The 72089-nt window shown below is 42.6% G+C and overlaps 2 gene segments (V, D, J or C); both read left to right on the top strand.

Moving 5' to 3' along the window:
* Nucleotides 1–33745: 33745 nt before the first annotated feature.
* LOC118559121 lies at nt 33746–34289 on the top strand. The segment is given in 2 exon segments: nt 33746–33794; nt 33898–34289. Coding segments are annotated over 2 exon segments (438 nt in total).
* Nucleotides 34290–43279: 8990 nt separating this feature from the next.
* On the top strand, nt 43280–44074 carry LOC118559125. The segment is given in 2 exon segments: nt 43280–43417; nt 43631–44074. Coding segments are annotated over 2 exon segments (462 nt in total).
* Nucleotides 44075–72089: the final 28015 nt, after the last annotated feature.

Below are 72089 nucleotides of genomic sequence, written 5' to 3'. Positions count from 1 at the left end.
AAGTAAAAGATTAAAAGTAAAGCAAAGCAACAACTCAACACCTGTTAGCAGCAACTAATTGATGCATGCAACCTGACTTTGATCAATTTAAGATAAAATTTGAAATATCTGTTGTTGGTCCTCAATAGCAGAATAACTGCCCCTCCACATTAGAGAGACTCCTTCACTGCCCACTGTTAAAACTCCTCTTAAAACTCACTATTATGCTTTTGCTTTTGCTACTAGCGAAACTTAGTTTTCATTTTTAATTGGTTTTATTGTTTTCTTTAAGTGTTTTTATGCTTTTTAATTTTTTTTAATGGATGTGTTTTAGCTTGTAGCAATGTACAGCACTTTGTTTCAGCTGTTGGCTGTTTTTAAGCACTTTATAAATAAAGATGGTATGGTAAGGTAAACAGATAAATTAGCATAAACCAAGACACTAGAAATATAATTTTATACAAGCTCAGCTTTCTATCACCTGAAGAACATTTCTAGGATTAAAGGTCTAATGTCTCAGCAGGATCTGGAAAAACTAATCCATGCGTTTATTTTTAGTAGAATAGATTACTGCAACGGTGTTTTCACAGGTCTGCCTAAAAAGTGGGTCAGACAGCTGCAGCTGATCCAGAACGCTGCTGCCCGCGTCCTCACTAAGACTAAGAAAGTAGAGCACATCACCCCAGTTCTAAAGTCCTTACACTGGCTCCCTGTATCTCAGAGAATAGACTTTAAAATACTTCTGTTAGTCTATAAATCCTTAAATGGCTTAGCACCTAAATACATCACAGACTTGTTATCAGTGTATCAACCCTCCAGACCACTCAGGTCTTCTGGCTCCAGCCTGCTCTGCATACCTAGAACCAGAACCAAACATGGAGAAGCAGCATTTAGTTCCTATGCTCCGTTTATCTGGAACAAACTTCCAGAAAACTGTAAAAGTGCTGAAAGCCTGAGTTCTTTTAAATCAAGATTAAAAACACATCTGTTTAAAATTGCCTTTGACTGTTCTAGTTAAACAGTTTTACTGTTTTTAATGTTCTTTTTTGTTACTACATTCTATCCCTACTTGCTTTTATTCTATTTTCTATCTACATTTTATTATTTTGGTATATCTTTATCATGTGAAGCACTTTGTATTGTCTTGTACTGAATTGTGCTATATAAATAAATTTGCCTTGCCTTGCCTTGCCTTGCCTAGCTAAATGTAATATCATTTTTATATCTAAAGCTCACGGATAATGTTCATTTATTGAACAGAAAGGTTTCACATCAATCCTTTAAAGAGCCAGTAAGGACAACCATCACCAGATGGTCCCACACTATCCAGCAGAACGTAAACGTAGCGTCTGCATTCCCAGTATTTTGATTGGACGATCCCAGCGTGGGGCCGTAGTATTTGTGCCCCTCAGCTGTCTACTGAGAGCGTACTGGGCATGCTCACTGAGATTTCAGATGTTCATTATTTAAACAAAGGTGGGCCGGCCCCAATATCAAGGCTCTGCTGAGCTTGTCAGAATTTTATTGGTAAGGGAATCTGTCTTTTTTACAATATCACTCTATAAAGATCCTGTCCCATTGGTTATTGTGAACATAGTGCTCCACAGTGACATCTGGGGGGGGGGGGGGGGGGGGCTCACTGGCCTCAAATGCAGGGAGGCCACAGCATTTTCTTGTAAACACTTCTTAGAATCTACATCTGCTATTTTCCATAACTATATAATTTATTTGTAGTTAAGCTGCTGCAAGAGTCAGCAACACGGAGTCCTGCTTAAACCTCCAGAGAGATGGCTGATCAGAATCAAATTATAGAAACTATTAAACCTTTTATCAACTGAAGCAAACCTACTAATAACGTCGGGGACAGCCCACAAAAAGACTCACGGCTAGTTCTGCTCTACAACTACAGATCCAGTGTCTCACCGAGTGAATAAACATCCAGAACCCTGATTGAACTTTCATTTGCTTTCTAAACAATGGAGAATCATCTGGAGGAAACAACATGGCGGCTGAAGCAGGGGAGGAAAGACTGAAACACACCCAACCATCCAACCTGGACATTGTGTTCTGTTTGTGGTTTGGAGATTTTATTTCCTGTTTTCCCCAAAGCAGAGCTTAGTCAACGTGTATCTCTTCCTGTTCTGACTCATGGATGTTCCATTAAAATGCTGCGTAGCTCCAACCAAAATAGAGCAAGAGTCTTCCTTGGTTTTAACTGACAAGTTGATAAGAAATCCTGTGAAAACTGTGTGCTCCGCCTCTGGTATCTTTGTGCTATTTTCAAAACGACTACTTCAAGATGCCGGATGTGTTTTATACACCACAACGGTCAATCCAGGGTCTACTCTTTGTCCTACAGATGCTCCAACACTACAGCTGCTGCTCATCGTTTCTTCTGCTATGAACAACATCCAGGAAAACCAGTTCCTGCTGCACATCTGAGCCTCTGACAAGCTGCTGGAAGCCTTTATCCACTGTTGTAGTCAACCTTTCAGCTCCTCTAGAGGGCACCATTCTCCAGGAGGCGGGGCTCTCCTTGTGCTCTGGGTTGCAGCATTGTGTCAATAATAAGTGGTGCTGTGAAGAGAACAATTGTCAGACTGAATGTTGAACATCAGCTAGTTTCTCCTGCTGATTTCAACCTTGGTGGACAGATGGATCATTGGCTGTGGATTATTCTGGCTGCTCTTTTCTTTGGTAAGATACAAAGCTCAACATGTTTCCTCTTCAACCACTTGAACACATTACTGAGCTCTACATGAAGAGCTTTTAATGTTCATTCTACAGAAAATCAGAGCAGATCATTTCTGCTGCCATTTGTTACCTTGTAAAAACACCTGATATGGTTCAAAGTGACAATGATCAGTGAAAATGACATCTATTCTACATGTGATAGAAGTCTTTAAAGCTGCTGATTGTTCTCCTTTAATCAATCATCTTTACTGATTCATCTCTTCCTCTGCATGTTCTGTTCTTCCCCAGAGTGTAAAGGAGACTCAGTGAAGCAGACAGAAGGAGAAGTTGTTGCTGCTCAAGGAGAATCACTGACTCTGGCATGTATTTATTACACCAGCTCTACAGGACCGACATTGTTTTGGTACAAACAAGAAGAAAACAGCTTCCCAAAGTACATGCTGAAACAACAGTTATCAACCAAAGCTAAAGCTCCAGAGTTCAACAACAACAGATTTGATGCTGACCTAAATAAAGGCGAGAAAACCTTTAATCTGACGATCCAGGATCTCCAGCTGTCAGACTCTGCTGTGTACTACTGTGCTCTGCAGCCCACAGTGACAGGAAACACCAGAACTCTGTACAAGAACCTGCAGTACTCCACAACATCCACTAGAGGGCCTCATGAACTTGGACAGTTTTATGATTTGTTTGGATTCAGTGAGATTGTTTCTGTGACAAAACTAAAAAAGCAATCTGTGGTCAAGAGTTTTGCTCTGGGACCTAGAATAAGAGAGTTTCAAATCGCCAACCTTTGGGCCTCTCCAAGATGTAAATACCAGCTCCCACTGGGTCACCACTCCCACACTTTTCTAATGATGATGGCCCAACATCGCCCTTAGAGTAGTTGAGTGAGATGCTGTTCAGAGTCTTTGAAGCTACAATGGTCCATCAGTCACAGGAGCTGAAAGTTCATCAACCATGAGGAAACAACAACATATTGTCTCTATAATTTGGTTACCAGGAAGGAGAGGAAAATGTTTATACAGTTTATACAGTTCTTTTGAATTTCATTCGTGAAAGTTGACAAGCATTAGAAAAGAGAAGAGAGAAAAGACAGGACAGGCAGAATAGGAGAGAAAAGTGGTTTGCGGCTCGGTTTTCCAACTCCAACCGGGCGCTGGGATGGGCCTGTTTCATCAGTATAGCTGGCACTATGAACCGTGGTGTCACCAATGTGAGGTATCTAATCCTGGTGTGTACCTCAAAGATAAACCTGCAGGAACATGAGGTGCAGCTGCAGGAACCAAACTTTAATCTATTCTGTGAGTGTCATGTCTTGTCAAGTTTGGTCTACTATGTGATTCCCCACTTGAAAGGGATAGTTTCTACTATGGAACTTAACTGGATTTCACTCGAAGAGCCTGTAATTTAGCTGATCCATCTTTATTTTTGTATGATGGTCACCATAGTTATTTAGCCTTCCACTCACATAGGCGAAAAACCTCAGAAGAAACAGAAGCACATCTATTACATTTTGAAATTAACAAGATAAATACCGTCCGTCCGCCCGTCTGTCCGTCCGTCCGTCCGTCCTCTTACGCTTATCCGGGGTTGGGTTGCGGGGGTAGCAGCTTCAGTAGGGAGGCCCAGACGTCCCTCTCCCCAGCCACTTGGGCCAGCTCCTCAGGAGGAATCCCAAGGCGTTCCCAGCAGAGAGACATAGTCCCTCCAGCGTGTCCTGGGTCTTCCCCTGGGCCTCCTCCCGGTGGGACGTGCCCGGAACACCTCTCCAGGGAGGCGTCCAGGAGGCATCCTGACCAGATGCCCGAGCCACCTCAACTGGCTCCTCTGGACGTGGAGGAGCAGCGGCTCTACTCTGAGTCCTCCCCGGATGACCGAGCTCCTCACCCTATCTCTAAGGGAGAGCCCAGACACACTACGGAGAAAACTCATTTCAGCCGCTTGTATGCGGGATCTCCTTCTTTCGGTCACAACACGAAACAACGAGCTGTCTCTTCACCACAACGGATCGGTACAGCGCCCGCTTCATAGCAGACGCTGTGAATAGCAGAGACGCAATCCTAAGGCCACCAAAACGGATCCCCTCAACACCTTGGCTGCACCTAAAAATTCTGTCCATAAAAGTTATGAACAGAATTGGTGACAAAGGGCAACCTTGGCGGAGTCCAACTCTCACCGGAAACGAGTCCGACTTACTGCCGGCAATGCGGACTGGACTCTGACACCGTTCGTACAGAGACCTGATAGCCCTTATTAAAGGGTCCGGTACTCCATACTCCTGGAGTACCCCCCACAGGATCCCTCGAGGGACACGGTCGAATGCTTTCTCCAGATCCACAAAACACATGTAGACTGTTACGGGACACACTGTTCTTTTGAATTTCATTTGTGAAAGTTGACAAGCATTAGAAAAGAGAAGAGAGAAAAGACAGGACAGGCAGAATAGGAGAGAAAAGTGGTTTGCGGCTCGGTTTTCCAACTCCAACCAGGCACTGGGATGGGCCTGTTTCATCAGTATAGCTGGCACTATGAACCATGGTGTCACCAATGTGAGGTATCTAATCCTGGTGTGTAGCTCTTTAACATTTCTACATGCTAAATGTGTCATTGTGAGGATGACCCCCCAATAAAGAGAACAACAATGGTCATTCTGTGGTTTTCTCAAAATCTGCTCTCGTAGGGAAGTTGGAGAGATTAGTAACGATGAAAAACAAAATAATATATATTAAGAAAAGTAAATAAAAGAAACATATCACAATTAGACAACCTAGGCAATTAGCCAGGTGTGTTTGTGGGATTTTCAGGACATCTGATTCAGTGGCTTTTAGGATTTTCTCTACCAAATCTAAAGGAACTCAGGTAAATGAGTATCCTTTGTGAGGCTGTCTATCAATAAACCAACTTCTCTGAGAATGTCTTGCATTAAAATCCATTACAACATGTATATACAGTAAATACATAAAATCTAACTTTGGTTTGCCTGAACCATTTGCACATGGAGATCGATTTGAATTCTGGGATTGGTTTAACCCACTTGATCTCTTGGGTGTGACCAAGAGAAGGTAACCACCTTTGACTTAATGGGATAAGTGAAATGGGAGGAAGAAATGAATTGTATTAATATAATTTATTTATTTTGTGCCAAACACCATGAAAGGTGCCCAGCCCCACGGGCTTATAAGACTCATGGACATATTAAAAAATGCAGACAGAGGGCAACATAAACATCCTTCAATCATAAAGTGTCCTCTTGAAGATTCCAAGCTTCTGAAACATACTGACTGCAACACATAATACTTAAATAAATATTGTAGTTTATCTTCATCACTCATATAAATAAGAAAAGAGCAGAAAGCAGGATAGAAGTGTTAATACCGGCCAGTAGAAAGGTAAACCAACAAAAATTAGAAAGCCACCACCTTTCTCTGTTGGTAGATCTCAATATTACTTATAAGTTGGTTGAAACTTAGCATAATTTAGTCATATTTGCTTATCCCTGCGTGTACAATTTAGATCATGACTTCTTACCATACGCCTGCAAAAGCTCACTTCTCAGAGTCTTCAGTTTGAAAAAAGGTGACATTTCAGGATCTCCATCCTGCCTCTGGAAAGCAGAAGCTCAGAAAAAAAACAACATTTGTTAGTATTTAGATAAGGCATGCAGTTAAAACCCGGTCCTCTTAGTGTCAGTTTAATGTAATGTTTTGGCTGATCCTGGGAAGGCATAGCAAACATCTTTTCTTTCTTTTTAAAATCTTATTCAAAACATCTCCTTCTTTCAAATTATCTGCATAACTACCTTGAATGTAATACTTTGTCACTGGAGATGCCAAAAATAAAAGCAAATAAAAATATAACAAAAAAATAACCAAAATACAAGAAAGCAAACAAAGGAAAATGTCTCCCAAGGAGCAAAATTATGTCTGTTCCATTATAACATACACTCACCGGCCACTTTATTAGGTACCCCATGCTAGTAACGGGTTGGACCCCCTTTTGCCTTCAGAACTGCCTCAATTCTTCGTGGCATAGATTCAACAAGGTGCTGGAAGCATTCCTCAGGGAGTTTGGTCCATATTGACATGATGGCATCACACAGTTGCCGCAGATTTGTCGGCTGCACATCCATGATGCGAATCTCCCGTTCCACCACATCCCAAAGATGCTCTATTGGATTGAGATCTGGTGACTGTTGAGGCCATTTGAGTACAGCGAACTCATTGTCATGTTCAAGAAACCAGTCTTAGATGATTCCAGCTTTATGACATGGCGCATTATCCTGCTGAAAGTAGCCATCATGTGTTAGGTACATTGTGGTCATAAAGGGATGGACGTGGTCAGCAACAATACTCAGGTAGGCTGTGGCATTGCAACAATGCTCAATTGGTACCAAGGGGCCCAAAGAGTGCCAAGAAAATATTCCCCACACCATGACACCACCACCACCAGCCTGAACCGTTGATACAAGGCAGGATGGATCCATGCTTTCATGTTGCAGACGCCAAATTCTGACCCTACCATCCGACTGTCGCAGCAGAAATCGAGACTCATCAGACCAGGCAACGTTTTTCCAATCTTCTATTGTCCAATTTCGATGAGCTTGTGCAAATTGTAGCCTCAGTTTCCTGTTCTTAGCTGAAAGGAGTGGCACCCCATGTGGTCTTCTGCTGCTGTAGCCCATCTGCCTCAAAGTTCGACGTACTGTGCGTTCAGAGATGCTCTTCTGCCCACCTTGGTTGTAACGGGTGGTTATTTGAGTCACTGTTGCCCTTCTATCAGCTCGAACCAGTCTGGCCATTCTCCTCTGACCTCTGGCATCAACAAGGCATTTCCGTCCACAGAACTGCCGCTCACTGGATGTTTTTTCTTTTTCGGACCATTCTCTGTAAACCCTAGAGATGGTTGTGCGTGAAAATCCCAGTAGATTAGCAGTTTCTGAAATACTCAGACCAGCCCTTCTGGCAACAACAATCATGCCACGTTCAAAGTCACTCAAATCACCTTTCTTCCCCATACTGATGCTCGGTTTGAACTGCAGGAGATTCTCTTGACCATGTCTACATGCCTAAATGCACTGAGTTGCCGCCATGTGATTGGCTGCTTAGAAATTAAGTGTTAATGAGCAGTTGGACAGGTGTACCTAATAAAGTGGCCGGTGAGTGTATATTATTGACTTATTTCAGACTTTTGATTTCTTTCTGGTTCTTTTGACCATGGGAATTGACTGTTTGTAATACTTTGATGATGGCAGAATCCTTGGTGAAGAAAACAACTTTTCACAATATCCACTGAGTGAAGAACATTCTCCCGGTAGTACGTGTATCAGTATCTGAGTCTACCATAAAGAGACTTCATGACAGTAAATACAAAGGATTCACCACAAGGTGCAAACCATTAATCAGCCTCAGAAACAGAAATGCCAGAATTTTCTTTGCCAAAAAAACTCCTGAAGAAGCCGACCCAGTTCTGGAACAGCATTCTTTGGACAGATGAGACCAACCTGGACCAGAATGATGGGAAGAAGAAGGTTTGGAGCAGAACTGGAACAGCTCAGGAGCCAAAGCACATCTTCTATAAAACATGGTAGAGGCAGTGTGATGGTCTTGTGGCTCTGGGTCACTTGTGTTTATTGATGATGTAACAAAGGACAGAAGCAGCCGGATGAATTCTGAAGCGTATAGAGATAAACTTTCTGCTCAGATTCAGCCAAATGCAACAAAGTTGATTGGACAGCGCTTCTCAGTACAGATGGACAACGATCGAAAACATCCTGCAAAAGCAACCCAGGAGTTTATTAAAGCAAAGAAGTGGAATATTCTGCAATGGCCAAGTCAGTCACCAGATTTCAACCCAATCTAAATGCATTTCATTTCATTTCATTTGCTGAAGACAAACTTTGAGGCAGAAAGAGCCACAAACAAGCAGCCACTGAGGACCGCTGCAGTAAAGGCCTGGCAAAGCGTCACTAAGGAGGAAACCCAGCGTCTGGTGAGGCCCATGGCTTCCAGACTTCAGGCAGTCATCGCCTGCACAGGATTCTCAACTAAATACTGAAAAGTAACATCTGGGTTATGTTTATTTCTCCAATTACTTTTGAGCTCCTGAAATGAGGAGCGCTTGTATAAAAATAGTTACAATTCCTACACGTTTAATCATATATTCTTTTTCAACCCCTTGTATTAAACCTTAAAGTCTGCACTTCAGTTATATTGTAGTTGTTTCATTTCAAATCCAATATGGTGGCATGCAGAGCCCAAACAATGAAGATAATGTCACCGTCCAAATATTTCTGGGCCTGTATTGTTTGTGTCTGTATATGTACTTAATGTTAATTTCAGCAGATCCTGCAATGATGGGGTAAAAAAGCCATGGCTTATACACTTGTTGCCTGAGCACCAGAGGTTTGTAGGCTGTAGACAAAACCTGAAGTGTTAGAACGGAAACTAAGCTAAAATGAAAGGATCAGGTTTAAACCAGAAAACAGAGGAATATCTTTGTTGATTCATTAACAGAGTGAGTCACACTAAGGTAATTTTATTAGTTTATTTGGAAACGGTCTGTAAACTTGAAGGTACACCCAAAAGAGAAGATATAGTCCAGACCTACAACCATCAGAAGAAGCTGTGAGGCTGTTAAGCAGGAGGAAGAGGAGCTGAGAGCTTCAGGGAGGAGCTGAGCTGTTACTGAACTATAGAAGAGACACAAACTTCCACATTCAACCCAGTTCACCACACCAACATCATCTCTGCTCATCATGCTGTCTTTGCTCACATCTGGGTTTACTCTGCTGGTTCTGATCATCAGATCAGGTTTGTTGGAGTTTTCCAGACAGAAAATCTGGATTTCTTCTTTTCTGTTTGGTTAATTGATTTCTTTCTTCCTTAAGGTGTAAAGTGTCAACATCTGACTGCAGCGAAGACAGAGGAGTTCAGTTTAGAGGACAGCTCTGTTACTCTGACCTACAGTAATGCCAACAAGATAGCTACATATGATCATTTCTTCTGGTATCGGCAATATCCTGGAGAACCTCCAGAGTTCATCTTCTATATCTCAGGACTCAACAATTCAAGATCAGCAGAGTCTCTGAAATCATCAACAAGGTTCTCCACTAAGCTGAGAGGAGAGAAACACCTGGATCTGCTGATCTCCTCTGCTGCAGTGACAGACTCTGCTGTGTACTACTGTGCTGTGAGGCCCACAGTGACAGGAAACAGCAGAACTCTGTGCAAGAACCTGCAGTACTCCACAACATCCACTAGAGGGCCTCACACACTGTTCAACCACTGATTGTTGAGTCCTTGGACTGATGACAAAGACAACAGAGACATGAAGCAGTAAAGATCAGAGACAGAGCTGCTGTGGAAGCAGGAAACTCTCTGATTGGTTGAGTAGAAGTGGCCCCGCCCACTGAACTTCAGCTCCTCCACTGACATTATGTCTTCCTCCTGCAGTGGAGGAACATTGTTCATCTGCTGTGTGGCTTTCAGAGCTCCACAGACATGTTGCTTTACCTCTTTTTGCTTCTATCTCACATTAGAGGTGAGTTGAAGTTAAATTAGGAGACGGTCTGAAAATCTGTGATAAACTGTCTCACTGACTATTCTGCAGTGGCACTGACCTTGGTGCTGAAGGGTCTGTTTGACTCTTATTAAATCTAAAAATGAAATTAAATATTGAAAGTTATTGCAGTATTCTGGGACTTACTTTGTTTTATTCTTACTATTTGTAAGTTTTTTTATCTCCTCATTTTCCACGTTTCTCATGAGTGCTTTGGTTCTGCATTCAAGTTTTTAGCTCGTTGATGCCTATTTGAAGTTAATTAATTTCCCCTATAATTAAAGTACGTCAAAAAATATCTTATTTTGCTCCTTTTGACTGAACAAAATGTGATCAATTCCTGCATCAGAATTTACTTTGTCTTTATTTTTTGTTTACGTCTCTTGCCTCGCAATGTAGCATTAAAAATATCTGTCTTAATCCCAAAGACAACCAAACAGATTTTACTTTCACAAGTGGAGCATTACTGCTTCCACCATAGTACTCGGCTTGATATATATATGCAAAAAACTTTGTTAGATATTATTCTATGATTATTTCAAATTATTCAAATTCAATGTACACATGACCCACCCCCCCCCCCCACCCCCAAGTGCCCCCCACATGCAAACACTCTTAACCAAACATGGAAAAAAAAAGATGATGTACACACACTCACACTACACACATCCTCTACTCCTAGGTCCAGGTACAGGCACCCCAGAGAGATATGCAGCCTGCTGGAGGACATCAGGGTCTATTTTTCTCTCTCTACTGATTTCTACTGTTCTCCAGTTTTGCATTGCTTGTCGTCATTTCAGTCTTTAACTTTCTGTTCTCTCTCTTTTATCTTCATAGTAGGTACACCTGGTCTGGCGTTCTGTTAACTGTGACATCATCCAGGTAGATGGCTCACCCGCTACTACCATCTAATGTAGAACAGATTACTAGATCAATGTGTGCTTCTGTGCTTTTTTGTTTCTCTTGTTGTGTCTCTGTTCTGTCTTCTGTAACCCCAGTCGGTCGAAGCAGATGACCGTTCATACTGAGCCCGGTTCTGGTTCTGCTGGAGGTTTTTCCTTACCGTTAATGGGGAGTTTTTCTTTCCGCTGTCGCTTCATGCTTGCTCAGTATGAGGGATTGCTGCAAAGCCATGTACAATGCAGAAGACTCTCCCTGTGGCTCTACGGTTCCCCAGGAGTGACTGCTGCTTGTCGGGACTTTGATGCAATCAACTGGTTTCCGTATATAGGACATTTTTGACCAATCTGTATAATATGATTGATTTGACTTTGTAAAGTGCCTTGAGATGACATGTTTCATGATTTGGCGCTATATAAATAAAATCAAATTTAATTTAATTGAATTAATGGGCTAAGGATTAAAACTCCAATTGCAATTATAATTAAAGGTATCAACGTTTGCTGGACAAGTCCAACCAGTTAACAGCTGGTTAGATAACACGTTTCCAGTATAAATAAGTTCATAACTGCAAATTAATAAACCAACTGTTATTGCTAATCATTACAGGCTCATGGCCCTTGATCACAACAATTTGAATTTATTTTCGTTATAGCTATCATTTGATTTTCAATGATATATTATTTAATTATAATTAATGAAAATCATCATAATCAAACAGGTGCAATTTCATAACAGTGTCTTCCAAACATCATGAGACTGATAAACTCCCAATAATTGTCCCTCTGAAACAAACCAAACTAGTCATTATTCATGGTGACTGTGAACTCTAGTGCACTTAGTAACTGGATGAGCTGCTCCATCATCTGGACCGTTCATTGATGCAGTACGTCCTGCAGCTACTTATACTCGCACTATTCATTTATTCTAACACATAACTTTTCACGTCGTTATCGTTATTTTCAGAAGATCCTGCAACTCTCTGGTAAAAATTGACCACCAGAGACAAAACCTGAAAGTTTTAGAACGGAAGTTAAAATAAAACGAAAGTATCAAGTTCAAATCAGCAAACAGAGGAAAACCTTTGTTGATTCACTAACAGAGAGAGAGTCACACCAAGGTCAGTTTATCAGTTCATCTAGAAACTTTGGTCAGTTAACTTGAAGGTAAACCCATCAGAAAAGATATAGTCCAGACATTCAGCTACACCTAAAAACACATCCTGTCACTGTTCTCACAGACATGTTGGCAGAAAAAGTGACGTCACAGTGACACAGCAGCTGCTTTTCTAGGTAAAATTATTCACTTCTAGAAAAGCAGTAGAAGGTGATTCTAAGGAGGCTGAAAAACGTTTTAGTCTCTTAAATCCTTTAGATGATCTGTTTGTCCAACCAGAAGAAGCTGTGAGGCTGTTAAGCAGGAGGAAGAGGAGCTGAGAGCTTCAGGGAGGAGCTGAGCTGTTACTGAACTAGAAGAGACACAAACTTCCACATTCAACCCAGTTCACCACACCAACATCAGCTCTGCTCATCATGCTGTCTTTGCTCACATCTGGGTTTACTCTGCTGCTTCTGATCATCAGATCAGGTTTGTTGGAGTTTTCCAGACAGAAAAATCTGGATTTGTTGTTTGTTGTTTTTTTAATTGATTTCTTTCTTCCTTAAGGGGTAGAGTGTCAACATCTGACTGCAGCAAAGACAGAGGAGTTCAGTTTAGAGGACAGCTCTGTTACTCTGACCTACAGTAATGCCAACAAGATAGCTGGTGGTGATCACTACTTCTGGTATCGGCAATATCCTGGAGAACCTCCAGAGTTCATCTTCTACATCTCAGGACTCAACAATTCAAGATCAGCAGAGTCTCTGAAATCATCAACAAGGTTCTCCACTAAGCTGAGAGGAGAGAAACACCTGGACCTGCTGATCTCCTCTGCTGCAGTGACAGACTCTGCTGTGTACTACTGTGCTGTGAGGCCCACAGTGACAGGAAACAGCAGAACTCTGTACAAGAACCTGCAGTACTCCACAACATCCACTAGAGGGCCTCACACACTGTTCAACCACTGATTGTTGAGTCCTTGGACTGATGACAAAGACAACAGAGACATGAAGCAGTAAAGATCAGAGACAGAGCTGCTGTGGAAGCAGGATACTCTCTGATTGGTTGAGTAGAAGTGGCCCCGCCCACTGAACTTCAGCTCCTCCAATGACATTATGTCTTCCTCCTGCAGTGGAGGAACATTGTTCATCTGCTGTGTGGCTTTCAGAGCTCCAAAGACATGTTGCTTTACCTCTTTTTGCTTCTATCTCACATTAGAGGTGAGTTTAAGAACAGGGATTCAGGTTTTGTTCCAGCTGCTGCATTAACCACAGATACAGACTGCATTTCACTACTTTTCTGCTTCCTTTGCTCTGATAGAAGGAAAATCAGCTTTTAAACAATTTGGAAACTGAACTGACAGAGTTCTCCTGTTGATTTAGTTGTGAATGTCCACAGAGTAACACTGAACAGGGGACATGTGTCCACTGTCTTCTCCTCTCAGCCTCATGGACAATGTTAGTCTAACGGCTTCATTTTCTCCTCCTTTTCCAGGACTAACAGCTGGAGACACAATCTCTGCTGGTAGAGATGAAGTCAGAGGGACAGAAGGACAACCTGTCTCACTCAGCTGTAGCTATGAGACAACTGTATCCTCTGCAGACCTCCACTGGTTCAGACATCACTCTGACCTCCAGGCTCCTCAGTTTCTACTCTGGAAAAGAGGAAAAGGAGGCTCTGCTGAATATAATCCTGATAAGCCATATTTCTCAGCAACAACATCTTCATCCACTGAGCTGAGCATCAGAGAGCTAACCCTGGCAGACACAGCTCTCTACTACTGTGCTCTAGAAACACAGTGATACAAAGTGTAGAAGAGGCTGTACAAAAAGCTGAACACAGATATCTGACTACTCTTCAGAGAGGAGGGAAGTGGTGTTCAAAGCACAGCTTCATATCAGATGGATTCTGCTAATTGCTGTTTGATCACAGTCACTGTGGTTCCAGCTGCTGATCAAACACTGTGGGAGGATCCACAGGAGCAGAGTCACTAATCTACCACACTCACAGGAACAACCAGAGCAACTGAATCAACCTGTCAGAGAGACAAACAGAGACAGACCTTTCTTTCTTAGTTTTCTTTACTGACATCAAATACACACAGTTTCCCCATCAGGTTTTGCTGATTAAGGGGAAATTTAAACCCTAAAAATGTCCTAAATGTCATGATTTCAGCGAGCTGATGAGTTTTATTTAGATTCTCTTAAAGTTGCTCCTCTGAACGTTAATTGCTCTAGTTACTGAATGTTTTCATTGAGTAACTAGAGCAATTAAATTAAATTCCGTCCGTCCGTCCATCATCCATCCATCCATCCATCTATTGCCTTCCACTTTTATGGGATCTGCTAAGGAGGGCAACACGAGTTCAGGAAGAACTCCAAACATTCCTCTATCCAGTGTAATTAAAATATATTATATTTTTTTGAATTAATCATGAATTTTTGTTAAAGCAGTACGAGTTACATAAGTTCTAATTACTATTGTAAACTTGTAGTCTACATAGTATGGAGTCTGCAGGGTCGCTCAAAGCTATAAATTCACCCAACCATCTTGTGGGTGTTGTAGGCAAAGTGGGAGTCTAAGGATCTTTTATGGGGGGGTACCTGTCAAGACGGTTTTATGATAAAAGCTTCTTTATTCATCTTAATGTATTTCTTGGTAGAATCCTAGAAACACCTGGTCAATGAATTAAAAGTTAACGCCTGAGTCGACACTGGGATGCGGCTCTGTTTAGCTTGTGAGAAGATTATGTAATGACGGTCTCTAGTTCTTCCTGTTTTATTCACCACGGCTCACATGGTTCGGAGATTTGGTAGCAAACGAAGAAAAGTTATTAGAGACAAAACACTGATAATATGTATTTTTTTTATTAAGATTGGAATTCCAGAGGGAGACAAACACGTTACCATAAAGCTTCACTTAGTATATTATCTGAAGTCCCTCTCCACGGTGTTGTAAGCCTTTGTCTCATACCCCCAATCACATGTAATAGACTGAGCAACCCCTGCAGGGGTTTCTGGGGGAGGGTGAAGTCCCTGCAGACACTTGGTGTCCAGGGGCTCATCTGCTCACAGACAGAAAGTTTGTTCTCCCATGTCAGCTTCAGGAACTAACTTTTAATTAATAACCCAGGTGTTTTTTTAGGAGTTAACCAAGATAACATCAACAACCATAAAAAGGCTTTCAAACGTATACCACTCCAAAAAGTTGTGGAGTGCTTATGCTTACTTTGCTTACTAATGCGTGGCCACGCCTTAGTAAATCGTGGCCACAAGATAGATAAGTTGTGGCTACAAGTTATTTGGCCACAAGTTATTGTGCCTCCTTTATGGTGGTGTAGCATACATTCAATGAATATGGAGAACATAGACTTGATTTCATTTTATTTCAACCTTGGAATGAACAATAAGGACATCCTGCAATCTCTTCCAAATAAACACAGAGTAGTAATAAGCAAAGCTCTCAACTTACACGCATTGACCGTGTGACACGCCCATTTCACTGACTACACACGCTTATGCTTACGTGCAGCAGAGCTCAGTCTAAACTCGCTTTCTGCTGAGCTCTTTCGGCTTCTTTCACAGCTTGTGGCCATCAGTAATTCCTGCTGCAGTTCATGTTAACAGAGCAGCAGGAAGAGCGAGCAGAGTAATAAATAATTTTGGTCTTAACCTTTGGTGACGGTAAGCCGGTACCGTCCGGTACCGCAGAGGGAAGTGGGGAGAGCGGCTGCCTGATAAATCCTTCATTCAGAACCAGTAATGGCTGCACGCTGGATCAGAGAACAGTTCTGCTAACCAGATGCAGTCTAAAAAGCCTCTTATTCTGTGTCAGGGTGCTGTGGGCATGTCTGGGCTGGGTGCAGCCTTTAGTTCCTCTCCCTTCTCCACAGGTAGCGGCTGACGAGCGGGAAGGCGCCGCTCTCAGGTGATCTGCGTTCCGTCCAGCGGGGACGGTTCTTAAACTGGCTGCTGTCACCACCTCATCGGCAGAGTAGGCCAACGTCTTTCTACGCCTTGTAAAGCGCCTAATTTCTGTCTCACTGTTTCCCCGGTGGAACCTGCCTCGGATCCCGCTCCGGAGAACCTTTTGCCTCGGCTGAGCCGGTCAGCTCTCAGCCGCTCAGCTGCCCAGGAAGAAATCCTCAGAAAGTCTCTGATCTCCCTGGTCTCGGGGTCTACAGAGCGCCGATCAGCTGACAGCCGAGTGACCGGACCCTGCCCCCCTCGGACTTTGCCCTCTGTCAGCCGCCCCACCCTCTCCAATCACCAGAATCCACCTAGAACCGACGACTCCGCTTGGCAGCCTCCACCCCTGCTGCAAGCGACAGCAGCTTCTCAGGCTTTGGTGCCCCGCAGCAGCCGCTCACTCCCCCAGCAAATCAATCATATCACCGCGATTATCACCTCCCGCTGTTACCAGACGTCCGGAGGACTCACAACACGTCTTGAGCTTTATATTTAATAAACTTGTTAAACTCGGATCTCTGCCTCCTCAGTATGTTCTGTATGTGGGTCAAAGAGTCGGTATATATGTTTATAAGTTTCATTCTAATAAACAGGCATACTGCCTTGCGCTTGAATTCATATGTGCAAAATTATGCATGTTATTTATGTGCGCACTTTTAAGGGTCATTTTAAGGAACTTGTAGCAGTGGGGCTTCAGCTCAGATCCATTCATCCTGTTCCCTTTAAAGGAGCCCTTTACAGTCTTTATTTATGCATTTTTTCCACCGCGCAGCGCACCAATCAGGGGAAAATCAGCCCACCTTACAGCCTCAATCCAGTATCATTAAGTATAAATTATGCTGATATCAGACTTTACCAAAAAAGTCTTTTTTTCCACTGTCACTTAGCGAAAAAGTAGGATGTACAGTTAATCATCGCATCCCTCGATGCACTCGTGTCTGCTGAACATCAAGCTCCAAGGCAGTATTTATCTTATCTAGAGATACATAAGTCGTGGCCACGATTTACTAAGTCGTGGCCACGCATTATTAAAGCGTGGCCATGACTTAACATCTTCAAAAAAAATTCTGTCCATGTCACCAGTGGGGCTCCGTAATCTACAACTCTTGACCATGGTAATTATGTGAGAACATAAGTGGACTGAGATGTGGCAAGCTTTTTGGCTCAGCTCTTTCTTCACCACAACATAACAAAAAAGCACAACAATTACTGCAGACGCCTGAATCCATCTGTAACCCATCTGTCAATCTCCTGCTCCATCCTGCCATCACTGAACGAGACACCAAGACATTTGAAACTCATCTAATTGAGCCAGAGATTTACCCCAACCAACACAAAGCAATAAGAGCCATGATTATGGATGAGCTGACTATCATCCTGACCACTTCCCACTTAGCTGCAAATTTCTTCAGTGCCCACTGGAGGTCATGGCTGGGAGAAGCCAACAGAACCACATCATCTGTAAAAAGGCAAATCTAAGATCCTGAGGTTCCACCGCCAGTCACCCTTCTCTTCATGGCTACATCGTTTCAATCAAATTAAATTTCACATCAAATTTTCTGGCTGCTTTTTAGTAGTTTTGTTTTTGATCAGGGTCAGAGCCACTGCTGGTAGCATGAGGTAATTCCTGGACCCTACAGAGGTTGCACAGGCAGCCCACCTCCACCAATACGCGTGTCTCCCAGCACAGTCTTGAGAGCATGGAGGAGATTCTAGCATTAGCCAGAGAACAGTTTGTTACGTCTAAGAATGAACACTTAACTTTTTACATGAGCACTTTAACTTGCATAATTAGCACTTTAGACAGCGTACAGCACTTTAAGGAAGCATTTTGCACATTGCAGAAATGATTACACACAGTTGATTGTATTAGTGCTTATTGATTGTCTTTCCTTTTTCCTGGTTTTAGATCCAGTGGCACTGGAACACTTACATAGAGTGGTTGGGCCCTGCAGAAGAAGGGTGACAGAAATTAGAATATCAACAAAGTCAATATTTGCGCAATATTGCTATTTTGTCCTTAATGTTTGTGTTTCATTGCATCTTAAAGTTTTTTAGTGAAATGTGTTTAGTGTTTGTACTTACCTTGTCCTTGTGTCCAGCTCTGTCACCTAAAAGTGGGCAGAAACAAGTGCTTTAAGAAGGTTCCAGGCAAGGAAATGCACAGGGGAGCCAATTTGAGCTTTTAGTGGAGTTTCTATTTATCTTTGGTGTTTGGTTTAGGATTTTATGTATATAGCTTGGGGTTTTATATGGTTTATGGTTGTTATTATGGTTTATGGAAGAATAGATAGTTTTATGTACTCATCTTAATATGTACACCCCTGGGAGAGTTTTAATGGTTTTCACCAGTTAGTGGGATATTATTTAAGGCACCCTTTTCATCACTTGGTGTTCTGCTGCTGGAGAAGACACACTGCTCTCCCAACCTTCATTGCACTTTGTAAATAGGTATTATAAGAAAATAATAAAAAAATGTGGACACTGCATCTTTCCTTCCACACCCCAGGTACAAACCGCTGGTAATGGGTCGATGAGACGTCACGTTGCCAAACTGTATTGATACTGTGTCACTGAATACTGACACCTGCTGGACCTTAAAAACTCCTACAGGCAACCTGGTTGACAGAGTTAACTGACACTGATCTGATGACCTAGTAAACACAATAATTAATAACAAGTTAAGTCATTGTATGTTGCATTGTATTATTTTATATTTTCATTTAAATTTAAAATATCTTTGATTTTGTTTTTAGATACAGTCAATAAATAATGGTTGTGAACTGGCTTTTTTTTTTTTTTTTTTTTTTTTTAGAAATTTTTATTCAAAAAAATAAGTTGTTCTAACGTTTTGAAATTGAGTATGTTACACTTTTTTGACTTCACTTCTCCAGCTGTAGAAAACACATCTCACACGGCTCAGATTATGCTGGAGTGCAGATAAATTGTAATAAAAGGCGGAAGAGGTTTGAACAGACTGTCTTTTGGTTTTTCCAGTATCCTGGGACCCTCTGCTAAGTATCTGTGCACCTCCTGGATGGCATTATCTGTGACACTTTGGGTCTGCCTGCCCACTTCGATGTCAAATGTTGCCAAATGTTATGTAAAAAGAACAGATTGGCATTTTAATACATGATTTACAAACAACAAACAAATAATGCTCAATAACCTGAAGTGGTGGCAGACAGCTGTTGTGAAGATGTTCCAGGCTGGGGCTCGTTGTGCTTCTGATTACAGATGCAGATTCTGACCGCAGCCTGCTGATGGCCTTATTGCTCTTGGAGGGACTGCGGCACCCGGAGGTGCTTTTGTTTAAATAGGTAATGGTCTGTTGAAAAAATGCATTTAACCTGCAGAACATTATAGGAACAGTAAATTAAGAGTAACTTTGAAATGAATTTCAATTCAGATAGATCAAGCGGAAACTCTCAGAGGAACAGGATGAAACAACAAGGAAATAGGGGGTTTTCACTGACGTCACTGGCCAACTTCCGGTCCGCCATATTGGGTGGCACACTTCCTTATCTCTAGTTGTCGTACACGTATTATCGTATCGCGAATGGATAAGTACGCCAGCGGGCTAGAGCGACCAGATAAGGACGTATACCTGAGGAAATGTTCCGTGATCGACCATATGGACCCCTATGCCCTCCACGGTGCCTTGTTTAGCCGTAATCCAGATGCATTACCTGGTGTTCGGTGAAAACCCTCTGCACACTCTTGAGGAAATGAGAGCTTACAAGGGTCTAGAGGCTCACAACCAGTTCACATCTGGTTATGTACATCAAGGAAATCGCCATCATACGTGGACGGGTGAGTTTTAATAAGATGGTAAAAATGTAAACAATCCGACGCAAATGTGTCGCATGCTTCTGCGGTGGCTGGCGGCCGGCGGCGGGCGGTGCGCGAAGGCGCTTGGCTGCAGGGCTGATCGACGCCGCTCGCGGCTTTAATTATTTAAGCAGAACAATGACCAGTGCAAAATTAAGTTGTATTTACCGTATTGGCGCCGGTAGGAGCTGCAGATCATAAAGCCAGCAAACAGTGGGAACACAGCAACTCGTTCAAAGGTAAGCTGCGCTCAGACGGGCTCTGGCACATGCTAACCGTCAGTGCTAACAACTCGCGCATGTAATGTACTTTTAACTTGCTGCTTTGTGTTTCAAACGTTTAGAACACACTCTCATTGACATCGTGATACTGTGGAAAGTTATGTTCGGTCTTACAGCCGCGATCCAAGCGAGCCGACGACTCTTTGTTATCTCTGTAACTCGTTCAAAGGTAAGCTGCGCTCAGACGGGTTAGCACATGCTAACCGTTAGCGCTAACAACCACTCACGCATGTAATGTACTTTTAACTAGCTGCTATGTGTTTCAAAGGTTTAGAACACACTCTCATTGACATCGGGATACTGTGGAAAGTTATGTTCGGTCGACTTACAGCCGCGATCCAAGCGAGCCGACGACTCTTTGTTATCGCTAACAGTTGTTCTCCGTGGTTGCGCCTCCAGGCAGGAAAGCGGTGGAAAATTAATCTGTTTCTATGTTTTTCCCATGGCGATCATGTGTTGTGCTGTTACAGCCCACAATACAGCAACGGTTTACCATGGTTGAAATCAAGTTAAGGTGAAATTAATCAAATTAAAACACGGCTGAGAGAGGGAGTACAGTATGCGGTAGTAATAGGCAGTAGAGGCGGCGGAGGCAGTCAACACGACAGCCGTGGAAAGTAATAAGTCATAACGCCCAAGCCCTATTATTAATATATTCTTCTTATATGTTTTAAATACTTAACAGTTAATTACCTGTGACAAAGTGAGCACCGCAGACTCTGGCGTATTCCAGCTTAACACCGTCCAAATCGGACCTGGATATCCGTGTCAGCCATAGGTGACGGCGTTGTTCAGACAGCTGTTTTTTTTTTCACACTGATTCACTATTACGGCTGGTAGGCGATAGAAAGAGCGTTGATCTCCACCTCCACGGGCCGTGCAACCAACCATTAAACACGTTTTCCCCATTGTTCACTTCCAATACTGCCTAAGGCGTCATACAACGCAGGTCAACGAAGCGAAACGACTGCCACCCAATATGGCGGACGCGCTGAGTAGTCACGTGAGCGTGACGTCAGCTGAAAACCCCCTATTGAAACAGATACCTTATTTTCGATGTGAGATCAAATGGTCCCACGCAGCGGAAACCTTTCTTTTGGCTTGAGAAAATTGCGTAATTCTTGATGAATTTGATGAACCACTAAAGATCAAAGATCATTTTGGCAGATGCATCCCCTTGAGATATATCCTTCCTTATAAATGCAGTTTGCCGCATCAGAGTCAGTTTAAAACAGTTCCTGTATCGGTCACGTGACTTTCTCATAGCGATATGCGCATCGACACAGATTTTGCTCTATAAGCTCTACGCACGCGCCGACGCATCAGTGTAGCCGGACCCATCACTACCAACCGCTAAAGGCCAGCCACGTGACACAGCTGAATCGTCACATTTGGCCTATTGGCCTGTTGTTTTCTCAGATGAGAGTAGGTTCCCTCTGAGCTCATGTGAAAGATGTGAAAGGGTCTGGAGAAGTGGTGAACTTATGCTGCCTACAACATTGTTCAGCATGACTGGTTTGATGGTGGGTCTGCGTTGGTCTGGGAAGGCAGATCCCTGAAGGGACGTCCAGACCTGTACAGGACAAACTATGGTAACCTGTCATCAGATATCAGGATAAAACCTTCATATCCATTGTTAGACCTTTCACTGATGCAGTTGTTCCTGGTTCCTCTTGGTGCATGATAATGCTCAGCGTCATGTGGCAAGAATATGCAGGTAGTTCTTGGAGGATGAAGGACTTGATCCCAGTCACTAACCTCCACGTTCCTCTGACCTAAATCTAACAGAATATTTCTGGGACATCCTGTTTAGGTCCATCCAACACCACCAGGTTGCACCTCAGTTCAGTATCTGATAGGAGATACTCCAGGCCACCATGCTCATCTCATAAGGAGCATATCCTGATGTTGTCAGGCATGAATACAAGCAGGTGGGAACCAATCAAACTGTCGAAGACCATGTTGAGTTACTGCAATGACATTTCAGTAAACTGGAGTCACAGTCGGGAGTCACAGTCCACATCTTTCCTCACGTTCCTCTTACTAAGGAAACCACTTTCCAGTCTAAAAAACAATACTTCAGGCCTTAGATATTTTCCAAACCTGTATATTCCTCCCTTTTACGCTAAAAGCGTAACACCCCTAAAGAAACCTCTATATACTGAAGTATGTAGACTAAACTCGATATGAAGAGGAAACATAGCAGCATAATATCAAATTAGCAGTAGCAATGAAGTCACAATAATCAAGCTTAACTGTAATAAAAAAAATCGGACAATAGAACAGTGTAAGTAAGGTTAAACATTTGTGCTGATCAACAGTGACACGTATAACATACTCTTATGAAGTGCAGATTACAGTCTATAATATACTTCCAATGAGAGAGAGAGAGAGAGAGAGAGAGAGAGAGAGAGAGAGAGAGAGAGAGAGAGAGAGAGAGAGAGAGAGAGAGAGAGAGAGAGAGAGAGAGAGAGAGAGAGAGAGAGAGAGAGAGAGAGAGAGAGAGAGAGAGAGAACAGGTATGCAAAACATTCATTGCTTTTGCATGGCATCTGTCCAGTTTGATATGGGAGCGAAAAACCCTGTTGTTGGCATTTATTTATGTACTGTTCTCAGGGAAAAAACTCTTCCAAGGACCCCGTCTCCCTCGGGCATCCGTCAGCCGGCCACCTTACTGACCGGCATCAATTGGAAGTCAGTCCTGATACTCGCAATGAAAAAAAAAAAAAAAAAAAAGCAACAGCAACCAAAATTCAGTTTCTTACATGCAATTTAGTTAAAAAGCAGAGCTTTCATCATTTAAACTCACAACATGAATGTCTCACGCACACACATCTCTCTCATCACACTTCCTGAATTATTCCTCTCACCCCACTTTCCCGGGAATTAGTGATTTTTCTAATGGTCCAGATGCCCAATATTCCTTATTTTTTACTGTGCGCACATACAATTTAACTCGTATTTTAATGGACCCATAACAAAAGAAAAGTAAGTGCTTCAGAACAGGCCTACTGTTTAACATTTGATCGGAGGCTCTTTGCAGTTTGGTTTTGTTGAGTACTCTGGTTTAGGAAACAAGGTGAGTTAACTCTTTAAGGCCACACTTTCATTGGATTCCCACACAGATAGTCCAAGAAAATACTTATTTCTCTTCTTCAAGCGCTTACAATTACCAGGGCTCACCCCACAAAACTCCGACAAGCCGTCACCATTGTCTAAAATCACCCTGTCACGGTGATTTTGATTCTAAAAAGTTGTAAAATGTTAGCTAGGAAGGTCAGAGATGGTTTCATTATCTGCAGCCACTCAATGCGTTCCAACGGGACCTGCAATTCAAGCAGCTGGGAGTAAAAAAAACTCATCTAATCGGATTGTTGTGGGTCGTCAATTGTGTTAGAATTCAGCTGCATCTTTTTCTATTTTAAGACAATCCTTTCCCACGTGGGAAAAATGACTGAAAGCAAGCAGAGGAGACCTACTGGTCTCACTCATAAAAAAAAAACAAAAACACTCTTCCCAAATCCAACCTCACAGGCGGTAGTTTTGTCATTAACAAGCAGAGAAAGAGAGAGAGAAATATAAAGCATATACTTACCCTCTGTCTTTCTCCGTGTCTCTGTAGCCCCGGCGCAAGCGGCCACCTTACTCCGGGCTTAACGCCTCGGGAAAAGAATCTCCCTCTTGTTCAAGTTAATAACCGCATCCTCCACCACTTTGTGGGAGATTATTTAACTTATTGACCATTAAAAAAAGAAAGAAGACTTGGGGGACTAAGTTTCCAGTTTCTCTGCTTTCCAACAGGAGAACTTTATTCAAAGTTACACGTTCAACAGCGGTGCAACAGAAAAAGTTCTAGCCATATGCATCCAGACACCTTTTTTATAAGCCGAGTATGTGTGCGCGCTTCAATAGACATTTGTGTGTACACAATTAATGTGTATGTGGAGATCTTGGCTGATGTGCTCTTATTTCTGGGAAGTTCTTAGCTAAAAACAAATCAACAGGCCGATAAATCTTACTGTTTGACAGATATTTGGACAAAACAGGAAAGTAGTGTCAGAGGGTCACTGTCCTCATCTTTCCTCATGTTCCTCTTGCTAAGGAAACCACTTTCCAGTCTAAAAAAAACAATACTTCAGGCCTTAGATATTTTCCAAACCCTACACAAACTGACTGAGTCTAGAGCTGGCAGCACCTTCTGCTGTGTGGCCATGTGAATTACCCACAAATTACAAATCATTTTTGCCCCTTTACCTGCGTGATATTTGTAGTAACATTGAAAGGGAAGGTGTGACTTGTAAAGCTGAATTTGTGACTCGCAGCAGCCGATTTATGTAATTGCAGTCACTGATTCATAGTTGTGTTAAGGAAAAAACTATGATTAAAAATATAGTGTGGGATAATGATACAGGTGTGCAAGTTTATTTTGCAGCAATTGTTTTGGCTCATTTGGAACAAAACTGAGAATGAGAAGAAGAGGTTTGAAATGTGTGACTAAAGTAATACAGTTGTGTACTTGTACTTATGTATCTGAAGAGGTGTAATATTTTTTGGAATTTTGAAAGATTGACAAAAATCTAAAATTACAAATTACTTATTAATTTCTCTCTGTGACTTCAGATTCACAGTTATAATGCACAAATACTTTAGATTTAAAAATACCATCATAGAGCCAGGTTAGGTAAACTAAGCCTTACCAGCAGAACCTGGTTGTTGATCAACAAGTTTAACGGTGACAATCAAAACCGGTTGGTTATAAGGCTTAAAGTTGCTAAAGACCACAATGTTTCAATTTCTGGTCTTTAGCAACATTTCTCTCCTCCTTTAGGACTCAGCTGTGAACAAGTCACTGCAGTCAAGGAGGAAGAGTCCAGTCTAGAAGGCAGTTCTGTTCCTCTGTCCTACAGATACTCCAACACTACAGCTGCTGCTCATCGTTTCTTCTGCTATGAACAACATCCAGGAAAACCAGTTCCTGCTGCACATCTGACCCTCTGACAAGCTGCTGGAAGCCTTTTTCCACTGTTCTAGTCAACCTTTCAGCTCCTCTAGAGGGCGCCATTCTCCAGGAGGCGGGGCTCTCCTTGTGCTCTGGGTTGCAGCATTGTGTCAATAATAAGTGGTGCTGTGAAGAGAACAATTGTCAGACTGAATGTTGAACATCAGCTAGTTTCTCCTGCTGATTTCAACCTTGGTGGACAGATGGATCATTGGCTGTGGATTATTCTGGCTGCTCTTTTCTTTGGTAAGATACAAAGCTCAACATGTTTCCTCTTCAACCACTTGAACACATTACTGAGCTCTACATGAAGAGCTTTAATGTTCATTCTACAGAAAATCACAGCAGATCATTTCTGCTGCCATTTGTTACCTTGTAAAAACACCTGATATGGTTCAAAGTGACAATGATCAGTGAAAATGACATCTATTCTACATGTGATAGAAGTCTTTAAAGCTGCTGATTGTTCTCCTTTAATCAATCATCTTTATTGATTCATCTCTTCCTCTGCATGTTCTGTTCTTCCCCAGAGTGTAAAGGAGACTCAGTGAAGCAGACAGAAGGAGATGTTGTTGCTGCTCAAGGAGAATCACTGACTCTGGCATGTTCTTATGACACCAGCTCTACATCTCCTACATTGTTCTGGTACAAACTAGAAGAAAACAGCTTCCCACAGTACATGCTGAAACAACAGTCATCATATAAAGATAAAGCTCCAGAGTTCAACAACAACAGATTTGATGCTGACATCAACACAGGCGAGAAATCCTTTAATCTGACGATCCAGGATCTCCAGCTGTCAGACTCTGCTGTGTACTACTGTGCTCTGCAGCCCACAGTGACAGGAAACACCAGAACTCTGTACAAGAACCTGCAGTACTCCTCAACATCCACTAGAGGGCCTCATAAATCAGGCTGCAGAACATGAGGTGCAGCTGCAGGAACCAAACTTTAATCTACTCTGGGAGGCAGCAGCACCTTCACTCTGTGCCTCTACAACAGTTTAATGTGGGAGAAGTTGGTGGAAACCAGAGGAACCTCCGGTTAGGATGATCAGAGATCTATCGATCGATATACGTGGGGCGTGATAGGAAAAAATAGGGTCGATAAAAAGTTCGATAGACAGTTTTACTTCCTTGCTACAGTCGGCACGCCGTCACTAAGCGCCGCCCTCTCAAACCACAACACAGAGCATGTGAATATGTAGCAGCAAGTAGCGGCGGAGGAAACGGTCCCAAAACGGGGTTTTACTAGTTCGCCAGCCTGATAGAAATAAACAACAGTGATTTGTAAAACTTGCAAGGAACCGGTAAAAGCAGAGTCTGGTAACGCAACCCACCAGTATTCATCACGTAAGCCGCTCAGCCGCTCACACCCGCAGCAGCGCGAGCTGCGCGGCCCCGCGAGCTGCGCCTCGTCGTCGTCGCTTAACTTCTTCCAAAACAAAGCAGGTATAGCAGCTAAACTGGGCTCCCTTCTTTGTGATAAAATGACAAAGCGTCCAAGCGGCATAAGGACATAACGCATGCAGTAACGTGCTTCATAGTGATGGACATGAAAAACCTGGCTTCAAACTCGCCACTCTTGATCCGCGATATAAAGTTAAGTTATTTTTGTTAAAAAAAAAATCTGTTATGGTTAAAAAAGTTGGTTGAATAAAGATTTAATTGGAATTCTGTGTTTGTGTTCTTTAAATCAAATCATTTAGCAATATCATAAAATGTCCAGGCAGAGCTGCACATAAAATATGGTTTTAAATATTTTCAATAATTATCGATATCGATCAATATGCCTTTTCTTTTTTGATCGATAAGCTTTTTTTCTATATCGCCCAGCCCTATGCCACATACATCTCTATGCATGGGAACAGAGATCCCCCCCGCTCCAAGGTGTCCTGCTTTTCCCAAATGAAAATATGGTCACCCTAAGATAGGAGATAACCTCTGGTCCCAACCAGCAGCTGTGTTGAAGATAAACTAGCATATAATCAGGAGTGTGATTATAGCTCACCATCTTGTGTCCATTTGGGCTGATGAGGTGAGGTCTGAACTCCACTGATCCACCTGCTACAATAATTGATGTCTGTGAGAGTTGCTGCTCTGCAACAAACTGCAGGGAAAAGCTGAAATGATTTGAGGAGCTTTATTCTGAAGAGATCCAACGTGTCTCTGCTGAGTTGATTGAATAGGTGGAACTATTATCTGCTGCAGCATTATTGTTCTCTGTGACGATGCCACAAAGGACTAAAAGTTAGATTAGAGCAGAGATTGTATATTTTAAATTCCCTTCTGACCAACAACTGTGGAGCATTAGCCTGCAGTTCTTTCTCTGAGCAAAACAGCATCTTGTTGTAAGAAAACTAACCATAAAGATGTGGTTTAGATGGCTTTAGAGATAGCGTCCTTGGACTCATATTTTAAAATCTACATTGCTGTAATGCAGTTAAACCTTAAAGGCATTATTTTCTTATCTTAAGGCTCTACCAGTTGGTTTCTTCAGTCAAAGTGGCAACAACAGAACAAAGCATCAATGTCATTGCTAGACAATTTGGTGCTCTGTGAAAGATTTTCTATTACAAACTCTCTACAATTTTCTTACCCTCACACAATAAAACATATTTTTGTCTTTGATGTAATCTTTCATTAATTTTTTTTCCCAAATAAAACAGCTGAGAACAGTTTGATGAATTTCAAACACAATATTAGAACCCTACAGCATTCAAATGTGCCCCAATGTGCTGGCATAGAAGGACGCCTGATTGATTTAAGCTGTAGAATAGTTACTAGTTACTCAGGTTTATGAAGATAACACATTTAGTGTAAAGTAGTGATGGACATCTGAAGCCAGGCTTAGAGGTGTGTACCGAGTAAAAAGGCTGCGTGTCAGACAAAGCCCCCCTTCAAGACTTGTGTGGTCTTGCTATAAACCGCATGATGTGTGCAAATATAATAAATACAGAGAGAAACACACGTAGTAACCCTGAAATAGCAAGCCTACAAAGCTGAAAGAATTATCCTCAAAGGGCTGGTTTCAAATTAAAACCTAGTGAGAAAACAATATTTAAAAATGCTGTCAATATATATGTTCATTTATGTTTAATCCATTACAGAGGTAATGCTAAGTTTGAAAAAATAATATGACAAACCCTGTACCTGCCTCCACAAGAAAGCACTCCCAACACACAATTACCCCAAATATATTTGACGTTTTAGTCCATGCCATAAAATAAAAGACAACCAGTGAGAGCCACCATCAGAGCAGGATTACTTTGGCTGCAAATCATTTTAGGAACTGAAAACAGTTGTCAGAGTTCCATAACACTGAGAATCATGGTTACTGGACAAAACGTTGTGACAGCATTGTTTTCTGAAGTTATTTTAGGGACTAGGCCGTGGTGGTGAAACTGCAGCAGCAGATGTCACTAGAGAGCACTGAATGAAGCATTGGGTAATGATCCTTTAGGTGAAGTAATGAGCTTGAAGGCTTCATTGCTTTGTGAAGCTTCATTTGGCCATCACTGGTGTACCTGGTACATTTTCAGGGTAGCCACCTTTGTGGTCGAAATTACAGAATGGTTTAGTGTTTATCAGGGGTCCAGTCCTCAAGGTCCAGGGTGGTTCTATCAGAACCAGCAGCTTATCTGGTGGATCAGACCAAACTGACCAGTGACCTCTACTGTGTCCATCAATGACCTTTGACCTCCTTTGACCCATTTACCTATTCAGCTCTGTTCCTCTGTTGGACCACTGATGGATCCTGACCTATGCAGACCCAGGAAAAGCCCACATCTTCTGTACCATTCACAGTTTGATACCTTTCCAGCACCTTAAATCAATTTGCCGCCTATATTCTGTTCTCTCTCTCAGCGGACAAGGCCACATTTTCCTCTTGCTCTGCCCCCCCCCCCTCGCTGCCCCTGCTTCTGCTGTGTTTGTCCTTCTGAGCTCTCTCTTCATATCAACCAAACTATGGAAACTATTGATCTGGTTAGCTGATCTCTCAATGCTATTGATCAAATTTTTTCGATGGGAAAACAGTCGAGCGTAGTAGTAGTTAAAAGTCCAAAAGCACTACATGGCCGTAACTCCAACAGGCGCTCGCGGTCAAGTACTGATCGGCTGGGTAAATGAGAGATTTCTAGCGAGTTTAGAGAGTTGGTCGGAGCTGTACGCATAGCAGCTGCTCGGGGGCGCCGCAGGAAGTAGACCGGGCAGAGATGGCATTCATCCCACTTTGGATGGTGCAGCTCTTCTTTCTAGGAATCTGACCGGATAGCAGCAGCTATCTTTTATAAATTGGTTAAAAGTTTTATAAAGTTTTCCTACAGCCTGTGTCAGGACAAATAATCAAACATCTTCCAGCTTTTATCTCCAGAAGGGCACTAGGCAAGGATGCCCGCTTTCCCCCTCACTTTTTGCCATTTTTATAGCACCTCTAGCAGCAACAATTAGACAAACAAATGTTATCAAAGGTATAAAATGCATGAAAATAGAGCATAAGATTAGTCTTTATGCTGATGATGTATTTCTCTATCTCCAGCACTCAAACTCTTCCCTTTCTCAAGTAATTAGATTACTAGAATCTTTCTCAAAGGTTTCAGATTACTCTATAAACTGGTCTAAATCTACGGTACTGCCAATTAATTGCTTTTTCAGAACCTCCTAGATTTAGACTTACAATCAGGAAATATTAAATATTCAGGTATTACTGTGTCGTCTAAACTAGCGGATTTAGTAAAATTTAACCACATCCCCCTTTTAAAACAGATAGAGGACATTGAAAGATGGAAATTGCTTCCAATTTCACTCATGGGTAGAGTAGCTTCGATTAAAATGATGGTCTTACCTAGAATTAATTACTTATTTTCAATGATCCCCAATAAACCATCATCTGACTGGTTTAAATCTCTAGACTTTTCTATCTCTAAATTTATTTGGAAAGATCCCCCACCCCCGTATCAGCTTAAAGACACTACAGAAAATAATGATAGAGGGGGACTAGATCTGCCTAAATTCCATAACTATTACTTAGCAAATAGGCTACAATATATCACTAAATGGATAAAACATAATCCTTTGGACGAGCCCTGGATAGACATAGAACAGAAAATATGCAATAATATCACAATTTCAGATTTGCCGTTTATTAGCTCAAATATAATACGGCATACATGCTTTAAAAATATTAACATTAGCTCCACTATGACAGCATGGTGGGAGTTTCTTAAAATTACAAAGTCATCTCTTATCCCATGCAGTCGGACACCCATCTGGAATAACCCTGACATCCTACAAAATAATAATATGATAAAAATGTACATACTGGAAGAATAAAGGTATTGAATATCTGGAAAATTTACTTGACGGAACCGAGTTTATCACTTTTGCCAAACTAAATATGCAATATGGCATTAGTAAAAATAAATTTTTAGAATATGAACAAATTAAATATAAAATTAGAAAAAAATTAAGCATAATAAAGGTGGTTTACAAATCCCAACAAATATATTAGAGATTCTAGATTTAACCCCCCCCCCCCCAAACTACTGTCTAAATCATACAGGACACTGACTAAAATAGATGATTCGATATCTCTTCCTATTATGAAATGGGAAGAGGATCTATCAGTCAGCTTTGAACAAAACCTCTGGGCTCAGATATGTATAAGAACTTTCAAATTGACTAGAAACACCAACTTACAACTAATACAATACAAATATTCAAGATGGGTCTGGCACAATCTAATATCTGTCCACACTGCATAGGCAATCATCCTGATAATTATATTCATGCATTATGGTTATGCACACCAGTCCAGAGGTTCTGAGCACAGATATGTAAGGACTTATCAAAGTGCCTGAGTTGTAAAATTTCACCTTTGTCATCGGTTTGCTTGCTGGGTAACTTTGAGGAAAGCCCTCTGGACAAAAAATAGTTTGCATGGTTTTCACTGCATTTTGTATCGCAAAGAAAACTATCCTCATGAATTGGAAAAGTAAGGAAGATCTCAGTATCAATCAGTATAGAGATCTTTTGTTGGATCGTATTAATCTTGAGACAGCATCTGCATCCACATCTGATCGATTTCTCTGGCTCCTTTGATCAGCACCATCACTTAGTGGAATGGGGGGCGGTGGGTTGCTTCCTGCAGGGCGCAGTGGCTGGGTGGAGGGGTTCCTGGGACTCTGGGGGTACTCGGAGTGGGGCGCTTGGTGGGTCTGACCCCGGGGCCTGTTTACCCCATCTGGAAGGGGCTTGGGAGGCCTAGGGGCGTCCTACAGCGGCCGCTTGCGGCGCTCTTGGGGAGTTCCGCGGTGACGGACGTGGGTTACTGACCTGGTAGCTGTGCTGCTGCTGGGTGGGTCCCTGGGGTGTGCACCCCTCAGGCGGGGGCCCCAGTGGGGCCTCGGGGGTTTGGGTTCTGGGGGGTATGCCGCTTAGGATCTGGGCCAGCGCGCGCCCGGGTGTCTGCCCCTGCACGGGGCCTCTGGTGTGCTGGGGGGCCTTTCTTTTTGGGTTGGCACTCTGCTACGGGTGGGAGGAAAGGGAGGAGGAGTAGGGACTAACCCAGCCTGGATATCTATTGTTGTATGTATGGTGAGTTGTTTGAATGTTAGTGTTGGGGAGGGGTTACATCTACGAGTGGGATGTGTGTGTGTGTGTGTGGATGTGGACGTTTCAGTGGGCTTTGTGTCCGCCCCCCTGTCTTGGTCCTGGTTCGTGCCGTCTCCCGGTGCGGGTTTCACCTGGGGGGTGGGGTTGTGGATGGCTCGTCCCCCATTTTATTTATTTATTATTTTTTTTGGGGGGAAAGCCAGGAGGCTTGGTGGGTGGGCTGGGGGGGGTGGGGGGGGGTTGGAGGTGTTGGTCCTGGTGGGTGGTTGGCTCACGGGCCCTTACGCCTCTCCCTGGCCCCCGGGCTATGGTGATGCCGCTGGCGGGGCCCCCTTCTCCGGGTGGGCTTTCGGAGCAGGGGTGCTTGTTGGAGTCAGTAGGGGAGCTGGCTCCCTGGGACTGCAGTAGGCTCCCCAGTCCTTTTCTCCCCATCCCCGGACTCCTCCCTCTGCCTGCTCCATCACGCTGCCACACATGTTATTATCATTATCATGCATTTTAGACACTTTCACTCCAAACATTTTCACAACGCACATACATGTAGGCCATGGTATGGGGGGGGGGGGGGGGGGGGGTTGAAGAGGTCTGGAGTGGGCTTATGTTGTGTGAGCCTCGCCTCGAATGGATCCCTTCACCTCCTCTCCCATTTAGAAATTGAGGGTTCAGGCAAGTTGCTGGAGGGGGTGCGCTGGCACCAGCTACCTTCCAGAGGGGGGTGGACAGTGCCGGGCATTCCCTTCGGTGCTCCCAGTTTTAAACACACTTGAGCACAACATGCAACAACACAACATCAGAGCGGGCGTAGGGAGGATTGGGGTCTTTTCCACACCCCCGTTCTTCGATTGCAGCACAGAGTCTGGGGCCTGGAGGAGGAGCGGGCCACCGGGTCCAGGGTCTTGGCGGGGGGTTGCTGTGGGGCCCGGGTGGATAGAATATAGGAATTTTTTTTTGACCAATCTGTATAATTTGACCCAATCTGTATAATCTGATTGATTTTGACTTTGTAAGGTGCCTTGAGATGACATGTTTAATGAATTGGCGCTATATAAATAAAATTGGATTGAATTTTTCAGGAATTGTTGTATGAGCTCATGATCTTTAGGTGATTCATCAAGACACTGGTGAGGATGTCAGGAAAGTGCGTCTGCATCTATATTTTGTTTCCAAAATACAGGAATTTAAACGAGTATGTAGAGAGTGCAGCTAACCAGCGGTGACCAGTAGCATCCAGCTTGGCGGAGATGAGTATGGAGGTTAAGGGATTACTATCTGTCACAACGGTAAATGTGGCTCCATACAGGTAATCCTGGAACTTGTCGGCAACACTCCATTTTAATGCCAAAAATTCCAGTTTGTGGGCTGGGTAGTGGCTTTCACTCTGCGACAGGCCTCAGCTTGCATAAGCAATCACTCTCAGCCTTCCTTCCTGTTCCTGATAGAGTGCAGCTCCTAGTCCTGTTTTACGCTAGTACGACAGGACTAGGAGTTAACTGTCGAGAGTTGGTCAGAGCTGTACGCACAGCCGCTGCCTCGGGGGGCGCCGCCGATGGCCAATAGGGGGAAAAAAATAAATAAGAGTTCAAACCACTGCATTATTGGGCTGTATAATATTTATATATTTATATTTATTTATAATATTTCATTTACTCCACTGAAATAAAAACTTTGTTTCCACCAGAAACCAGAAGAAGCTGTGAGGCTGTTAAGCAGGAGGAAGAGGAGCTGAGAGCTTCAGGGAGGAGCTGAGCTGTTACTGAACTATAGAAGAGACACAAACTTCCACATTCAACCCAGTTCACCACACCAACATCAACTCTGCTCATCATGGACTACTATGGACTTTCTCTGATCGTTGCCTCACTTCTAACAGGTCAGATTCAGTCTTTAGGAAATGATTTTGTGAAAGTGGATTTAGATTTAACTTCATCTAAAGATTTTTCTGATGATAATCTGACATTTCTCTCTTCCTTTAGGAGTCGGCTGTAAAGAACTGAAAGCAGTCAAAGATGAAGAGTCCAGTCTAGAAGGCAGCTCTGTTACTCTGTCCTACAGATACTCCGAACAAGCAGTTGGCACTGATTATTTCTTCTGGTATCGACAAAATCCAGGAAAACCTCCAGAGTTCCTGATCTCTCACACAGGAACAGGAGGAGAAATATCTCAGCCGGTTCCTGGCCTGTCCTTTAAAGTGAGTGAAGATAAAACCCAGATGGACCTGCTGATCTCCTCTGCTGCAGTGACAGACTCTGCTGTGTACTACTGTGCTGTGAAGCCCACAGTGACAGGAAACAGCAGAACTCTGTACAAGAACATGCAGTACTCCACAACATCCACTAGAGGGCCTCACACACTGTTCAACCACTGATTGTTGAGTCCTTGGACTGATGACAAAGACAACAGAGACATGAAGCAGTAAAGATCAGAGACAGAGCTGCTGTGGAAGCAGGAAACTCTTTGATTGGTTGAGTAGAAGTGGCCCCGCCCACTGAACTTCAGCTCCTCCAATGACATTATGTCTTCCTCCTGCAGTGGAGGAACATTGTTCATCTGCTGTGTGGCTTTCAGAGCTCCACAGACATGTTGCTTTACCTCTTTTTGCTTCTATCTCACATTAGAGGTGAGTTGAAGTTAAATTAGGAGACGGTCTGAAAATCTGTGATAAACTGTCTGTCTGACTATTCTGCAGTGGCGCTGACCTTGGTGCTGAAGAGTCTGTTTGACTCTTGTTAAATCAAAAAATTGAATTAAATATTGAAAGTTGTTGGAGTATTCTGCGACTTACTTAGTTTTATTCTTACTATTTGTAAGTTTTTTTTATCTCCTCATGTTCTACATTTCTCATGAGTGCTTTAGTTCAGCATTGAAGTTTTTTGTCTCTCGTTGATGCCTATTTGAAGTAAATAATTTTCACCTATAATTAAAGCACGTCAAAAAATAATCCTATCTTACTCCTTTTGACTGAACAAAATGTGATCAATTCCTGCATCAGAATTTACTTTGTCTTTATTCTTTTTTTACGTCTCCTGCCTGGCAATGAAGTATTAAAAATATCTGTCTTAATCCCAAAGACAACCCAACAGATTTTACCTTCACAAGTGGAGCATTATTGCTTCCACCACAGGGCTTGGCTTGATATATATATATATATATATATATATATATATATATATATATATATATATATATATATATATATATATATATATATATGCATATATATATAAATAGATATATATATATATGCATATATATATAAATATATATATATATATATATATATATATATATATTATATATATATATCTATATATATATATATCTATATATATATATAAATAGATATATATGCATATATATATATTGTTCTATGATTATTTCAAATTCAATGGACACATGTACCTCCCCCCCCGTGCCCCCACATGCAAACACTCTTAACCATACATTGAAAAAAGGATGTTGTACACATGCATGTTGTTGCCACACACATCCTCTACTCCTAGGTCCAGGTACAGGCACCCCAGAGGGGTATGCAAACCCCAGAGCTGGGAGGTGAACCCAATCATCAGGATCGGGGGTTCACCATCCAAACCCAACAGTCCCCAGAAGCCAACCTACCTGATCCATACTCTGGCCCAAACCCCCACCCCAATCCCAGCCTAGATGATCCACAGTCCATCCACCCAGAGATGGGGCCAACATGAACCGAACGGGCCAGCAAACCAGAGCCCACCCCATGAACACGGAGGTGCTGCCTCCCCACACCGTGCCCTCCATTCTTCCTGCCCCATATTCCAGGGAGAGCAGGAGTGCCAGCCCCAACTACATCACATCCAGGGGAAATTAAGACAGCCGATCTTCTAGGGCAGACATAGGAAGGCCAGTTCGGATAGCAATTGTTTTAGCGTAGGCAGACTCTTTTTTGTGTCTGCCTTAAAGTCTTGCTAGTGCCTCTCAAATCACAAATCCAAGCAGCCAAATTTGTAGTCATTCTGCCAAAGCTGAGCTTCTAATTTCTTCAAGATCTATTCCATCCCACCAGCGAGTTCAGGAACCACAGCTGGCCTGCAGTTCTGCTGACTCCATCTGAGTGTTAGTAGCACGATATACCCCTCAGATAGAGCAGGTAGCCTTGATATGGGCCGAAGCAATTGCTGACGTTTTTGGAATTCCTCGATACTCCAGGTAAACATCATCTCCAGAAGCAGAAATCCTGTTATTATCACTCCAATTTTGTACGCGTTTTCAACATCCTACAGATGTTGTCTGACAATATGGACAGACACATGATCCTCCTCCCAGGAGTCCACCATGTGTTCCTCTGCAAATGTCTGACTCAGGTACAGGGGGGGGGGGTTCTCCTTCACATCTCCTTCCACATATTTCCACAGGACTGATCAACTCAGGTGTTTAAATTCCCAGGTGGACATCCAACCTGAAGCTCTGAGGAAACATCTGAGCTCAGGTTCAGCAGTGTGCTGTATCATCTGTGTGGGTTCATCTGATCAGGACTTTTTAGAGAAACTCTAGAGGAGTTCTAGAGGAATTCCTTAAATATGCTCTCATTTATCTTCCAGAGCCTTTTGTTTCTCTGATGTCGGTCATATTTTAGAACAAGCAAACATCTGATCCTCTCTGAAACAGGAGCTACAGAGGAAGCTGGTGGACTTGAAGACAGCCACAGAGTGAATAGAACCAGAGCTCAGGCAGAGGAGGAGCTTCATTCTGAAAAGCTGTGTTGGAGCTGAAGAGCTGCTGTGTTCTCTCTGTTCTTCAGTCTCTACCAGAGAAAATGATGTTCCTGCTGTTCCTCTGGATGACGATCATCTCCTTTCAACCAGGTCAGTCATCTAAAGATGTAGGCAGGTGGAAAAGGAGACGGTAGACGTGAAAGCATTGGGAGCTTTGAGTTTGTTCACCTTTAGAAGACTAAACTAAGATTAAAGGTAGAGAAGTCAAGTCCAAAGGTTCTGCTGAAATCCATCTGTGTTGTTTTCAGGATCCTCTGAGGATTTACTGACACAAATGAAAGATGATCTGCTGGGTTTGGAAGGAGACAACGTGACGCTCTCCTGCAACTATTCAGGAACTGTAAACCTTCTCCTCTGGTACCGACAGACGTCCAGTTCATCTCCACAGCTGGTCGTCTCAGGATATTCAGACACAGAAGGAAGGTTGTCTTTGAAACATGAGACACAATCAAAGAAGTTTCATCTGCTGATCTCCTCTGCTGCAGTGACAGACTCTGCTGTGTACTACTGTGCTCTGCAGCCCACAGTGACAGGAAACAGCAGAACTCTGTACAAGAACCTGCAGTACTCCACAACATCCACTAGAGGGCCTCATAAATCAGGCTGCAGGAACACGACGTGCAGCTTATCTAAAAAACTTTACAGTTTTTTATAGCATTTTAGGCACAGTTTTGATCACAGTTAGAACAGCTGCACACCCAGATTCCTAAAGTCAGATCATTAGCAAAAGGAAATTATTTTATAGAGTATATATTGTCAAGAGAGCGAATATACATTATTTTAAATGTTCCTTTTGAAGACTTCCTAATCTCTAAAACTGTATTCCACTGAAACAAACATCTCAAATGATTTGTACACCTGTGATACATACATGCGTACATAGTCATCATCACAACTTTCATAAAAGAAGAAATACTTTCATCTTTTGAGCACATTGTACTGCATCAAATCAGTCAGTGAGTACAATGGTAATAATACATTAACCCTTATCGGATTATAAGGCACACCATCAATTTTTGAGAAAATGTAAAGATTTTAAGTCCGTTTTATAGTCAGAAAAAAGCGGTACATATAATAAGTGTGATTATAGCTCACCATCTTGTGTCCATTTGGGCTGATGAGGTGAGGTCTGAACTCCACTGATCCACCTGCTACAATAATTGATGTCTGTGAGAGTTGCTGCTCTGCAACAAACTGCAGGGAAACGCTGAAATGATTTGAGGAGCTTTATTCTGAAGAGATCCAACGTGTCTCTGCTGAGCTGATTGAATAGGTGGAACTATTATCTGCTGCAGCATTATTGTTCTCTGTCTCTGTGTTAAGACGTGCTTAAAGAATCTGAGCAGCTTGAGAGATAGCATCGTTGGACGCACATTTTAAAAGTTCCACAGCGGTAATGCAGCTAATGTCAGGTATGTGGGTCAGGTCAGCCATGGTGTGTATGTTCTTCTTACCTGTTTCCTGCAGAGCGCGACAGGAGGACACCAGCTAGTAGGTGTTCCCAATCTACTGCTGGTTAGGATTATTTAAGGCGGCTGGAGACATCTGGAAGAAGTCAGAGCATTACCTCTCCTTAGCGGTACCTGACCTCATCTCAGCTCCTGGTTGTTCTCGTCTTTGTGTTATTACTGCTCACTGATCCTGACTTATTATTCCATGGATCCATTCCTGTTCCTGCTCACTTCCTGTCCTCCTACTTCTGAGTCACTGTGTCCTGGTTCTCTGATCCAGCTCGCTTATTACCACTCCACTGCTTGTTCTCTCCATCCTGATTCTCTGGCAAGTCAGAATCCCCTGAGTCTTCCTGGATGTCTGACCGGGCCGGTGCTCCTCCTCCCCCAGCATCCTGTTCCATCGAGACTGTCCATCCATCCATCCATCCATCCATCCATCCATCCTTCCATCCATCCATCCATCCATCATCCATCCATCCATCCATCCATCCATCCATCCATCATCCATCCATCCATCCATCCATCCATCCATCCATCATCCATCATCCATCCATCCATCCATCCATCCATCCATCCATCCATCCATCCATCCATCCATCATCCATCCATCCATCCATCCATCCATCCTTCCATCCATCCATCCATCATCCATCCATCCATCCATCCATCCATCCATCCATCCATCCATCCATCCATCCTTCCATCCATCCATCCATCCATCCATCCATCCATCCATCATCCATCCATCCATCCATCATCCATCCATCCATCCATCCATCATCCATCCATCCATCCATCCATCCATCCATCCATCCATCCATCCTTCCATCCATCCATCCATCCATCCATCCATCCATCCATCCATCCGTCCGTCAACATCTGCTCTCAGTTTCACTAGCCAGCGGTTTACCAGTGCCCTCCTCCTTCTCTCTCCACACAGTCCATGACCAGAGCCTTTTCTCATTAATTAAATCAATAATCAGTTTCTTGTGTATTCCTTCTACTGTGTTTGTTGCTTCCAAGTCGTTATGAAAAAGCCAGTTGTTACAGTTATAATCTTACCAGTAATGCTGAAAAACTGGTCCATGCATTTGTTACTTCAAGGCTGGACTATTGTAATTCTTTACTATCAGGAAGTCCACAAAATGCAGTTCAAAGCCTTCAGCTGATCCAAAATGCTGCAGCAAGAGTTCTGATGAAAATCAACAAGAGGGATCATATTTCTCCAATTTTAGCTTCCCTTCATTGGCTTCCTGTTAAATCAAGAATAGAATTTAAAATTCTTCTTCTAACGTATAAAGCCCTTAATAATCAAGCTCCATCATATATCAGAGCTCTGATTACCCCGTATGTTCCTAACAGAGCACTTCGCTCTCAGACTGCAGGTCTGCTGGTGGTTCCTAGAGTCTCTAAAAGTAGAATGGGAGGCAGATCCTTTAGCTATCAGGCTCCTCTCCTGTGGAACCAACTCCCAGTTTTGGTCCGTGAGGCAGACACCCTGTCTACTTTTAAGACTAATCTTAAAACTTTTCTTTTTGACAAAAATTATAACTAGTGACTCATGTTACTCTCAGCCACATTTATAGTTTTACTGCTATAGGCTTAGGTTACTGGAGTATATCAGGATCTAATTTTCTCACTATATTGAGTTCTACTGTTCTTCAATTATGCATTATGTGTTGTCATTTCTGCTTTAACTTTCTGTTCTCTCTCTTTTCTCTTCATAGTAGGTACACCTGGTCTGGCGTTCTGTTAACTGTGACATCATCCAGAGAAGACGGCTCACCCGCTACTACCATCTAATGTAGAACAGATTACTAGATCAATGTGTGCTTCTGTGCTTTTTTGTCTCTCTTGTTGTGTCTCTGCTCTGTCTTCTGTAACCCCAGTCGGTCGAGGCAGATGACCGTTCATACTGAGCCCGGTTCTGCCGGAGGTTTTTTTTCCCGTTAATGGGTGGTTTTTCTTCCCACTGTCGCTTCATGCTTGCTCAGTATGAGGGATTGCAGCAAAGCCATGTACAATGCAGATGACTCTTCCTGTGGCTCTACGGTTCCCCAGGAGTGAATGCTGCTTGTCGGGACTTTGATGCAACCAACTGGTTTCCTTATATAGGACATTTTTGACCAATCTGTATAATCTGACCCAATCTGTATAATATGATTGAACTTGACTTTGTAAAGTGCCTTGAGATGACATGTTTCATGATTTGGCGCTATATAAATAAAATTGAATTGAATTGAATTGAAAACACAGAATGATTTTGACAAGCAAGGACCGAGCCACAAAGATGAGATTAAAGATTCATTGAAGGAAGGGGTTGAGGATGAAGAGGAAGAGAGGATAGGATCATCCAGGGACAGAGGTGTGCACAGACATTTTGGGGGCCAGGTGCTCTAGCTGAAAAAAAGAGCACCTTGTGCAGCACATGAACATTATGTTGGCTTAGAGATGGAGATGGATGAAGAGAACTATCTCTATAGTTGTGCTGTGATAGGCTTAGGCTGCTGGAGGACATCAGGGTGTAATTTTCTCACTCTACTGATTTCTACTGTTCTCCAGTTTTGCATTGTATTACATTGAAATGACTGTCGTCATTTCAGCTTTTAACTTTTTGCTCTCTCTCTTTTTCTTCATAGTAGGTACACCTGGTCTGGCGTTCTGTTAACTGTGACATCATCCAGAGAAGACGGCTCACCCGCTACTTCCATCTAATGTAGAACAGATTACTAGATCAATGTGTGCTTCTGTGCTTTTTTGTCTCTCTTGTTGTATCTCTGTTCTGTCTTCTGTAACCCCAGTCGGTCGAGGCAGATGACCGTTCATACTGAGCCTGGTTCTGCCTGAGGTTTTCCTTCCCGTTAATGGGGAGTTTTTCTTCCCACTGTCGCTTCATGCATGCTCAGTATGAGGGATTGCTGCAAAGCCATGTACAATGCAGATGACTCTCCCTGTGGCTCTACGGTTCCCCAGGAGTGAATGCTGCTTGTCGGGACTTTGATGCAATCAACTGGTTCCCTTATATAGGACATTTTTGACCAATCTGTATATTCTGACTGATTTTGACTTTGTAAAGTGCCTCGAGATGACATGTTTCATGAATTGGCGCTGTATAAATAAAATTGAATTGAATTGAATTGAAGGGGAAGAGAGGATTGGATCATCTGGGAAGAATTGCCTGAAGGCTCAGGAGGATGAGACTCAGTAACGGCTTATTGTCGAGTCCACTTAGTACCTCCCAGATGAACCTGCATCAAAGAGACGAGAATAAAAGGATGAGGAACTGAGAATGAGGGTGAAGGGATGAAAAGGGATCAGGTGAGAGAATGTGACAGACTGAGAATGTTAGGTGAACTGAGTATAAATACACTGCTGGGTAGTTAGAGGTGGGGAAGAGAAGTGACCTTGCTCCTGAACCCAAGTTAACGTTTGTTACAAGCAGCCAATTACCACTGTGTCTGCTCTGAAAGCAACATGAAGCCAGACAACCAGAAACATCCATAGAAAAACCAGACTGAGCGTTCCCAGAGAAGTCTCTCAGAAATTGATTCTTTATGCTCTCAAATCTAGCTGGAGGTATTTTCTGTCACTTCCAGTCATGCAGAGCCATTCCGTTACTTGTTAATGCCCTAGTTTAACATTAACAATGTAACTTCATTTCTCTTCTTGAACTTTATTCATTTCCAACTTTAATATTTCTAACTTTTTCTATTTCAATATCTGCATTTATCTCTTTTGGTCATGGAAACAAATATAACCATCGTGGGCTAGCAGACTCAAATCAACTGAAAAGGAATAAGGAAAACAACAAGAACCTTTTAAAGGTGAGTGGACTTCCAGGAGTTTTTAAAGTCTAGTTTCAGCATTAACAGAAACAGCAGTTAGATCACTTTATCTTTAACTCCCCTTTGTGTTCTGTCTGTAAATACGATGGACAGCAGGTTTAACATGTCCTTAAATAATCTTTGAGATCTGCCAGCGCCATATTTACATAGAGCAACACCTTTGAGCTTTTTAGATGAGCAGGCCACCTGTGAGAAAGACCTCCATAATTCCTGACCTTCCTCTCCTCCTTACTTGCTTCTCTTCATCAGTTTTCTTCCTCTCCATGGTTCCTCCATCTGTCATGGCGACTCTGTGAGGAAACAAACAAACAAACAAACCCCTGAAAGAAAATGTTTCCAACAAATTAGAGGCACATCAACATGGTGAAACTCTTGACTTCAACAAAAAATTGTCATCTTTGGGACTCCCTGATCAGTTGCTCCAACATGATAATATGGATCAAACACAATGTCTGTCAGTCATATCAGCTCTTTTCCTCCCATCCTGAAGGAAAAACCTTCTGTATTCATGTTCCAGGGTGGGAAGATCTGGACTAAACATCCTTCTGCTCACAGTTCATAGGTCTGATGGAAACTCAGAGAAGGGGAGGGGGGGATGACCTAGTAGTTAGAGAGCAGGTTGCTTGTGTCCTGGAGAGACTACAAGGTTCCGGGTTCGACCCCCACAGACTGCCACTCTTGGTCTCTGACTGATCACCATGGACACAAACTGGGATGCCCTGGGTATTCTGGTAGATTTCTATCAGAATCAGCAGTCTGAACTACGTTAGCTTGTCTGGTGGATCAGACCAAACTGACCAGCCTTCTCTCTCGTGTCCATCAATAAATTTGACCTCCTTTGACCCATTTACCTATTCAGCTCTGTTCCTCTGTTGGACCACTGATGGATCCTGACCTATGCAGACCCAAGAAAAGCCCACATCACCTGTTGTTCTGCTAATATTCTGACCATCACAGTTTGATTTCTTTCCTACACCCTCAGATCAATTTGCTGCCCATTTTCCAGCTTTTATTGCCTAAACTAGAATCTAGATTTGTTCACTTGCTGCACTAAGAGGTACCATGATCCAAAGATCATCAACGCTATTTACCTTCACATTTTGGTGGTCATAACATTATGCCTGATCCATGCAGGCACCAGTTAAGAGGCACCAAACAGATTTTTCAGTTTATCTGTATAATTAAGAGTTCAAACCAGCTCCTTATTGGGATTTATATTATTTAACTTTCTCCATTGACATAAAAACTTTATTTCCTCCAGAAACCAGAAGAAGCTGTGAGGCTGTTAAGCAGGAGGAAGAGGAGCTTCAGGGAGGAGCTGAGCTGTTACTGAACTATAGAAGAGACACAAACTTCCACATTCAACCCAGTTCACCACACCAACATCAACTCTGCTCATCATGGACTATTATGGACTTTCTCTGATCGTTGCCTCACTTCTAACAGGTCAGATTCAGTCTTTAGGAAATTATTTAGTGGAAGTGGTTTTAGATTTAACTCCATCTACTTACCTACTTTGACACCTTCTTCTGACTTTTGACTATTGAGCCGATGGGACAAGTGAATTTCTCCACTGTGAGATCAATAAAGCTTATCTTATCTTATCTTACCATCTAAAGATTTATCTGATAATAATCTGACATTTCTCTTTTCTTTTAGGAGTCGGCTGTAAAGAACTGACAGCAGTCAAAGATGAAGAGTCCGGTCTAGAAGGCAGCTCTGTTACTCTGTCCTACAGATACTCCAAGCAAGGAGCTATAGATGATTATTTCTTCTGGTATCGACAATATCAAGGAAAACCTCCAGAGTTCCTGATCTCTCACTCAGGAACAGGAAGAGAAATATCTCAGCCGGTTCCTGGTCTGTCCTTTAAAGTGAGTGAAGATAAAACCCAGATGGACCTGCTGATCTCCTCTGCTGCAGTGACAGACTCTGCTGTGTACTACTGTGCTGTGCAGCCCACAGTGACAGGAAACAGCAGAACTCTGTACAAGAACCTGCAGTACTCCACAACATCCACTAGAGGGCCTCACAGGCTGCTCCACCTCTGGTTTGTCAGGATTCAGTCTGATTGAGCTGCTGAGAGAAAGCAGACATCAGAGGCTTTGCTGAATCATTGAACAGTTTGGATCAGAAAGGAGGAGGATGGTTGCTCCATGATGGAGGTGCAGCCTGTGCAGAACAGAGCATCATTCCCGATGAAAATAAAAAGTATTCACTCCCCTTGTTTATTTCACCACCTTATAAATGAAATGATGGTCAATAAATTCTGGTGTTTTTGACAAGAGTTGCAAACAAAGACAGCTCTGTCAGGTTTTTCAGGGATCAGAGGTGAGCAGCTTTTAACAGGCCATAGATTCACAGCCTGAGATAGATCTGGGCTTTGACTAGGCCACTCCAGATCATCCCCCTTGTCTTTGAACCACTTTGGTTCAGCTTCTCTGGATGCTTGGTGGTGTTGTCTTTCTGGAAAATCAATGTCTTCCCAGATGGTAGATCTCAGATTATCCTCCAGGATTCAGATCAGATATTTTTCTTCTAAATGTTCTGCTCTACCTTTTCTAGTCCCTCAGGGCTTTCTGCTGAGATGTCTAGTTAAAGTTTTCCTTGTTCAGGATGAACACAGTGGAGTCTCTTTGGATTTGTTAACAGACCATCAGTCTCCTACCACATGGCAGCAGCTGATAGGAGGACTGCAGGGTTGTGTTGGGTTATTGGGAACCTGTCATGGTTTTTAAGATGTTTATTAAAGGCTCAGATAACGGGGAAACACACAGCGTGTAGAACAGGCGAGGTCTGAACATCAGTGCTGGATCGACTGAGGGAGGAAAGGGAAATAATGTTACAGAGGATCAAACCAGGGGAAAGTACCAGAAGCTGCACCGCTTACCATTTAGTCGGGGAGAGTAATGACGAGGGAACTCTGTGACCGTAACTCGCTGATGGGAAAAGGTGGCTGAGTGACTGGAGGGCTGACAGATGTAATGCTAGTGAGGGATCTGGAGCGCACCACAGTAGATGGCAGACGGGAGGAGGAGATGGAAGAACCGGAGTGTTGTGGGTGAACCAGGTGAATCCAGGAAGGGGGGTCTCACACCCAACTTGGTATCACCAAGAGAGTATGAGGGGAGATGCCAGAGTAAAATCTGAGCGGCGGGGATTCTGAGGAGCTGGTTCCTTTAGCACAACGCCAAGACAGGTGAGTAAATCCAAACACGAAACACTGGAGAACAACAGGAGACAAAGTTAGTCCATAAACGGGGTCTCAAAGAACTCACAGGGACGAGGCACAGGAGACAGGTCAGAGGCCTAGGCATACCACGACTGGGTTAACACTCCGGTGTCTTCCATCTGTCTGAGCACTCCTTAAGAAGCCAGTGGTGATGGCCCCTGACGAGCAGTAGGTGTGGGCCACGCCCCCCAGTCAACTAGAACCACCTGTGAAGCAGAGTTAGAGCACGGAAACACAGAACCCTGACAGAACCTGAATTGTTTTTGTCTTTAAAAAACATTAATGTTGATCAGAAGGAAACTTCTGCTGGTGACCAATTATCTAGCAAACATTTTAACATCTGGAGACTAGACTATTTTAACATCTGGATCAGTTTGTTCCTGTCTCTGGTGAGGAGGTTCCCATACCAGCAAACTATATTAAAGGAGAAAACACTTTGAATGAGTTCTCTATCTCAACCCAGTCTCACTGAAAACATCTTAATACCCACGTTGGTCCCAATTTGGCTTTTCAATACATTTCAGTCCTACAATTTATCTGGCCTCTTCATTTACACTGGATTGCAACCAAGTCATTTGACTATAAAGTTTTCCCCAGAAAAAAAAGAACATAGCTTCCATTGTCAGTTAAAAAGTAAACATTCAAGTGAAGCCGCTTTGTTTTTATGAATTTGAATTATATTTCTAGCAAGTATAGATATTGTTTTCATAACCTATGTTCAGAGAAGGATTATAACCTTTCCGTTATTGGTTTCACCAAAGGTCTTCTCAGAAAGACGTGAGAAAGTGACGTTTCCACCTACGTAACTGTTGTGCTATATTAAAGCCATGATGAAATAATTGATGTCAGATTGAATTCTGACCATATGCCATGGAGGAGGGGCCAGAAGGAATTCCACCACCCTGCTGTAAGGACAGTCTCTCAGCAGGGTGCCTACTGTAAACCACTTCCCACATACAAAGGACATGGCACTCCTAGCAGAGACACAGTCTATTCCTGCAAGCTACATGGACAAGCAGAGTCTGCTCTGCCTACCTGGGGTTGCCAGGTGGCTAACTAACTTCCTCTGCTAGCCACCACAGACTTCCAGTCTTCACTTCTGACCAGACTCACTTCTCTCAAACCACTTCTTCCTGGAGCACTCCAGGACAAGGCAGCCACCCAGTCTTCAACTTCCTTCCTCCCTGAGACAAAAGGAGGAGAGGAAGATGGGCCTGAACCACGATGGGCCCTCCCAGGGCCTGAAAGACGCACAAGCCTGCAGCTAGGAGAAATCTCCCTTCGCCCTGGGGACATGACCGAGCCTTTACAGGAAAGCGGGCTCCAGACGGAGCTGAAAAACCGGCAGAAGGACCCACTGTTGCATGCTGAGGAAAACCTGCTGAAATCGTGTCTGCAACCGGGTCAGAGGCTGCCTGCAGGACATCCAGGCCTCGACCGATTCTCCACGCTCCAGCATGCTCATGGCTACATGCCTCCAAGCTGCCCGACCACGCTGTTGGTTAGCTTATAGCTGCAGAGCCGCAGGCTAGTTCGCTGCTGAAAGACCAACGATTTCCCCTGCTTTTCCATCGTCTCTTCCTTGGATGGCCAAAGTTGACCGAACTCACACGAGGCACCGACAGGTTGGACAGAGAAACCCAAAGGGAAAATTACGTGGTCATTGGAAATGTTTGTGATGCGTCCACATGGTGCTTTAAACAAAGGGGCTAACGGAATTAGCCCATGGCATGGCATCCTGTTCTATGGCATTGCTGATATGGTTTAAATGTGTTTTATGGTTATAACAAACGTTATCTCCACAGGGGTTTCATACATTGATGGGATATTAATATTTATGTTATCCGGTCACTCATTATGACTAAAATGAAAGCCGAAGCTTTTAAAGTCAGCGCCGAAAATCCACTTGAAAAAAAATGCTATTTAGCTCCTGTCATGATTTGTCTTGGATGAACCCGGACACAGCACACACACACACACACACACACACACACACACACACACACACACACACACACACACACACACACACACACACACACACACACACACACACACACACACAGAGCTGGTTTCGAGTGTTTATTGCAACAGCAGGAAGTGGATGATGAAAGCCAGAGTCAGTTTACCAGACGAGGTTGTAGGGTGCAGGAACTGGCAGACGGGAACAGACCGGAGCAAACAGAGCAGGACCAGGAGACGGACAGGAACTGGACAGGCATGATGTTCTGATGAGTGAGGACGAACCGGTAACCAGGAACAGACTAAGTTGAGTATATATAGCACAGGGATGGGCAACTGGCGGCCCGGGGGCCGCACACGGCCCTCGTCATCACTCAGTGCGGCCCGCGAATAGATCAATAATAATGTAATAATGATTAAAAAAAAACAAACTTGTAATTATACTTTTGACCGATAGGGGGCCGTACCCAAACAATAGCGGGCATGGGCCGCTTTGCAACAGCGAGGAAGAAAGTCAAGAGCCACGGCCACTAGCAGTGGCATAAAGGGAAAACTTGACGAGAAAGTCACATTTTTCAGACAAAATGGGAAGAAGTATGGACATGTGAAAATTTTTTTTTTTGGTCTCTTGTCATTCACACACAACATAAACCGTGAGAGCCGACGTGAGTTTTGAAACTGCAAAGCTTTGTCTTAAGCAGAAGATGTGCAGCACCGCGTTCACAGACCAGTGTGATGCATTCGTGAGCGTCAGAAAGCTATGGTGCATTCAGGAGCATGGGACATTAGATTTTTCAGAATAAAAAGCTAACAGATGTGCATAATCAAAAAGTAACAGAAATACAATTATAGAGCATTCAGTATTGTAAGAAAGCCCACACTGTTTCTGGATAGACACATTACTGTTTGAGTTAAGTTCTGTGCCGTTTTATGCCTCTTTCCTTGTAAGTTTGAAATGTCCCATGCTCCTGAATGCATTGATATGGAGTTTGAATTCCTTTTTTGCAATTTTTTTTTAAAGCAAACGGTTTGTCTTTTGCTTAAGGACATATTAAAATGCATTTATATGCAGAAAATAGTTATATGTTGGTGCAGTAAACATACAGATATAAATTCATCTAAAATTTGTTCTTATTGAAAATAATTTGTAGCGTCTTTCATATCCAATTATTTGAAGTGCGTGGTCATGTGGCCCTCCAATGGTCGTGCTGAAAAAAATGTGGCCCTCTTTATCATGGAAGTTGCCCATCCCTGATATAGCAGAATGAGCAGGTGGAGCGAGTCCATGGTAATTGCAGCCTGACAGGTGTTCCTAATTAGGGCTGCACTGGAGAAGGAGCCAGGAAATGTTCAGAGTGCAGCCTTCAGGCTGCATCATGACAGCTCCTGGTTACATCCGGTTCCGGACTTTCAAAAGGAGCTTGTATTAAAGCATAAGGCTTGTTAGGTAGTGCTATGAGCCTTATTCCCGCATTAATATTGAATATTAATGTCCATTTAAAGGCATTTTGGATTAACTTTAGGAGTAACCGATTTTAGCGATCGATCGTTACAGCGACCCCTAGCACCCAGAGGTAGAATCGCATAAATAAAATCTACCATCCCTGAAGTAACTGATTTTACTGAGCAAATCATTCTTTATATTGTTATTTTCTCAAAAAACAATTGTTTAACTGTTCAACCACTGATTGTTGAGTCCTTGGACTGATGACAAAGACAACAGAGACATGAAGCAGTGAAGATCAGAGACAGAGCTGCTGTGGAAGCAGGAAACTCTTTGATTGGTTGAGTAGAAATGGCCCCGCCCACTGAACTTCAGCTCATCCAATGACATTATGTCTTCCTCCTGCAGTGGAGGAACATTGTTCATCTGCTGTGTGGCTTTCAGAGCTCCACAGACATGTTGCTTTACCTCTTTTTGCTTCTATCTCACATTAGAGGTGAGTTTAAGAACAGGGATTCAGGTTTTGTTCCAGCTGCTGCATTAAGCACAGATACAGACTGCATTTCACTACTTTTCTGCTTCCTTTGCTCTGATAGAAGGAAAATCAGCTTTTCATCATCTTGGAAACTGAACTGACAGAGTTCTCCTGTTGATTTAGTTGTGAATGTCCACAGAGTAACACTGAACAGGGGACATGTGTCCACTGTCTTCTCCTCTCAGCCTCATGGACAATGTTAGTCTAACGGCTTCATTTTCTCCTCCTTTTCCAGGACTAACAGCTGGAGACACAATCTCTGCTGGTAGAGATGAAGTCAGAGGGACAGAAGGACAACCTGTCTCACTCAGCTGTAGCTATGAGACAACTGTATCCTCTGCAGACCTCCACTGGTTCAGACATCACTCTGACCTCCAGGCTCCTCAGTTTCTACTCTGGAAAAGAGGAAAAGGAGGCTCTGCTGAATATAATCCTGATAAGCCATATTTCTCAGCAACAACATCTTCATCCACTGAGCTGAGCATCAGAGAGCTAACCCTGGCAGACACAGCTCTCTACTACTGTGCTCTAGAAACACAGTGATACAAAGTGTAGAAGAGGCTGTACAAAAAGCTGAACACAGATATCTGACTACTCTTCAGAGAGGAGGGAAGTGGTGTTCAAAGCACAGCTTCATATCAGATGGATTCTGCTAATTCCTGTTTGATCACAGTCACTGTGGTTCCAGCTGCTGATCAAACACTGTGGGAGGATCCACAGGAGCAGAGTCACTAATCTACCACACTCACAGGAACAACCAGAGCAACTGAATCAACCTGTCAGAGAGACAAACAGAGACAGACAGGAAACCCTAAATTACTTTAGGTTGCACTAAACCTTATATGGCATTAATTAATCATAGATATTTAATTTGTAAAAACAATAATTATGGGTGACTCATACTTAAAAAGCTAAAATTTAACATATTTACTAATGCTTTACTCCAAGACAAGTAATAGTGGAGAAGGAATGTATAAACAGATCTACTAATCCTGCAGTGTGATGATCTCGGCACTAGCTCTGATCTGTCCCTCTGTTCTAGCAACCTGCTCATTCTCCTCCCTGCCTGCAATCAGTCCTCATCGATCCCACCTGTTTTCACCTCCTTATAATCCCTGTGCAGATCAGAAGCTAGTTCCAGATTGTCTCAAACCACCCGTACGAGCATTCCAGCGATTCCTGATTCTGCCCTCCGTTACCGAGCCTGCCTGTTCCCTGAGATTATTCTGAGCCTGCTTGTTATCGAACCTGGACTGGACCTGGACCTCGCCTTTCAGATTCCCCTCTCTGTGCTGCCGCTGGATAACTGCCCCTCTGTGACCGTACCCGGACCCCTCTGGATGATGCGCCTGGATTTCCCCTATCAGATTGTCTGCCCGCCTGTAGTCGCTCTACGGCTTCAGCCCTGGAACCCCAGCCCGAAGTTAAACCCCAGGCTTTGGAGTCCCATTACCAGGTTAGTGATCCAGCCCCCCTCATTCTTGCCTGACACCACCAGCTGATCACTAACCTGTTGTCTCTGCTACAGGGAGGTTTCCAGTCTCAGAGCGAGCAGCGAGCCCTGTGCGCCTGCGTCGGTGTTCCTCAAATAAACTTGTTTAAAACGTCACTGACCTGCTTAGTTAAATTCTGGATCCAGTTTCCTGTTCATTACATGCAGTGCATTAATTAGTCATGCAGTTAGTAATAGTTTCTTTAGTGTTCTTTTGAACCCTTCTAAAGTGAACATTATTTAAAGCCTCTTTCCCAAAAAAAAGGAAAACTCTTGGACTGAAAAATATATAATGTATAATCTGACCCAATCTGTATAATATGATTGAACTTGACTTTGTAAAGTGCCTTGAGATGACATGTTTCATGATTTGGCGCTATATAAATAAAATTGAATTGAAAAAAAAATTGAAAAAAAACCCCTATAAACCGTAGAATAACTTCCAGAACAAGCTAAGATTTTAATATTCATGTATCAAAAGTGTTCAAATTAAGTGTAAATATGAAATTTCGCGCATTTTTACACCGATTTTGGGTATTCCGAAGTTGGTGCTGTTTTCGTTTACGATCGGCCATTTCCGACGTGTGACGTCAGTTCCAGAACACCGAGAACGCGCGCAGCGAAGTTGCATAGAAACACACAGGCGTTTACGTTTTGAATCCGGTAAGGCGAACAAGGATATATATATATTTTTTTGGGTGTCTTCTTTCACACACCGAATCTGCTGATCTGCGTCTTGCTGAGCAAGCGCCTTTAAAAAAAATCGCCGAACTAAAATGCCTTCTAGGTGCGTGGTTGGTGGCTGTGGTTTTGGTTATGGGCCTAGTGCAGGCCAGAAAGTAGCGCTACATACTTGGCCGAAGGATCGAAAGCTACGAAAGAAATGGGACAAATTCGTCAAAGAAACCCGAAAGACTGGATTGCCGGCAGTGACAAAAGCGTGTTATGCAACTTACACTTTACGAGCGAGGATTTTTTGGGGTACTTACAATGGAGCATGGGCTTCAAAAGGAAGTTGGCGTTGAAGCCTGGCGCAATACCAACAATCAAGCCAGCCAAGTCGTCTAACAGACCATCACCCTGTGCTACTCCCACGGATCATAATGTATATATATATATATATATATATATATATATATATATATATATATATATATAAAGTAAACGTTTAATTAATATTTTTGTACATTGTGCAAACTGCATGCTATGTGTTTCCAGGATGTGAAGGCCTTGAAAATGAGGAAACTGCAGAGTGGTGGCAGTCCATCTGAATGTGCCAGTCCTATAGAGGTCTGCCTCGGAGATCCGAGTAACATCCAGGATAACAGAACAGGAGAGCCCAGCACAGTGGCAGCCATGGCTGAGCCTTGCACCATGGCTGTCACCAACCACTGTCCACATTGTACACATTGCGGAGGCAAACCAACCCTAGAAACAACACCCTCTTCTGTATCCTCATTTGTACATTGCATGTCAAGGGAAGTTCAGTGTCGTATGCCAAATAGAAACAAAGGTGGGTATATAGTTGGATAGAACTTTTGTTCCAAAGCATACAACATTATCATGATTAGCTTGAAATATTGTAATGTTGAATTAATAGCATGAATGTACCAAATTTTAATGCAATGCAACTCATGTGGTTTATACAGTAATATACACATTTCAGCGATCTGTGCTGTGTGCATGTGTATGTATTGAACATAGACTTTATCCAATCATGTCTTACAGGGTTGCAGATCAGGCCTCGCATGGTAAGCCGTGGTATTCAGTGTGATATTCCATTTCATCCTGCCACTCGGTCACAGCCAGAACCAGTACATTCGTTAGAGATTGAAGACCATAATTCGGATGTTGATGACAAATTTGAAGAAAAACAAGGGTGTGCAGATCCGGATTACAATTACCCTGCAGACCTTGAACAGCATGAGGCTGAGTCAGACGAGGAGCATCAGGATTGTAGTAATTACAATATAATCAGGTAATTGGAAAAAATAAATAATTACTAATCATGTTAATAGGGTGGCGTTTAAATTTTTTTGTATCATGCACCACAATGACATGAAAATGAAAGCAATTGTTTTCCTTGCTGACATGCCTCCATGCATGGTGTGGAACATAAAGTAACTTTCTAAATTGCTATTAAAGTGAAAACGAATTTACAAAAGTATTGTATCTGCCAATGTTAACACATTTTTGTGATTTATTTGTAACCAGTCTTGTGTATGTCATTGCCAGGAATGTGAGAGACAGGGCTGACCACCATACGGAGTGCAAGTACATAATTCCTGAGAGCAAGGTCTTGGAGCTTGCTTCAAGAATTCCTTGCACAGAGTGTGGCAATAAACTGGAAGTCAAGATCCATAAAGTTCTTGGCACAGCGCTGGTGGTTAGCCTGAAATGCAGTGACTGTCATTCTGTAGAGCTCTGGAGGAGCCAAGCATTCCTTGGGAACCTGCCAGTTTTAAATCTGCTGTTATCTGCTGCCATTTTGTTCACTGGAAACCTACCAACACAGTCACTGCGTATACTGTCCTGCATGAATGTAGCCACCATAAACACGGCAAATTTCTTCAGACACCAGCAACAGTATTTGCAGCCAACAGTGGAGAAGCTGTGGAAAGATGACCAGGTTCCCATACTGCACAGTCTGAAGACTTCAGGAGCAGATGGGAAATTGATCTGTGCTGGCGATGGCAGATCAGACAGCCCAGGGCACTGTGCTAAATATGGTTCATACACCATGCTGGAGCAAACAGTGAACAAGGTTTTGGATATCCAGGTAGTACAGGTGAGAAAACTTGGTAATATATAAAATTACACTTCTGTTCTATGTGCAGCCATTTATAATTCATACAGCCCTTGCAATTGATGATGTGAATTTAACATTGACTGTTGCAGAGTAAAGAAGTCAAAAATGCATCATGGTGCGAGTTGGAAGGTCTGAAGCGCAGCGTTTCATTTCTACAAGATGCTTCCAACCTGAGAATCGCTGTGCTTATCACCGACCGCCATATGCAGATAGTGAAATGGGTGCGTGAAAACCTGCCTCACACTATCCACAGATTTGACATATGGCACATAGCAAAAGGTAGGAAGAGTTTATACACACACATACAAATATTATTAAATCATGAAGTTTTTAGACATATTATGTATGTTTTTATAATGTGTAGTAGTATGAAATGCACCAGCTTGTGTAATGATAATTATGTGTTTTAACAGGAATTGGTAAAAAGGTGGAAGCACTTGGTAAAGGCAAGGACTTTGAGGCAGTTGGGAAGTGGAGGAAGTCTATTGTGAACCACCTGTATTGGTGTGCTGCATCGACACCTAGTGGCGACGGAGATGAAATTTCAGCAAAGTGGGAAAGTGTTGCATTCCATGTGCAGAACCAGCACACTGATCTGAACAATGCCAGATTCCCTGCCTGCGCTCACCCACCACTTGTTGAGCAAAGACCGAAGGAGTGGCTAACACCACGTAAATACATCTGCATTAAAACTTGTTCAAGTTCATAAAATTATGTGTGTGTAAACCATACTTCTGTTGATATGTTACAGACTCCAAGCAAGCAAGCAAATTGGTTTTATAACATATTCCATTACATTTCTTAATCATGGTACTGTATTCTAAATACTTGGAATACTTACCCTTAAAACTGCATTTAAGCCTTTTGAATGTCACATTATGAATTGGGAGCTAATCCCTCGTGAAAAATAAACATCTTATTGCTAAACATTATTGACTAAGAAAAAAACTAAACTAATGAACCATAAATATTTTTAATATTTATGGTTTATATTTAATTCTATTACTGTTAATAGATCATATTTCTGTTTCTGTAATAATATGACAAAGTGCTTGAACATGGCAGCAACTTTGTTGACATTGCATCTGTTAATAGTAACAGTTTTGCTTACCATTTTTTTTTATTCACAAAATTAAATAAATGTAATAATAAGAAAACTTGGTACAAAAAATAGACTCAGACTGAAGAAGTCTGTTAGAATCGACACATTTTTCAACACAGAAGAACTCGTCCAGAAGACCTACTCATCATCTTTTTTTAATTAAAACAAAAACCCTAATGAGTTTAAGCTTTAAGCTAAAAATCATGTCCAGGTTTGAGGTTCTGGTGTTTTTAGCATCCAGAGATCTGAGAGAAGGAAGAAGCTGAGGATGAGAAACAGGCAGAGATCAGAACAGAGAAGGACTCCCTCTGTCAGATGAATTAAAGCACCAAAGCAGACAGAACAATTCAATTCAATTCATTTCAATTTTATTTATATAGCGCCAAATCATGAAACATGTCATCTCGAGGCACTTTACAAAGTCAAAATCAGTCAGATTATACAGATTGGTCAAAAATGTCCTATATAAGGAAACCAGTTGATTGCTTCAAAGTCCCAACAAGCAGCATTCACTCCTGGAGAACCATAGAGCCACAGGGAGAGTCATCTGCATTGTTCATGGCTTTGCTGCAATCCCTCATACTGAGCAAGCATGAAGCGACAGTGGAAAGAAAAACTCCCCATTAACGGGAAGGAAAACCTCCAGCAGAACCAGAACCGGGCTCAGTATGAACGGTCATCTGCCTCGACCGACTGGGGTTACAGAAGACAGAGCAGAGACACAACAAGAGAGACAAAAAAGCACAGAAGCACACATTGATCTAGTAATCTGTTCTACATTAGATGGTAGTAGCGGGTGAGCCGTCTTCTCTGGATGATGTCACAGTTAACAGAACACCAGACCAGGTGTACCTACTATGAAGAGAAAGAGAGAGAGCAAAAAGTTAAAAGCTGAAATGACGACAGTCATTTCAATGTAATACAATGCAAAACTGGAGAACAGTAGAAATCAGTAGAGTGAGAAAAATAGACCCTGATGTCCTCCAGCAGCCTAAGCCTATCACAGCACAACTATAGAGATAGCTCAGGGTAACATGAACCACTCTAACTATAAGCTTTGTCACAAAGGAAAGTTTTAAGATTAGTCTTAAAAGTAGACGGGGTGTCTGCCTCACGGACCAAAACTGGGAGTTGGTTCCACAGGAGAGGAGCCTGATAGCTAAAGGATCTGCCTCCCATTCTACTTTTAGAGACTCTAGGAACCACCAGCAGACCTGCAGTTTGAGAGCGAAGTGCTCTGTTAGGAACATACAGAGAGAGAGGAAGATGCTGTTGCTGCATCACTGGGTCACGTTTCCTCTGGTTGTCATCACACTAAAATGGAGCTTAAAGCAGGAATAATAAATGTCTTTAAAGGATCTGTTTTCTAGAAATCACTGGAATAAATGAGGCCAGTTTCTTCTGGTCTTTAGCAACATTTCTCTCCTCCTTTAGGACTCAGCTGTGAACAAGTCACTGCAGTCAAGGAGGAAGAGTCCAGTTTAGAAGGCAGCTCTGTTCCTCTGTCCTACAGATACTCCAACACTACAGCTGCTGCTCATCGTTTCTTCTGCTATGAACAACATCCAGGAAAACCAGTTCCTGCTGCACATCTGACCCTCTGACAAGCTGCTGGAAGCCTTTTTCCACTGTTCTAGTCAACCTTTCAGCTCCTCTAGAGGGCGCCATTCTCCAGGAGGCGGGGCTCTCCTTGTGCTCTGGGTTCCAGCATTGTGTCAATAATAAGTGGTGCTGTGAAGAGAACAATTGTCAGACTGAATGTTGAACATCAGCTAGTTTCTCCTGCTGATTTCAACCTTGGTGGACAGATGGATCATTGGCTGTGGATTATTCTGGCTGCTCTTTTCTTTGGTAAGATACAAAGCTCAACATGTTTCCTCTTCAACCACTTGAACACATTACTGAGCTCTACATGAAGAGCTTTTAATGTTCATTCTACAGAAAATCACAGCAGATCATTTCTGCTGCCATTTGTTACCTTGTAAAAACACCTGATATGGTTCAAAGTGACAATGATCAGTGAAAATGACATCTATTCTACATGTGATAGAAGTCTTTAAAGCTGCTGATTGTTCTCCTTTAATCAATCATCTTTATTGATTCATCTCTTCCTCTGCATGTTCTGTTCTTCCCCAGAGTGTAAAGGAGACTCAGTGAAGCAGACAGAAGGAGATGTTGTTGCTGCTCAGGGAGAATCACTGACTCTGGGATGTACTTTTGAAGCCAGCGATCCTTACCCAAGACTGTTCTGGTATAAACAAAACAGAAACGATTTCCCAAAGAACATAATGAAACGTTATGGACAAAGTGTGGAAACTGCTCACGAAGTGAACAGTGACAGATTTATTGGGAAGGCTGAGGAAAAATCCTTTAATCTGAGGATCCAGGATCTCCAGCTGTCAGACTCTGCTGTGTACTACTGTGCTCTGCAGCCCACAGTGACAGGAAACACCTGAACTCTGTACAACAACCTGCAGTACTCCACAACATCCACTAGGCCTCACACACATTTTTCCACCTCAGTGTTTTTTAATGTGTGACCAAAGCAAACGTCCTCTCGCTCTTGTTCTGATAACCTTTCTCTTGTTGTTGCTTAGATGAACCGTGGAGCAGTCACCAACCTTTTTGAAACTTAGAGCTACTTTATTGCTGTTGTGTCATATGAAGGGCTGCCAGTAGGGAACAAAATGTTGCCGCAAGTCACAAACTCCCCTTATGTAGAGATACTCAAGCGCATCCAAGAGGTTCCAATTGGTAATGACTCTTTAGCCAAAACGAAAGTGTGTCACAGCCACCATGATAAGTCCTGTCTGAATACTGCAGTCAGTAAGGAGCAAGAATGAATCCCACAATCCGTCACGTGTAATGGAGTATTAGCTTATCTTACCTCACAGAAATTAACAAAAAGTGCTGAATAGAAGAAAGCTTGCCCTTGTAAGTAGAGAAGTTTACTTTTTGACATATTACACCACTGGCTTGTCCTCCATGTTGATCAGAGGCCTTTGGCATCTCCGTCTTTGTGTCCTACAGCAAATAAGATCCAACAGATTGTGTAACTGCAGAGTTTTAAATCCTGGGAAGCAATAAAATCGCCAGCTGTGATGTGATGAAATATAATGTATACATTAGTATAGGAAGGTAATTATACCCTTTGAACTTTTGCACAGATGGTCACATTACAACCAGAAACATAAATAAAAATGTCCCTGGAATATGATGTGAAGGACCAACACAAGGTGGTATACAATTGTGAAGTAGAGAGGAAATTATACATGATTTAAAACATGTCCTAAAGATAAAAAAGCTGAAAAGTGGGGTATACAAAAGTATTCAGCCCCCTTTTCTATGAGTGCAACCAGTTACCTTCAGCCTGATGGTTGCAAATGACTGAATAGAGTCCACCTATGTGTGATCTGATCTCAGTACAAATACAGCTGCTCTGTGACGGCCTCAGAGGTTGGTCAAGAGAATATTGGGGAGCAATACGGAGTCTAAGGAACACACAAGGCAGCCAAGAATGACGTTTTGGAGAAGTTTAAAGCAGAGTTAGGCTAGAAAAGATTTTATAAGGTTTGACCATTTCACAGAGCTCTGTTCAATCCATTATCTGGAAATGGAAACAGTATGGCACAACAGGAAACCTACCAAGACAAGGCCGTCCACCTGAACTTACAGGACTAACAAGGACAGCGCTGATCAGAGATGCAGTGCCATGGTTACCCTGGAGGAACTGCAGAGATCCACAGCTCAGGTGGGGCAATCTGTCTACAGGACGGCTGTTAGTTGTGCACTGCACAAATATGTTTTTTGTGGAAGAGTTAAAAGATTGTTAAAAGAAACCATAACAAGTCCCTTTTGCAGTTTTCCAGAAGCCATGTTGTAGACACAAGAAACATGCGGTCAGACACAATGGCGACTCGTCGAGGAAGCAAGCGTTAACCTTGATGTTGCTATTTCTTCCGTGTTGTCCAATCTACCTAATATTGTTTCTTTAAAAGAACATCAGAGAACGGCTCTGAAGGCTTTTGTTGGTGGAAACCATGTTTTCGCCCTTCTCCTGACCGGATTTGGCAAGTTTTGTTTTCCGGGGCGCGCCCGTGACGGAGCGGTTTGCGCGAACCATGTTAGGAGGACTTTAGTCCTCAACGTGGTCGGCCCGGGATCGACTCCGACCCGCGTCGCTTTGCCGCCTGTCTGCCCCCCTTTTCCTGTCAGCTCACTGTCAATAAAACGCGTGCCACTAGAGCCGCAAACACATAACACTCTCACAGCGTCACGGATTAGCTTCGGTGTGAGTGGTTGAAATAGCACGTCGATAAAGATGACAGACAAGTGGCTTATCCAATCATATGCAAGGGTTTTGATAAGGCCCATACTTCAATAAAGGCAATTCCTATGGCAGTGTCCCAGATGTATGTGAGTGGAGCTAGGCGGAGCGACATACATCTGGCGAGAGTCAGGTTAGCGCACGTTACCATGACGGCTGAGGTTCACTTCCTGTGTGACATCACATCACACATTCGCTGACTGAATGGAGAGCGGTGTCTCCACTAGAGCTACACATCTTAAATAAGAGGTAAAGTAAAACGCTCATTCCAAACACAATATCAATAGCTATATTTGTCAAACGAAAGGAACGAAATTAACCCTTCCAGGAACAGTATTTTTTTGTTCTAACCGGTTCAGGAACGTCAATTTATTGGTGGAACTCATAACCGGAACCATTATAATTCCGTTTCTTTTCGGAACGAACCGATTGGGAAAAAAAATCGGTTCAAAGCCCTGATACAATGCAATGGTTTAAAACATATTCATGTGTTAGAAGGGCCTAATCAAAGTCCAGACATAAACCCAATCAATAATCTGTGGCAAGATCTGACTGAACCTGAGCTGTTATGCAAAGAAGAATGAGTAAACATTTCAGTCACTGGACGCTGTTAGAGACAACCCCTAGAAAGATTTGCAGCTATAATTGCAAAACAAACGTGGTTCCACAAAGTATTCACTCAGGGGGATAAACACCCCTACACAATGCCCTTTACAGTCTTTTATTTATATATAAAAAAATAATTATCTATCATTTTCTTCTGACTTTACAATTGTACCACTTTGTGTAGGTCTTTCAACATAAAATTCCATTAAAATATATTAATGTTTGTGGTTGGAATGTAACAGTATGTGGAAATTTCAAGGAGCATGAATACTTTTCCAAGCCACTGTACCTACACATGTTAACCTTGAAAATAAACTGATTATTTATCTTGCACATATTGTTTATTCTGCATATAATGTGTAAACATTATATGCCAATCATCACCTTAACTCTCACCCTCATATGAGTGATCAAACATTGTTCCTTTAAGCCAAGCCAATAACACTCTAACGACTCCTTGTTACAGAGGAGTGGACCAGTTTGGGTTCAATCTGCTGTCTTAATGGCTTTAACGACCGCCCATTACTAAGGGGTGGTCCTGTTTCTGTTCAATCTACATGTTATCTAAGCCATTACAAGGCCTTTGTTAGGCAGTAGTATAAAGCTCGGTACTCATCATTACTCCAGACTTTTTGAACTGAGAAAGCTTCCTGGAGAGGAAGCGAAACGTCTTCAACTACGGAAAACAAGTCCAGTTGCTTTGTTTTTTACCTTTTTTTTGGAATGTGTAAACATAATATTCTGTTAAAAACAAAACCTATTCATACTCTGTCTCTGTCTCCCTCCGAGGTCGGTCGTGTCTTTTCTCTCTCTGCAGCTTTTACCCCCCCCCCTCTCCTGCTTTGCTATGTCTTGTCTTTCTGAGCACTTTCTTCATATCAACCGAACTCTGAAAAACATGGATCTGGTAAGCTGGTCTCTCAATACTATTGATACATTTTTTTCGACGGGTAGGCAACGGAAGGGGGACCCGTCCGGTCCGGATTTGACTTATTTTGTGAGATACACCCTAAATTCCTGGAGGAAAATGCTGTGTCTTTCAACTTTGTCATTCCTGGACGTTTGAAATTTTCACATTGGATTAAGGATACTGGGATCCCTACTTATTGGTCTTTGTGGATTTTTGAAGTATCGGCAAATACAGCAGATGTCGGAGCCATTTGGCCTTGATCAGGCTGCCGACTGCATGACGCGCTCACTCTGGCTGTGAACGGCCGAAAAGCCGCCTGTGTTGGAACGCAGACTGACTTTGGTGGTTGAACTCAAGGGGAGATGGGATAAAATCTGGAAGTGAAGTGTGAAAAAGCCCAATAATTTGGAAAATTGGATTTATGTGGAGCCAGCAAAGACTTAAAGCTGACAGGAAAGGCAGTGCAGCTTGTCTCATAACAAATAACATATTTGGATTCCCTCCCTATCTCTACTCCTGGATTGTTATGGTGGAGAGTGCTCAGAACTCTCCCCCGCTCCCTCCTCCCCCGCTGACACCTGAGGATGCTTCTCTGAACTGTTGGCCGGCTGATAACATCAAGGACAATGGCCTCTGGAGAGTGTTCACGGAGATAAAACACTTTCACCCATACACACATGCATAACTGATAAATAAACTCATAAAACTGAAGAATTACGCACACGCGACAAATCTCAAATTTTTACCTTCTGCATACATGTTGTATTGTGTTATTTGTCCTTTTTGTGCTATGAGGTTTTTTTGTGTCGGTTGTTTGTCTCTTTATTGGTGAGAGCATAAATAGGCAAACATCTGTCTCTTTTTTTCTCCCCCTCTCTTTCCCCCATGTTGTTGCTCTTTCTTCGACAGTTCAAGGGCAGTGCCTCGTGAACTCCGTGCAGGCGGGGTTCTGGGCAGTTTGGAGGAATGCGGCCTTGACGGCTGCGCTATTTAGCAGCAGCTGACTGGCTGCGTTCCTTGGCAACGCAAGGCCTCAGTCAATCGTTCCCCCCAAAATGTTTGTTTGTTTATGTGATGGACGGTTGTACTGGAACTGACTTTTCGATTGCAATGCAAATTGTAATTGACAATAAAATTTGATTGATTGATTGATTGATTGATTGATTGAAAATTACAAAACAATTACAATGAATAAAACTACATCATGGCCATATGTCAACTCTGTTTAAGAAGATATTAACAAGCAGTAATACCAGTTACTGTTAAAACTAGAATGTCTGTACAGATTTAGGTGCCTTCATATGTTTTGGTTTGTGTAATGGAGAGCTTCAGCTGTTCACTACATTTGTAGAACTTTGCATTTTTTGTCGTTCTTTTTCTGAAGGCTGTTGGCCTGGATTTGACTAGCATCTTTAGGCCCTTCTCTGATAAAAGCCACAGGATTTACAGGTTTTTGTTTATGTAAAATGGGCCAATGATGGATACTGCAGTACTACTCTGGTCCAGTGGGTGGCAGCAAAAAGGAAGCAAGGGTAAAACAGACAAAGGCAGACTGACAAGCTGTATCTGGGTCCTCCTGCCACTCATCTGGACTCTGGATAAAACAAAACTGAGAACCTTTGCTTTTGGTGTTACACCTCCTAAACCCCTTTTACATCAATCCAACCTTTTCCTGTCCGCTTGGATCGCTGGACTTTATTCTAGTCTTCTCCTGTTAATGAATAAATCAAAATAAAGCACAGCTTCTGCATGGGACGGCAGTGGGGGGTGAGGGGGGGTCAGACACACTGATCTGTCTGATCCAAACTTTGCTTCACGGAGTTAAATTTAGAGCTTAATGAGGAAGATTTTTATCTCGTTCATAGCAAGAACAACCAGGAGGAATTTTCAGTGCAATACCACAGATTTTTGATGGAAGCAAAATCATTTTTATCGGTTACATACGCGCTGCGCAGATTTGGCTCCACTTGTTCCAATCTGATTTAGGTTATGAAATACAGTGGGCCCATCTCTGGTTTATAAATCATGGAACACTTCACAGGCCACCAATTTAAGTCTAGATGAAGAGTCAGTCTTAGGGAAATTAGTGTTTTCTATGCACAAGGAAAATGAAAGGGCTACGTTTGATCATTGGTACTGTTGATGAAAATAAAATTAACTGTTATATTAATCAGGCATTTGTATGGAGAATAATAAAAGGAACTCCTGGCCTCCCTTTGAGGCAAAGTAAACACGCAGCTTGCAGGATGTGTTGAGAGTTGGTTTATGGCTGTGAGCTCATTTGGCTTGACCCCTGATAAGACAGTTTGAGTAATAAATTAGCCATACTGCATGGGAACCTTAAGGGTATATCAAGCTTAAAACCACAGGGTCTGCCCCCGCAGACCCTTAGCATACTCGGGAGTTAGTTGGTGTGATAAAAGGATGTCTTTGCGAACCTTTGATTAGACAAAACTGCAACACCTGGGAGACGAGGGTAACAAACTAGCTTGTAAGTTCTGTCTCCTTTTGGAATTCCAAATGCATTAAATATGCATATTTTAAATGTGTATTTAAATATGATCATTGTTTTTCCTTTACTGCAAAATCTTAAATCGGGGTAAGACGGGCCTTCAGAGATAAGCAGGAGCAGGCCAGTATTAATATCCACAGTACTAAAATATCACTTTAATTACAGGACATGGCGGAAAAGTTCACAATTAACTTAAAATGTTGAAAACATCAGGCAAATATATCTGGTATTTGTAGATATTCCCCACAGACTTTGTAAATTATTTATATTAACTTTTCAGTCGCAGACAGTCTGGCCAACACGCGGCAGCAGGGGGGGGGAGGGGGGGGGGGGGTTACACTGCAGTCTCCCCGGAGAGAGCAGCCTGTCAGCGGCTCTGTGACACGCCAACAAGTCCGAGGAGGATTAAAATTGGCTCATAATACTGATGAACTGACTGGAAGATCGGATGTGCACTTTGTCGTCTAGAAGCCTTTTTAAACTACTTTTTGGAATAAATTTCAGTTATAAAATTAAGAGGTTTGATAACTCATGTCCTTACTGCTCCTCACTCTCTCTTGTGATAGACTGTTTAGCCTTACAGCACACAACCCCCTCCCCCCCCCATTGAGCAAAGCACCGGACTTTTTTAAACGTTCTATCCCCAGAGCAGAGAGTTTTTCCTGTGAAAGTAAAACTCAGGGGAGGTGAAATCCCTCAAGTGGAAATGCTAGGTGGGCTTTTGAAAAGCCTGTGGTTTTTGAGGCGTAATGGAAAAGGGCCTAATCATGTGTGTTTCCGTCACATTATTCTGGGAGTTAAAGGCACAGAAGTCTGAAGCTCCTTTCCTTCCCACAGTAGAGCTAATGGGGTATAATTAGGACATTTTCAAATGCAGCTTTCGTTGGCTGAGTCCGCAGCTGGAGAGAAAGAAGTTGCATGGCCTACCTCCAGTATATTCTCAATCTGTGACATCAGAACTGCAATGAATGCTGGGGGAAGTAGTTTGTCAGTCTTTCTTTGGGAACGGTCCTAACAGTTTGTCTCTGATTAAATGCCAACCTGTCCAGGGTTTATCCTGCCTCCAAATCGAAATACACCTCACCCGCCTTAAGATGGTACAGGAAACAGCTGGAGCAGCTGTGATCAGCTGTTAGGTTGGCCATCTAAGGACAGGGTGTTAGCTTCTGCTTTATTGTCCAGGTTGAGCTCAGAGTGGGTCTGTTCTTGTGTGCCTGTCCTGCTGAGGAGGCTTAGAGGAGTAGTGAGGTAAAGAACATTTTATTTAGTTTTTCACCTGAAGTGAATGTTGCTTAGACCTCATGACTTATTTGTCAGTCGTTGTTGAGTCCAGATCAGATAAGATAGTCTTTATTGATCCCACAGTGGAGAAATCCACTTGTCACATTAGCTCAATAATCAAAAGGAGGAAAAGGTGCATGAGTTACATACAGTGCATCTATATGTATACAGTGGATCGAAAAAGAATTAAAAAAAGGAAATAAAGCAGATCAGTAACATATGTTGTATTTTCCATGGAGGTGCTTCCTTCAAGGAACATTTGTTCTCTCCACTGGTGAATTCAGTCTCTGTTACTCTGAGCACCTTCTCCATAAGAATCTATGCTCCTTTTGGCTTTAGGTTAATTTAATCTTGCATCATCTCAGGAATCCCTGCTGCAGTGGTGAAGATCGCCTTCCTCACTTTATTACATGCCTTAGAATGTATGAGGCACTTTGTGGCTACTTCTGTTACTTAGCACTGGCACTAAGTACTTTTATTAGTCATGCATTTTCATCTTTAGTCAAATCTTCTTTTTTTGGTTGTGACTTCCATGTTGTCATGGCAACAGCAAACAGGATGATTTCCAACCACCGACCATATTTTCAGGGATGGTGAAAGAAACCCCATGACAGACTGCAATTAATTTTTCTAGCTAAAAACTGTGTTTTCATCTAATCTACTTTAACAATTTTACAAATAAGATACTCTACACAGCAAGAAGGATGAAGATACCGTTTCTGCTGCATTGTTATGTAGAAATAAATGAATATCGATACAGTGACGTCAGGATGTGTGTATAAAGTAAACACATTCTCACTTTGCATCAGAAATCATCTCACTGACTGAATCCAGTCTAAGCAGCAAAGGAAACAGTATAAAGTGGTTGTCTCTGGCTCCTCCCTCCACTGCTGGGTTCAGCCAATCAGATGGTTTGTGTTTGCAGAACTACAAGCAGGACGTCTGTGCAGCAGAGAAGCTTCTTAGTTTTCTTTCTGCCGCAGTGGAACAACTTTGTTCATCTGCTGTCTGACTGGATCACCTGAAACATGTTACTTTGCCTCCTGCTGCTTTTCTCTCACTACATAGGTGAGTGTCTGGGCTCAGAGAAAAGCTTTGCTCTGATTTTCTCAAAGAGCCTCATTGTGATGACATGTGTAGCACTGAGTGAAGAACCTCTGAGTCTCTAGATGTTTGAATCTGCTGCAGACTAACTGACATGAACCACTCATTTTACAGCCATGGGCTCCATGAACACCATCAAACAGGAACAGAGGGAACAAGTCCTTTCTCAGGGAAGAAGCACCAGTTTGAGCTGTGAATATACTGGTTCTATCTACAATATCCAGTGGTACCGACAGCAGCAGAGATCCACACCAGAGTTCCTGCTCTACATCACAGAGGAAGGATTGATTCATCCAACTCGGTCTGATTTCTCAGCTCAGATCCAGAAAACTGTGAAACGAGTAAACCTGACGATCTCCTCTGCTGCAGTGACAGACTCTGCTGTGTACTACTGTGCTCTGCAGCCCACAGTGACAGGAAACAGCAGAACTCTGTACAAGAACCTGCAGTACTCCACAACATCCACTAGAGGGCCTCACAGACTGTTCAACCACTGATTGTTGAGTCCTTGGACTGATGACAAAGACAACAGAGACATGAAGCAGTAAAGATCAGAGACAGAGCTGCTGTGCACAGCATGAAAAGTGAGATTTTCGTCCCCGTAAACTACCGCAGATCTCCCTCATTTTCGGCGGTTGACAACAATTTGCAACCCGCGCTTGTCGCCGTTTGTCAGTGCCACAAATTGTCGGAACCAGACAATGATGTATGTGGAAAGCTTTTAGAGGTCTAATTGCCCTAATTAGCATATGAATGCAGCGAAACCGCGGCTGGCCAGGCCTGGCTTGAATAACCTACTCAGTATTGGATGAAACCACTACTTTCAAACAAGTAAAATGACTCGTGATTGCAGATTGGTGAATGATTTAATACTGATTAAAGCTGAGCTGGAATCTGAAGCAATTACTGCCTTCCTTGGCCTATTGACCTCCACCCAAAGCAAAGCTAGCCACACAGCAATCAATTCCGTTGTGTAAACTGCTAAATCATCACTCATTCTTTTTCCAACTTTAATGTTTAATTTTGGAATGACATAAGCAACACCCATTCTTTTATCAGTTAGTTTAAATGCATCTATATATATAGTTAAATCCTCACTATACCTCTCCATTAAATAACTCTGCACCCTGTATTTGTCCATGTCATTATTTAGTTTTTCTTATAATAATCCCAAATCAGTGGCCACCTCCCTAAAAACCCATGGTGGAGTATCTGGGAAAGGTACGGTGGGACTTATTTTTAGTTCATTAAACCCCATTTCATTTACTTTATCATGAATGACCCAACCAAAACTTCTGACTTGAACATTTCCACGCTCTTGGCATTGCTTCAATACCGACTGACTCATATGAGACAGTCCACTGATAGCAATCAGCAGTTTCTTCTCGTCAGTCTGCGGACTGGCTGAAAGTTGTGGATTGAGAGGAGTTGAAGGCAAGTTGAACGCGAGATGTGGGGTAAACTCCCCCTGCAACCCTGATTTGCATTTGTATAGCTCACAGCATTTTCATTTACATATTAAAGCCTCCCATAGAATTAGTAGGAGGGGGGTCATGGGGGGACAACTGCCACGTCAATTTCTGACAGTTCATGGCAGTTTTCGGTGTTGGCTGCAAATTACCGTGAACAGCCGTTAACCTGAACTTCCACGACAATCTACAGTGCCGCATAGTGACGAAAATCACACTTTTCATGCAGTGGTGGAAGCAGGAAACTCTCTGATTGGTTGAGTAGAAGTGGCCCCGCCCACTGAACTTCAGCTCCTCCAATGACATTATGTCTTCCTCCTGCAGTGGAGGAACATTGTTCATCTGCTGTGTGGCTTTCAGAGCTCCACAGACATGTCGCTTTACTTCTTTTTGCTTGTATCTCACATTAGAGGTGAGTTGAAGTTAATGCACTGTTTTACTTTATGGTTGGTTAGGATTGGGTCTGATTGATTTAGCACAGATGAAAATGAAACAGAAACTTTGTGTTTAGTGCACCATCAAAATCTGCAAGAAAGAAACATAAACCCGAATACCAGAAACTATGAACTTTATTGTCTTTCTCATTGGTAAATTAATTTTCTGTCTAAGGAAACACAGCAGACATGCACATCACCAACACCTATACTGTGGTCTTTGAACTAGAAATGCATAATCTCTTTTTCTGTATGATTGATTGCTGCTAAACCTGGAAGATGGCTCCATGGGACTTATGGGTATTGTAATTACAATGACAAATGTTATCTTAACAAGTGCCCATAAAAGGTGTTTTGAAAAGATGCTTTAAGAAAAACAAAACCATTACACAGATTATTTTTCTTTGAAATAATAATTCCAAAATAAAATTGTCAGGGCTCAGCGGTACGGTAAGCAGATCTGGGCGTGCTGCACACCTGCAGCTAGTTTCAGCGCTGAGGGCTGGGAGTTGCCAGTGTGTTAACGTATCTGGTATACTGCATTTATTTCACTTGGGTTCTCATGTACAAAACAAGCCATTGTTTTAGCACCTAACAGGAAATACAATTAATTGCCACCAAAAATACAATAAACAAATAAATGTGGGTAGAAAATAGATTATACAGTGAGACAAAAATGTGTGGAAGGAGGGAGCAGCTGAGAGACGCTGGCCGAAACTGGAGTTCCTCAACCGGATCAACTCAGCTATATTTATCCATAAATCCTGATGAATCCAATCAGTTACTTCGACTGCAGTCATGTCTTGATGACATCAAAAGCTGGATGACTTTAAATTTCCTGCATTTAAATTCTGACAAGACAGAAGTTGTAATCTTTGGGCCAGAGTCTTCAAAAAATAAAGTTCTTAATCAATCACTTAATCTGGATGGCATTAACTTGGCCTCTGGTAATAAAGTTAAAAATCTTGGTGTTATTTTTAACCAAGACATGTCATTTAAATCCCATATTAAACAGGTTTCCAGAGTTTCCTTTTTTCACCTCAGGAATATCGCCAAAATTAGAAACATTCTGTCCAGGGAGTGATGCTGAAAAACTAGGTCCATGCATTTGTTACTTCAAGGCTGGACTATTGTAATTCTTTACTATCAGGAAGTCCACAAAATGCAGTTTCAAAGTCCTTCAGCTGATCCAAAATGCTGCAGCAAGAGTTCTGATGAAAATCAACAAGAGGGATCATATTTCTCCAATTTTAGCTTCCCTTCATTGGCTTCCTGTTAAATCAAGAATAGAATTTAAAATTCTCCTTCTAACGTATAAAGCCCTTAATAATCAAGCTCCATCATATATCAGAGCTCTGATTACCCCGTATGTTCCTAACAGAGCACTTCGCTCTCAGACTGCAGGTCTGCTGGTGGTTCCTAGAGTCTCTAAAAGTAGAATGGGAGGCAGATCCTTTAGCTATCAGGCTCCTCTCCTGTGGAACCAACTCCCAGTTTTGGTCCGTGAGGCAGACACCCTGTCTACTTTTAAGACTAATCTTAAAACTTTCCTTTTTGACAAAGCTTATAGTTAGAGTGTCTCATGTTACCCTGAGCTACCTCTGTAGTTATGCTGCTATAGGCTTAGGCTGCTGGAGGACATCAGGGTCTAATTTTCTCACTCTACTGATTTCTACTGTTCTTCAGTCTACTGTTCTCCAGTTTTGCATTGTATTACATTGAAATGACTGTTGTCATTTCTGCTTTAACTTTCTGTTCTCTCTCTTTTTCTTCATAGTAGGTACACCTGGTCTGGCGTTCTCTTAACTGTGACATCATCCAGAGAAGACGGCTCACCCGCTACTACCATCTAATGTAGAACAGATTACTAGATCAATGTGTGCTTCTGTGCTTTTTTGTTTCTCTTGTTGTGTCTCTGTTCTGTCTTCTGTAACCCCAGTTGGTCGAGGCAGATGACCGTTCATACTGAGCCCGGTTCTGCCGGAGGTTTTCCTTCCCGTTAATGGGTGGTTTTTCTTCCCACTGTCGCTTCATGCTTGCTCAGTATGAGGGATTGCAGCAAAGCCATGGACAATGCAGATGACTCTCCCTGTGGCTCTACGGTTCCCCAGGAGTGAATGCTGCTTGTCAGGACTTTGATGCAATCAACTGGTTTCCTTATATAGGACATTTTTGACCAATCTGTATAATCTGACCCAATCTGTATAATATGATTGAACTTGACTTTGTAAAGTGCCTTGAGATGACATGTTTCATGAATTGGCGCAATATAAATAAAATTGAATTGAATTGAATTGAATCTCTCAACAGCTCTCGCCTGTTGATGATGAAAACTTCCCTTTAGAGAGCAGCTCTGTTAAGGCTGGCATACACTGTACGAGTTTATGGCCTTTTCGGGCCGATTCTTCAGTCGTGCGAGAATTTTTTGGATCGGGCCGAATTTCAGCTTGATCGTGCGTCCTGCGTCGTGTAGTGTACAGGGGGTAACGAGGGGCGATTAGCCTCTCACGACCACCTCCCCATCAGGAATCGGACGGTCGGTTGAAAATCAAACATGTTTAAAATTCAATCGGCCCTCGTTAGTGATGGTGAGCGCCTCCTGCTGTTGAAGCAGAGCTACGACCGTCTACGAGGCGATTTCCCACGACCTCAAAACGTCTTGGACCTCAGGACACTATTTCCTGTTTAGAGATGATTGTCTGATCCAGAAAACCTGAACCCAAACTGGGAGGTGGCAGTACTGTGGTGTGTTATTCTGGGTAAACTAGCTGTTTTAAAAATTGCAGTAACTTTTGGATTTGTATTTTTGTTTCGGCATTAACCAAAACCGGAACCAGAACTTGGTTCTGGTTAGGGTAATTTACAAATTGTAGTAATTTTTTAATTTGAATTTTTGGGTCAGCGTTAACCCAAACTGAAACCAGAACTCTGTTCTTGTTATAGTAATCCTGGTTCTGACCCATTTACTGTATAGACGAACCACGGTTTTCTGAAGAACAGAAACAAATAGCCGTTCTCCATCAGAACTCCCTGGTTGGTCTGGCTCCTGTTCCAAAGAAGTTCTGTTTGCATCTCTGAGAGATTTCAGACATCCAGAACAGAAGCAGAATCAAATAAACTACAATAGAACAGAGAGATCCAATAATCTGTTCATTTATGGGTTTAAACGTTATTTCAGAACATTTTAGGACCAAAGGTTACATCTCAAGACCCTCCAACTGGAACCATGAAAGATTCAAGTGAGAACTTACTGGGTTCTATGGTCAGTCTGGTTCCAGATCCAAAGAACATCTTATAGCCCGAATTCACACAACATGAAACTCCCCAACAAGAACTCATCAGAACCATTCTGAACTGGGTCCATCTGAAAAAGGCTGATTCTCAAGCCCTCCTGAGGAGAACCTCAGATCAATAACTGCTCATCAAAACACCTAAAACACATTGATTCTGGTTAAGTTTCAAGGAGTTGATGGTTCCAGGAAGTTTTAATCATCTCTAAACATTTTAGAAGAAAACATTTCAGGGAAAAAGACCAGAAATGAAACCAGAACCAGAACTTACTGGGTTCAATGGTCAGTCTGGTTCCAGGTCCAAATATGATTTTATATACACCATCAGTCACACAGCATGAAGCTCCACAACAAGAACTCATCAGAACCATTCTGGACTGGGTCCATCTGAAAAAGGCTTATTCTCAAGCCCTCCCGATGAGAACCTCGGCCGATTAAATACCAAAGAATCTTGGTTCTGGTTGATTTATAAAAAGTCTATGATTTTTCTATCCTTCAACAGAACCTTCCCGTAGAGATCTGGTTTCTATTATCGGGTCGGGTTTTTCTCAAACGGTTCCGGGACGTTTAATTTATCTCTAAACATTTTAGCAGAAAACATTTCAGGGAAAAAGACCAGAAATGAAACCAGAACCAGAACTTACTGGGTCCAACTATCAGTCTGGTTCCAGGTCCAAATGTCCTCTTATTTACACCGGTACCAGTCACACAGCATGAAGCTGGCTGTGTTCAGGTGGGGCTGAATCGCTGCCAACAATTAAGTCAAATTCATCTCCTGGACAGTTTTTGTAACTTGGCTTCTCCTTGCTCTCTTTTTTCCTTTTCTTTTCACTTTGCCGCTTCACTTTTATGCTTAAATGAAGCGCTCATGTTAACTTAGTAGTTAAAATGCTCCATGTATTTTACAAACAGTTGCCAAGTGACCGAAGATGCCGTGGGTGGACGTTTGTTGATGATGAGTTTTACCCAAAATGCACTCGGAGAAATTATCAGCAATCCAATCAATCAATCAATCAATCAATCAATCAATCAATCAATCAATCAATCAATCAATCAATCAATCAATCAATGTTTATTGTCGACTACAATTTGCATTGAAATCGAAAATTTAGTACAATCGTCCATCACATACACTTAACAAACATTTTGGGGGGAACGATTGACTGAGGCCTTGCGTTGCCAAGGAACACAGTCAGTCGGCCGCTGCTACTTCAGCGCAGCCGTTAGGCGCGTTCCTCCAAACTGCCCCGGACCCCGCGTTACACGGTGCCCACAGGCGCTGCCTTGAGTCTGTCGAAGGAAGAATATACATGTGGGAAGTGGAGGGAGATAAAAAAGACCGGTGCTTCACAATTTATGTTTCCACATATAATGTGAAGCATCCGACAAAAAACCTCATTGCACGAGAAGCACAAATAAATACGAGACACATATATGCAGAAGGAAGACATTTGAGATGGTCGCGTGTAAGTTCATCTGTATTTATGAGCATCAGTTATGTGTGTCTGCTTGGGTGAAGTGTTTATATATCCGTGGAAGCTCTCCAGAGGCCATTGTCCTTGATGTTATCAGCCGGCCAACAGTTCAGAAAACATCCACAGATGTCAGA

Source organism: Fundulus heteroclitus, unplaced genomic scaffold (genome assembly GCF_011125445.2).
Source record: "Fundulus heteroclitus isolate FHET01 unplaced genomic scaffold, MU-UCD_Fhet_4.1 scaffold_230, whole genome shotgun sequence".
Lineage (NCBI taxonomy): Eukaryota > Metazoa > Chordata > Actinopteri > Cyprinodontiformes > Fundulidae > Fundulus > Fundulus heteroclitus.
The sequence above is the reverse complement of the archived record's forward strand: the minus strand, read 5'-3'. Positions and strand labels throughout refer to the sequence as shown.